This window comes from Schistocerca serialis, chromosome 3, assembly GCF_023864345.2.
Source record: "Schistocerca serialis cubense isolate TAMUIC-IGC-003099 chromosome 3, iqSchSeri2.2, whole genome shotgun sequence".
Lineage (NCBI taxonomy): Eukaryota > Metazoa > Arthropoda > Insecta > Orthoptera > Acrididae > Schistocerca > Schistocerca serialis.
This window is the reverse complement of record NC_064640.1, coordinates 178,668,722-178,740,810: the sequence shown is the minus strand read 5'-3', so window position 1 is coordinate 178,740,810 and position 72,089 is coordinate 178,668,722.

Genomic DNA, 72,089 nt, shown 5'->3' with positions numbered 1-72,089 from the left:
TTTTAAGTATTTAAAACAGTTCTCATTCTCGCCGCTGGCGGTAAGATTCCATCTGCCGTACGGTGCTGCCATCTCTGGGACGTATTGACAATGAACACGGCCTCATTTTAAAACAATGCGCATGTTTCTATCTCTTTCCAGTCCGGAGAAAAAAATCGGAGGCCTTAGAACTTGAATGCACTTCGTACTGGGTCTATGATATGATTAACAATTTCAAGTCATCTGCGGAAGCGATTATGATCTCTAGCCCATAATTCAATGCATGTTGTTCGATGCAAATCGATTAAAATTTGAGCAGTTCCCTAATGAACTTTTTGTGGATGTTTCTCAACTGATCGTATGTCTCCCCATTTTTCACTCTGGTGTTTTCACCACACGTCGTAAAACTTATAGGTGACAAACCAAGTTTCTCTTCAGTAGGTATTCCTGTCGATTGGTTTCGATTGGTTCATATTGCAGCAAATTTTCCTAGGAAACAAAGCTGTAACATGTAAAAAATTATTGTATAATTTGCCCAGCGTTTGGCTTTATGGCGGCTTGAATTCTGCTGGGAAGGCTTTCAGTGAGACGTCTGGGAAATGGCAGCCCATTCTACCACGGAACCAGTGATGATGGTTTTTCAGGTCTGGAGCAAAGTCAGCATCCTATGTCATCTCATAGGTGTACCATCGGATTCAGGTTGGGACTCGAGGGAGGCCCGTCCATTTCAGTATTATTATTGTCCTGAAACCATTGTTTCACAGATACTACTTCATGATACGGTGCCTTATCATGTTGATAAAAATATCCATTGTCACCAAACTGCTCCTCTGCTATGCGTAATACAAAATACTGTGAAATGTCTCCATATCCATCTGCAGTTAATATCTTCTTTGGTACAATAAGGAGACCAAGCCCTAAACATGAAAAACAGCGCCATACCCTAACACAAAAATCACCTCCGTACTTCACTTAACACAATTACAGTACAACGTTCCACACCACTCGTTTCCAGTCGACCATTTTCCAGTGGCATTGCTCTATAAATCACCTCGAAAGGTGCTTAACGCTATCTGTAGTCATGTGATGTGCCGACCATTGGACTCTATTCTTTTTACAGTAGTTTGCAGCGTGCTGCATTCTGAAACAAGAAGAAAATGGGCATTGTCTGATTTTATTCAACAAATATGTAATGGAAAGAAAATAAGACCTACCTTGATACTAAGTATAATCAATAATACCAGACAATTTATCTGTACTAGCACTGTTACTCTCTTGTCGTCCAAACAACAACTGACAAAGTTAGCTTACACTATGCCCCTTAAGCACAGAAAACTATGTTCATCACCAGCGTGAATGACGGGGTGGGAAACATTATTTTACCAAATTCGATAGTAGAATACAAAATGCGTACTATTAGGGGAATGACCAGGTGAATATCATTACCCAGAAAGCAATGTTTCGTTCATCTACATTTACATCTACATGAATACTCTGCAAATCACATTTAAGCGCCTGGCAGAGGGTTCATCGAACCACCTTCACAATGCTCTATTATTCCAATATCGTACAGCGCGCGGAAAAGAATGAACACCTACATCTTTCCATACGAGCTCTGATTTCCCTTATTTTATCGTGGTGATCGTTCCTCCCTATGTAGGTCAGTGTCAACAAAATATTTTCGCATTCGGAGGAGAAAGTTGGTGATTGGAATTTCGTGAGAAAATTCCGTCGCAACGAAAGACGCCGTTATTTTAAAGATGTCCAGCCCAAATCCTGTACCATTTCTGTGACACTCTCTCCCATATTTCGCGATAATAAAAAACGTGCTGCCTTTCTTTGAACATTTTCGATGTACTCCGTCAGTCCAATCTGGTAAGGATCCTACACCGGGCAGCAGTATTCTAAAAGAGGACGGACAAGCGTAGTGTAGACGGTCTCCTTAGTATGTCTATTAAATTTTCTAAGTGTCCTGCCAGTAAAACTCAGTCTTTGGTTAGCCTTTGCTATGTGTTGGAAAAAGTAGAGATTACCTTGATGCTGTGTATAATCCCTACTATGAGACAATCTTATTTAACACTGTTACTCTCTCAGCATCCTGCCATCTACTGACAAAGATCACTCACACTATCGCTTACCATCATGGACAAAAATATTTTTTCAAATGCGCTCTTTCGTCCGGATGGGATCATTATCTGTCTCAGATTACATGTGGTACGGAAATAAAAATTGAAGGTTCGTCAAGATTTCTTATTTTTAAGAAGACACGTGTGCAGGCTCTGAGTCACAATAAATTTGTGACAATGCACTTCATACTATTTCTTTAGAATCATGAATCTCATGTACAAGAAATTTCTTAGGGGAATCCGATCCACATTTCTTTTTTAGTAAGCATCTGGCGATAATACAAATAAATTTTTTTTAAATACTGGTTTTTAAACCGATTATTAAAAATAATTATTACAGTACACCTGCTCTGCTTATAGAGAGAGAGAGGATGGAGGTTCCTGCAGTCAGGTGATAGGTCCTAACCTAAGCGTGTGGGAACAAGGACCATATGCCTGCCCGTTGCCACAGTATGCTTTGGTGTATCTGTTCCCTCACGCTTGGCGTTTATGGGAAACTGGTGTTTCCGGGAGTATGGTTGTACAAGCCCTCATTCAGCATACGAGGTAATACGTCTGTGCTGAACTGTGATGTCTGCTTGTAATCGGTTCAGCTGCGATTGAGCACTGCAGTTGTCAACACGACTGTCAGAATAGTCTTAAGAGTCACACCACTCCCTTCCTAGCTGTCCACCATTACCCCGTGCTCATCATACTCACTACGTTTCCACCCAGTAACACCTACCTTACAGAGGTGACTAATTTTCCCCCTCCAGTAGCTAACATCTATCTGGTGTTAAAATACTGTTTAAGACACCTAACGTCCAACGTTGTGGCCAGTCGAGTAAACTGAGACGTTTGCCTGTTGTGACTGAGCACAGATGTTGAAATGTTATCAGGAAAACTGTCCTTGCTGAAAATATATGAAAGAAGGTAAACTGAAGCTCCTGACTGTACTGGAAACAGGCCCTTTTGTCGACCGCTAGAGAGCGTGGGAGACTTACTTAGCCGTAGGAGAGGGGTCTAAATTATTTGTAAAATAAGAAGACGACGATTGTGGTGAACGCCGAGCCGTGAGAGAAAGTTATGCTAGAGACGTGGAGTAGACTAATAACATCATATTTTATCAATGCACTGGACAGTTCCTGTGACACTGTATTCGCCATTACATCTGAACCAACAGCGAGAGTGTGGATGATTTGTGATACACTGTTAGAGATTATTTAATAATTCACAATGTAAAATACCCGAGAGCAATAGGATTATATAATCTATTATTTAAGATTAGATATCCTAAAGCGAAGTCTTCAAAATTTTCAAAGCTGCCAATGTTTATAAGGAAAACTGTCTTGGAACAGACAAGTAAATTCCATCAAATATTACAAATGTACGCATTTGTTGAGACTGCATTAGAGAAAATTGGTGTATCATCATTGAGAGATGATGATGACATACGTAATCGGAGAGACCGCAGTTCCAGCTTTGCCTAAAATATCTTTCCAGGTTTTGTGAGAGGATAAGAATAAGATGTAATTCTACATGCATGCGCATCAACCCACTTCTCTGATAGTGGGACAGCTATGCATAAAGGTGACAGCTGAAGATGTTAAAAGCCAAGTATTTGTGAAACCGGAAGGCTCAGAAGATGAAGAAGAAGAAGATGATGATGATGGTGGTGAAGAAGAAGAGGATCAAAAAGATGATGAAGCTAAAGATTATCATGGAGAAGAAGAAGAAGAAGAAGAAGGATGATGATGGTATTCACGATTGCAAATGGGTCTGCAACAAATCGCCAGCACATTTCGACACTAACAAATTGGTGGAGCAGTAAGTTTTCTTGCTGAATTCGAAAGCGGTGGTCACTAATTCAGGTGATAGTGACCCGATAAAAACTGAAGAAGAACTTCCCAAGGCATTGATTATTGCTAGAAGTTTACAATGTGTGACGAAAAGGAGTGTCCCGGCGGAGGTTCGAGTCCTCCCTCGGGCATGGGTGTGTGTGTTTGTCCTTAGGATAATTTAGGTTAAGGGGGGTAGGACGTCAAACGGGCCGACTTGGAGCAGGAGAGGCACCACAGGACATCTTAATTTCCAGTGTATATACTTTTACAAGTAAATTCATAAGACTTTGTCAGCATGACCAGGAAGGATTCAGGATTCACACTCATAACAGCGGAAGTTCAAAAACATAACAAATTAATTTTTTTACGTGAGAAATTTCATCATTTTTTTCACTTACTATAGGCTGCATTTGTTGCTATAGGTACACTTTTCTTCATAAGTAAGAGAGACTGTTCGATGAATTTTGCACAGCATACGAACCATACTTACAGGTGTCTGAAACTCTAGAATCCATTTAATTTATGAAAAAATGAATGAGCTCTTACGTTTTAAGCTTTATGTTTAGAAAACAATTGTAGTTAATTATCTCAATTTTTACCATAGTTTTTAATAGATTTGGAAAATTCTAGAGTTTCATACACCTGTAAGTATGGTTTGTATTCTGTGCAAAATTCATCAAATAGTCTCTCTTACTTGTGATGAAAAATGTACCTATAGCAACAAATGCAGCCAACTGTCAGTGAAAAAATAAGGAAATTTCACATGTAAAAAAATTATTTTGTTATGTTTTTGAACTTCCACTGCTATGAGTGTGAATCATGAATCCATCTGGTTATGCTGACAAAGTTTTATGAATTTATTTGTAAAAGTATATGCACTGGAAATTAAAATCCCCTGTGGTGCCTCCCCTGCTCCAAGTCGGCCCGTTTGACGTCCTACCCCCCTTAAGTAGTGTGTAAGCTTAGGGACTGATGAACTTAGCAGTTAAGTCCCATAAGATTTCACACACATTTGAACATTTTTTTTGAAAATGAGTGAGTGAAAGACTAGTTTCTTAAACACTCTCCGTAAATATTGATTTCTGGATCAAACAGAACGCTTCTGTAGAAGAATTAAAACAATACTAAAATAAATTGAGCCGAGTGTGTGGAGCGAGGCAGCGAGGCAGAGAAACAAGCGAACTCTAGATGATACTGCAAGATAACGGACGCACGTAACCTTACCTGTCTTGCAAGGATGCCGCCATACGTACTGCTGTTGGTAAAGCAGGAGCTCCCGTATTAAATTATGATATGGGGGCATTCTCTTGATAGTACAAATAATTACTTATGTGAAACTTTCTGGCGTATTAAAAGTGTGTGCCAGACCGAGACTTGAATTGGGAACCTTGGCCTTTCGCGGACAAGTGCTCTACTTCTGTGAAGTTTCGAAGATAGGAGATGAGATACTGCCAGAATTGCATATGTGAGGACAAATCGTGGATTGTGCTTGAGTAGTTTAGTCGGTAGAACACATGTTCGCAAAAGGCAAAGGTCACGAGTTGAGTCACGGGTGGGCACACAGTTTTAATCTGTCTGAAAGTTTCATTCAGCTCTTACTCTCCTGCAGAGTGAAAATTTCGCTCTGAAATATTAATGTGGTTCACGCCAAGTTTATCTTTTATGCAGTGTGTCTATATGATTCTCTAGAGACTTGTAGCCTGGAGAATAAGAAGCTGAGTGCGATAAGCCTTTGCAAGTCTCAGCTCACTTCTTCTTGTGTCTCTCGGAAAATGATTATCTGTTATTTAGGAAATAGTTGTTTCCTGGAATGTTTCTCGTGCAGCCGTAATTCAGCGCATGAGATAAGGAATTCCTGATGATTCATCAATAACTCATGCTACAAACGCAGGAAAACGTGTTAGAAAACTATTTTTAAGCCACCGTTTTCCCCGAGCCTGCCCTAACTGATGTAAAACTCTAAGTTACAAAACAAATGAAATCAGAATAATTTATCCCCACTGATATATGAAATGTTTGTCAGTACCAATGATTTAAAGTACTGTACTTAACCAACACGGATTACAATTTCCTATATTGAACTGCTTGTTCACATAATATGAAGCCTCCATGGAGCCAAGCTGTCCTTGGCAGTTAGTAAGCGAGCACGCCGTGGGTCATAATCCACCAAGATACTGCCCCAGCAGAGTTTACGGAAAGAGCAGTCGAATATGTTCAAAGGAACACCGGGAGATGAGGCTGGACAATCCTTTCAGGTAGGCCGCCTCGGCACTGGACGCTTAATGTCACAATACAGATTGTGCCTCCTGTTGTTCCAGGACGACAGAGTAAGTTTCTAACTGGCTATGTGTGGATGGAGGCGTGTGCCATTGTTGGCAGCATCCCAGAAAAAAGCTATTATAAACAGAATAGTAGAAAGTCAGGTTTCGTTTAAATACACAGACTGATAAACACAGCATTTGAAAGTGGAATGAGAGAAAGGAAAGTTTTGGACGTATTTGAGGACTATCCGAAGCTGTCATAAGGCTCAGGCCCTGCAAGGCAAAATGTGTAATGGAATGTGAAAACTGCTAAGTTTACGTGACGTAAGTAATTCAGAAGTGTATGAGAGAGAAACGACTGTGCTTACAGAGGTCCAGCTTCATCGTCCATATACAGAGGAAGAATGAGAACGGCTAGCGTCTTTTAAGACAACTTATCAATCAGCCAAACAAAGTTACATGACACCAGAAAAGTACAAATACAAGAGTCTTCCTTGTAGGAAGCAAGCGGTAGAAAATTACTCTGCAACCAGGATTTATCAAGGGATGATTTCGTCAGACAAGCGCCTCCCCAACCTTTCCGAGCAGACTTGATGAGCAGGCGACTTAGGAACCTTTGAAGCTGACTTGAATCTATACGTAATGCAAGTCGTTTGTACGAAACCAATGACTAGTTTTGCCGCCACTTCAGCCACCATCTGCAGATTTATATGATGAGATCCAACCGCAACAATCAGATTGAACGTAGGGAAAGTCGAGTACTTTTTACCGAGATTCAGTAAGCTCAACCTTTATTCTGAAGAGTTGGCAGTTTAAGGCTCAATACGCATTCAGCTGTGTCCATAGATGAAAACGCATACACTTCTGTAGCGCTTTCTGTCTTCGGAAATCACGGTATGACTAACGCGAAAATAATTGTTTATCAGGATATGTGTTCTTTTGAATAAAACTCAAGATCCCAATCTTAGGCTTGCCAAAGCATTAGCTTACCGTTTCCGACTGCTATTAGACTGTTTGCCAGGATTTTAATGTAATGAACTGAGTTAATTGTGGCTCTTATTTAACGTATTCGGCACTATGCTTGTACGTCATATGGTTGTGCGTATGTGAACGGCGCCAGAATCACGTATGCATACAGCTTTTAGACTCGCCGAAACGTTTTCGCACATGCTAAATCTACTGCCGGCTGTACAGTACCCGTAGCACTTTACATTTAATCTACTAGATGCAGCAGGATTCGATTTACCTGTTTGCCTTACCTGTTTTACTGAACATGTTGTAGTAACATCAGACACTAGCTGTGGGAACTGTCATGAAGAATAGAAAGGGCCTACCGCCGACAAGCTTCAAATCAAGGAAACTGAAGTACAACGTTTTTTTTTTTTTTTTTTTTTTTTTTAGGAACTGATCGATTCTAGCGTTCAAATGGAAAAATAAACGCGATGTATTTTGCATCACCGCTAAACATCAGGCAGTCACCAAAGGAGTTCCTGTGCGTTCAAAAGGAGATTTTATAAGAAAAATAAAACCAAACATTTAAAACATTATAACACGAACGAGACAGGTGTAGAAGATGTCATTCAGCTTTACAGCTAGTACCCATTTGCAAACAAAGCAATGAAGTGGTGGAAAAATCTGAGTTCGGCCTTTTTGTAATGTCTACTGTGAATGTTTTTATTTCGTACAAGGATTTTACCACTCAAAATAAATCATTCGTGGTCCGCACCTCGTGGTCGTGCGGTAGCGTTCTCGCTTCCCACGCCCGGGTTCCCGGGTTCAATTCCCGGCGGGATCAGGGATTTTCTCTGCCTCGTGATGACTGGGTGTTGTGTGATGTCCTTAGGTTAGTTAGGTTTAAGTAGTTCTAAGTTCTAGGGGACTGATGACCATAGATGTTAAGTCCCATAGTGCTCAGAGCCATTTCATCCAAATCATTCTTGAAATTTCTTTAAAAATTTCGCATGTTGCAGGAGTAGACATTCAGTCATTGGAACCAACACCAAACAGTAGCTTACATAGAAATTTTGGTCGTCATGTTCTAGAAAAAGTACCAGCCACGACCAACAAAGTAAATGCCACAAGCTATTGTAAAGTTTGCTCTCACCAAGGAAAGAAAGAGACTGTGAGGCGGATAGGGAAACAAAGCAGATGGTGGTTCAAAAACTTTGTGTATCACAGTGTTTTCAAGGCTGGCATTTGGAAGTATGTCATGTATAAACTACATGTAACCATTTTTTGTCACAAAATATGAAAATATATACATTTGCGAAGTGATTTATTTGTTTTTACTTCTACTTGAAGTCTTTGTGAGCAAATGTACAACTATTTCGGTGTAGCAGTTTTTTCTTATTTTTGGCAATGCAAATACACCAGTCCTGATACTAACGTGTGTATAAATAAGCATATTTCCTGATATATAAAGTACAGGGTTTAAAAAGTTGCTAGATATGTGCCCCTAAGATTTTTGACTATTGCGTAATTATTCTTTCAATTTCCCACAAAATCGCCAGTTCACCTATGCAATCGTAGAGAGAGAGAGAGAGAGAGAGAGAGAGAGAGAGAGAGAGAGAGAGTACTGTTGAACGTGTTAATTTAGTAGATAACGAATTCTTTGGTCACTATTTTAGAGTGCTACGATTTAATTATGTCAGATAAACAGTGCCACTTTCATATCTCTAATTAACATTGCAAACATTCATCTATTCCTCCCCAAGTGACCACTAACGTAATCAGGTGGTGCTGAACCTTTGGGGAGGCAGCACCATAGTCGCTGTCATCGGAAAAATTAAGTAAAAGAATAATATGTTAACAATCTACACACACATATACAGGATGATTGTAATTAAAGTTCCAATTTCAGGACGCTATAAAAAAGGAACTGCTGGTCATAATGACTTCTAGTTTGAATGAAATGTTATCAAAGAAGGGGAGAACGTTAGAGACACAAAAAACAGTTAACAAAAATTTTCCCTCTAGGTGGAGCTGTAAGCGTCGTAATATGAATCGGTTCGGCTACAAATTACAGTTGAATTGTAATACGACGGCTATGGTGTGAGTTGCAACGTTAAGCCAACTGGACTGTAACATGTGCATGGCCACATAAGTTTGGCATTCAGTAGTTGTGACACTGTTAGATAGGCCGATCCACCACATCAAGGTAGTACCAAATGAGATAATGAAATCGGTCTGTAACTGTTTTGAGGTCGATAACTGCATAACAAGGAACAGTAAATCCATTTTAAACTGCCGGGAGTCTGGCGCAAGAAGTTTCTAATATTTTTTCCCACCGTCTTATGCCACAAAGTGAAGTGAAGGAAGAGTATTTTGGACAGCAGATCGGAGTGTCTCAGGGGTCACGTTTAGACTGTGTTGCGCAACGCGTGCATCCAAGAGAGCTATGTTTGTAATCAAAGCACTGAACACAAACAGTAGTAGGGTATGACGGTTCTGGTGGATAATGCTAACCCATTATCCGTCAGCACTTTTTTATCTTTTGTCATCTTACAGCCGAAACACCTGCAATGTCATATTTCGCTGACATCGCGATCAGCACTTCCATATCGACAAGTTCATCACAGGACTCATGACATCCCACCACATTCCAAAGTGTAGGTGGTGAGAGGGGGCTACACACCCCACTCCCCCCCCCCCCCCCACCGCGCAAAATGTGTATGTAGAGCCCCCTGAATTCATGGGAGTGCACCTCGACAGCAGTTCACATTCATGTTATATTTCATTGTCATCAGGACCCCCAACCTCCACACCCTGCATTTCTACAAATTTTGCAGCCTCTATCCCACACTCCCACACTCCCATGCTCCCACACTTACACACTCACATGCTCGCTTGTTCACAAGCTCACGTGGTCCCATATGGCTCCCACTCCTGCTCTGTAGCTATGTTTGCATTACTGACTCCCCAAAAATTCGTTGAAGGACTGCTCACCAGTCCTCAAATTGGTAACTTTGATTTTCAGCTATCGCCATGGAATATTAGAGCGAGTAGCTAGCATATATATATATATATATATATATATATTCAGGAGGAAAGGTACGTGTTTTAACGGATGATAGCATTACTGACTCTGAACCAAAAACTTGATGTGGACATATGCCCTATTCAGAATGATTTCCGAGATAGAACACTTTTAATGTACATTTCTATTTATTCTCTGTATTATTCATTGCCATTGTCTACAATGTACCACAGTGATATAGAGGAAGTTGAGACAAACATTTTGATACAGTGTATTATTCATTGCCATTGTCTACAATGTACCACAGTGATATAGAGGAAGTTGAGACAAACATTTTGATACAGGACGCTTGTGGTCTATCGAGTCGGAAAACTACCTCAAACTGGCCTACAAAAAGTACCTAAGCTGCAGCGTACGTGCGTCGTGCGAGATTTTCAATATTCCCGCGATCTCTCCCCGCAAACTGTTAGTCCTAGACAAAAAATAAATAGGACCTTTTTTTGTAGCAAATTTAATTTAGTTTAATTGTGTACTGAGACACAAATGTGATACTAAACGTGTCTCGGAAATCGTACGCAATAGGGCATATGTCCATTTGAAGTTTTTTGTTCAGAATCACTAATATTATCGCGTCTCAAACCATGTACGCATGTACCTTTCCTCCTGACTTACCCGTATAGGGCGAAGCGAAATTCGTACACTCGGGCTTCGCAGCGCAACTCCTCACATGCCAGCGATAAAAAAAGTCTGACACAAAATTTCGTCCGGCGAGTATATCCGGCAGAAAAAGGACGTTAAATAGTGGCAATCTGGCAACACTGTAATCACATGTATGGTAAATACCTTTGTCAGCCATTATCCTAGTGCTGTACAGTTGGTGCAGTGGATAGCTTTTTGAGTTAGCATGCAGCAGGTCGATGGTGCGATCCTCGGTTGAGGTCTATGTTTTTTATCTGGTAAATATAGTGCAGGTGGTACGGTACCTGGGCTCTTAATCGTCAACAGCGATTGCAGCGGGTCCTCAGTTATCTGATCCACTAGATGCGAAACTTGTTTTTTTTGTATCCTCCTCCAATGGATCCATAGATTAGTAGCAATTATTATTCTTATCTCGTTCAGGTCTATACATTTCGTTAGGCCCTTAAGTTACCAATAGGACCACCAATGTGCTTTGCCAATAATGTCCAGACTCGGTTACTATTTGTATGTGTTACCACCACGATCCCATGCCTTTCAACACTTAGTCTGATAACAACATGCTGTTTAGTACGTATTTCAATGCTTTATTATTATTATTATTATTATTATTATCATTAGTCTATCTATGGGATTGTGGAAACATCTATTACAGTTAGGGACACAGTGTAATTCGAAACAGACCATTTCACAATTATCGATGTCGGTATAAATGATACAGAACAATATCTGTCAGAGGGGTAATGTGCATTACATGGAACAGGCGCACCTTTAGCATCTCGAAATGGATATTGTTTTAGCAGTAATTCTGTCCTATGACAGGTCATTTGTTTCAACTGTCTATTTCTTATTTGTCTAACAACGTATTTGTTACGTTCAGAGTTACAAAATGTTGGAAAGCTAAGCAACGGACATTGATGTCATCATTCTTTAGTCCGAGTTGAATGGGTTCCCGGTGGTCCTGGGTTTTCAATTCTTTCTTGCATTCTCGGATGACTTTATCTAGAACGAGATTGAAGAGCAGTGGTGACAATCCATCACCTTGTTGCACACCGGTCTTTATCTCAAAGGACCCTGACAATTCGCCCGTGAATTTCACTTTGACTTCGTGCCCGTGAGTATTTCATTGATGAGTCTTAATGTCTCTCGATCAAGTCCCTGTTCTTGATGTTAAAGAGGGATGTCGGTCGACCGAATGATATGCGTTCTTGAAGTCGACGAACATACAGATAATCGGAGAGCTTCGGGTTGCTCTGTATTTCAATACAATCTTCAAATTGTAAATTTGTTCATCACCAGAACGCCCCGGTCAGAAACCGGCTTCATAGTCACCAAATTTGTTTTCAAGCCGTTCTTGCGTTCTTTGAAGAAGGCACGCGGATAGATTTTATAGGTGACTTCAAGGAGAGAAATCCATCTGTTGTTATTGACATCTGTTCTGTCACCTTTCTTGTGTAACGGATGGATGAGTGCACGTCTCCACTCTTCCGGTGCCTTTTCCGTTTTCCAGATGTCTATGATGATTTGTGTGAGCTCCTCAAGTGTATTTGGGCCTATGATCTTCAATAGTTCTGCAACTATGCCATCCTCTCCAGATCCCCTGTTATTCTTGAGTCTGAAGATGAGTCAATGGATTTCTTCTTTGGTAGCTGGTGGAGATTCTGGGTTTACTTGTGCGGGAGTCTCTTTGGACCATCTTGATGTGGGTTCCTGGCAATTGAGTAGCTCTGATAAATATCGAGCCAATTCTCTACAGTTATCTTGGTTGGTCAGCGAGAGTTTGCCGTCTGGTTTTAGGAAACGTAAGTTCTGAGGGTGTATCCTCGAAGTTTCCCTTCTTCCTGTAAAAGCCTCGAGTATTGTGATCTCGGAAGTTTTTTTTATGGAATCCAACTGGTCCTTCATGTGCCTCCTCTTTGTTTGTCTGATAACTTTTAAGGCTTCATTTCTGGTCTGAAGATAATGTTGTTGACTCTCCAGTGACTTCTTAGAGTTATATTTCTGAAAAGCACTCTTTCGTTCTTCCAGTGCTTCTTCACATGCGGGGTCCCACCACGGATGTTTGGTATTCTTCTTCAATGGTATTGCTTCTTTGGCTTTCTTGATCATCTTGTCACGGAATTGATGCCAGCTGCCTACCTTTTCCTTTTCCCATTCTTCTTTTATATCGCTTTCTTTTATCTTTTTGGTGTCGAATGTTTGAAGGTGGCTTTTCTTGTGATGGATACTTTTCGGAGTAGATTTCACTTTAATCCGCACTAGATAGTGGTCAGAGCCAATGTTGGCTCCTCTTCGGACTTGCACGTTATGAATTTCCTTCTGTGAACGGCGTGTGATGGTCACGTCATCGATCTGATATTCTCAGTGAGACTGTATAGGAGATCTCCAACTCTTCTGCTTTCGATGATGTTTCCCCTGGGAGGAGGACATTATTTTCCGATTGGTCTGTTGGCACGCTTCAGTGAGTCTCATGTCATTCTTGTTGGTGAATTTATGGGTCGGGAATCTGCCTACGCTCTTTTGGTATTCCTTTTCCCTGCCAATCTGGGCACTGAAGTCGCCCATTAATATCCTTGTGTCCTCTCTGGGTACTAATGCCATAATCTTCTCGAGTTTAGACCAGAACTGCTCTGCCTTCTGCAGATCTCTCTTATTTTCAATGTTCGTGGGTGCATGTACATTAATTAGTGTGTATTTTTTGTACGCACATTGTATGCCCATTGTTGTTAGTCTGTTACTTATGGTCGCAGGCTCGAATCCTGTCTCGGGCATGAATGTGTGTGCTGTCCTTAGGTTAGTTAGGTTTAAGTAGTTCTAAGTCTAGGGGACTGATGACCTCCGATGTTAAGTCCAATAGTGCTTAGAGCCATTTTGTTACTTATGGGGGTGACTTCTTTAACCGAATCAACTATGCTCATGTGAACGACAAATGCCATACCCAGGACAGGGGTGCCACCACTTCCTATTCGTTTGTCTGTTGTACTTTTGAAGATACGGTAATTACCATAGTCTAGTGAGTTTTCACCTGTAAAGCGTGTTTCCTGAAGAGCCATTGTCTCTACCTTTTGTCGATCTAATTCTGATGTTAAGATGCGTAGTTTACCTGGTTGTCGTAAGGTGTTGATGTTGAAGGTCCCGATGTAAGTGGGTCTCTTTGATAGCAATTTGCCAGAGAACTCCGTCTTTCTCTGTGATCGTGGTAGCCCAGGTGCCCCAGAATGCGAAGAACCAGATGCCGTCCGTTGACGGGTGGATTGGTTACCACCTGGGCTAATTCTGTTGTTACTCTCACTAATCATATTTGTTTGTAATCGAAGATTTGTCCAGTGTTCCCACTGGGAGTTTAGTACGAGGGATTGCTAGTTCCTGGAACATAAGGTGTACAGCCGTACCTACTAGGTAAACAAACTCGGACCATTTTGCCGCTCAGTCCCAGTGAGACGCAAAGTGGATCTGAAATTCGGTTCTTCCGCCCTCTCTGCCATTGAGACATATGTCCTCTTCTGCCATTGAAGCCATTGACCATTTTCTATTCACCTCAGTTGATCCGCGGATGCTTATTTGGCTAGGCCTTATTCACACCTGTCCTGCATATCTACAGGAGATTCCCCTATCAGCCATCGGGACGCGCCATGTCGGGGTTGACGGCCCTCATCCCAGTGTCTCACGTAGGGTTATGTCTGGCTCTTACACAGTTCGGAGCTAAGCCCCCTTGCAAGCTAACCAGGCACGGATATATATATATATATATATATATATATATATATATATATATATATATCATAAAATTTAAATAATGAATAGGCGTTATTATTTGTTGACATAGAGTATTCTGCCACAAACACTAACAAGCGCTGAAAATGTAAATAAAGTCAAGCCCACTGTCACATCCCATTTGCATCTTTCCCCAGAAGATGGCTAAAATGACTAGTCGATACTGCTCTATAAAAAATTAAAAACCACTACGTGCTTGAAAAGTATAAATAATGGATTTGGAATCCGTAATTATTGAACTTGATTTCCACTGTACGTAACATCCCACAGAAAAAGCGAGATAATAGCAAATCCTAGTTCCCCCAGTCACCAGCAGGTTGCCCCACTGTAAAATTGCGACCATACTTCGATCTTTATGCCGCACAAATAATTGGCTCCAATAGCAATTAAAAACGCCACTAATAGTAAATTAATCATTGTCTGGATGTAATATGTTGTAATTATTTTAAAATGTCTGCATAATACGCCGGCTGCGTGAAACATGTGAAGTTTACGTAGCTTGTTGAGGGGAAGTTCGATTGGTGGACCATGATTTCGTGCTGCAACTAATAGGATGCAGCATGGTTCGGAAATAAAAGAAAAAGAGTCGATAACTAATGATTTGCCACATCTAAGATGTTGGAGAAATTACTAGGTGTCTACAAAATATGTCTGTTGGCTCAAAAAATGTGTTCTAAAAAAATTAGTGGTTCACAGCTGGAAATGACGTTAGAGATCTTGCCATCTCATGATGCGCTTGACATCAAGCCCACAAACACATCGTCCAGCCGCCCATGTTAGGACTTAACAGTAAGCAAAGGTGATCCAAAATGGCTGTAAATATTACCATGTATGGTACCTCAACATTGCAGTGTAACAGTATTACAGTGCCGGTTTGCAGAGACGAAGATATCGACTCCGTAATACACGGAAAATAATGTGATCACAGCAACAGTAGTCGTGTGGACTTACAAATAGTTTCTGACGTGACGTAATTATATTACTCAACAGCGTATTTGAAAAGCCAAGTACATACCTAAATAGCCTTGCACAGGCATCAAACACATCATCTACACTTCAGTAGTCTCCAACCAGGTCATTTTATGAAACCTGTAAGGTTGTTAGCAGTAACTTTGCCACCTGCTGGGATTCTGATATATTGTGTGTTTAACCCTATACTGGAGGTTACCCACGTTAAACAGTCTTATCGTGCAGTATAACCATAGATGTCCCTGCAGTACAAGCGAGATGACACCTCCCAACGAAAATTGTGCTGTACCCTAGAAAAACTTTATGGGACTAACGAAGCTGCTGGTTCTGTTAATGTAGATTTATAGAGTCGTTCCGTGAGGTAGGATACGTGCGGTGTGTATAAATTAATGGTGTATTAGCGCGGTGACAGAGTACCAAATAGCAACGGACAGAGTGCACCACCGATGCGACGGCACTGTGATGAACAATTCATCCCTTGTATTAAAATAACACTTCTGTCGGAGTCAGAGCAACATATTACAGCCGTATGCAGACAGAACACAGTTAATGGTCTACCCGTATGTTGGTGCACATGTAGCATCTGGGTTCCGACCCAATGCTAGCAGAACTGACAAAGCCATAGCATAATCCGGTAATATGTAGGAGACAAATTACAGGACTGCGTGCTCGAATACAAGGAGTGGACCCTGCTATAATTGAGCGACAGTAAATTGTCGTCTGTCGTCTAGGTCCCATATGCTTTAAATGATTTGACTGCTGCAAGAAGGTAGGCAGTGTGATAGCATGGGGAATACTGGTCAAAATCGTCAAGGACGCACTGGAACCCATTTCTAGGAAATATAAAAAGCCTGTGGCTATACCACATAAAGAGAATTAGTCCACGTTAAAATTAGTGTTTTAATGGAAAAGCTGCCTGGAATTCTGCAACTGCTTCATGTAGATGACTATTACCTTTTGTATTTGAACATAATGCAAGATTTTGCCGCAATTATTAACAAAGTGGAGATGCGCGGCTACATACTATCAAACTACCAACTCTGTGTGGAAGGAGATTGCCGCGGAAACAGCAATGTGATTGTGGACAACAATATGAAATTTTGACTAGACTGCTTAGTGTGGTTGACTTCCAACTGCAAAGATACATAATAAATTTATGCGTCAAATCGTGCCTGTGGGAGTAAACAAGTTATCGCTAACCACCTTACAGATTTTATAGTGAGTCCAGTCGCATGACTACAGGCAACTTTTACGTCTTCCTTGACTAGAGAGATTGGTATTACCAGGCTGGAAGCTACGATATACAACCACAGAATGAACTGTTTGTTTGACCCTGTGCAAAATTGAAGATATTAGAATCAACAAACAGTATTTACAATGTGCTCCACGGTACTCTCTGCTAATCACGTCCATGTGGTGTCAACTAAACAATAACTTACAGAACAGCTGCTGCGTAGTGTTTAACGACGTTATGGTGTTTGTCAACTGGGTTAATCAGAATACCCGAAAACTAACTGGTGTACAAATAACTCTTCCTAATATTCAAAATAGAGAGAGGCTCATAAATAATGCTTTGTCAGCATACAGTTTTAATTTCCTAGCTTGACTACTTGGAGATTCTCTTAACACTGACTCCGACAAAGACAAAGTAAGCATGGCTTAGAAGGTCTTTGTTACAGGGAGAAACATATTTCTCTCAATGTCAGACATTGTTCTCCACCGTACCGTCAGATATGGGTATCGCCTAATTAGGACTGGTGCCCACAAACTATGTTATCCAACAAGTCCTAGGAAAAAGTAAATGTAACCATAAAGGAAGAATATAAACTGCAATTGGAAAAACAAAAAGCCATTGTAGATTTTCAGGCAAGGCTTACATATCGCTTTAAACGCTGCGTATGGCGAAATCTGGCAACGACTGGGTATTTGGAAACTCGCATTAGCAAACAGTACTTAAATCGCCACCAGGATATGCTTCCATTGTTATGTAGGCTGGTAGGTCTGCTAAAGAGCTATATACTCGAACTGTGTGATGTATTGCGCGTAGAACGATATGGTTTGAAGGCACTGTCTCAGCAGTATCGGCTTGTTGATCAGTAACATCGCTACAGCTCCACCTTCTTGAAGCGGTCAAATTGTTTACAGCACATGCGAACTGGACGACAAATGACAATTTACTTTCACTCAAATGTAGCAAGGTCCACTCCATGTATTCGAGTACTCAATCCGGTAATGTGTCTCCTACACATTACCGGATTATGCTATGGCTCTATCAGTTCTGCTAGCATTGGGTCGGATGCCCCTCCGCTGTATGTCTACTGGTATACAGATAACCCAATAACTGTATTCTATCTGCGTACGGCTATATTAAGTTACTCGGACTCCGACAGAAATGCCATATTAAAAAAAAAAAGGAAGCTTTGTTTTCCACAATACTGACGCGTCGATGTCACGGTCCGTCCATCGCTATTTGGTACTCTGTCACACAGATCGCGAAATTCACCATTAAATTATTCCATTATGTTAATATTCGCTATTTTATTGTGCGGAATATCCCATGACGTTATCAGTTTATACACAACGCACGTATTCTACTTCACGAAACTTCTCTATAAACGTACATTAACGGAACCAGGCAACTTTGGTAGTTCTATAAATAATTCCCAGGATAGAGCTTAATGATTAGTTAGAGGTGACATCTCCCATTGGAGTGACACCTAGGATTATCAACATCCACATCTACTTCGATAAACTCCAATCCACCTTGCAACACGTGCCGGAGGTTACACCGTACCACTATTAACCATTTCCTATACTGCTCCACTCGCAAAGAGAGCGTGGGAATAACTACTGCCTATATGCCTCCGTATGAGCCCTAATTTCTCTTATATGATCTTTGTAGTCTTCGCGCGCAATGTACGTTGGAGACAACAGAATCGTTTTACAGTCAGCTTCGAATGCCGGTTCTCTAAATTTTCTCAGTAGTGTCCCTCGAAAAGAATGTCACCTTTCCTCCAGGGATTCCCATTTGAATTCCCGAAGCATCTCCGTAACACTTGCGTCTTGTCGAACTTACCAGTAATAAATCTAGCAGCCTGCCTTTGAACTGCTTCTATGTCTTTGTTTAATACGACATGGTAAGGATCCCAAACATTCGAGCAGTACTCAAAAATAGGTCGCACTAGCACCCTACATGCCGTCTCCTTTACAGATGCACCACACTTTCCTAGAATTCTCCCAATAGACAGAAGTCGACTATTCGCCTTTAGAACCACAGTACTCACATGAGTGTTCCATTTCGTATCGCTTTGCAACGTTACGCCCAGATATTTTAACGCCGTGACTGTGTCAACCAGGACACTAATAATGCTGTATCTGAACATTACCGGTTTGTTTTTCCTACTCCTCCGTACTTACATCTTTCTAAAATTAGTACTATCTGCCATTCATCATACCAACTAGACGTTTTGCGTAAGTAATTGTGTATCCTCTTACAGTCACTCTGCTTCCACACTCTACTGTACACCACAGCATCAAGAGCAAACAACCGAAAATTTCTGCCCATCCTGTCCGTCAAATCATTTATGAATATAGAGAATAATAGCGGTCCTAATAGGCTTCACTGGGGCACTCCTGACGATACCCATGTCTCTGACGATCATTCACCGTCGAGGGCAACTTACTGGGTTCTACAAGCTGAGAGTTCTTATAGCCTTCAACAATCTGTGAACTTATTTCATATGCTCATACCTTCATTAACAGCCTGCAATGGGGCACCGTTTCAAACGATTTCCGGATATCTAGAAAGATGGAATCTGTCTTTTGTCCTCATAAATAGTTAGCAGTCATGTGAGTAAAAGGCAAGCTGAGTTTCGCACGAGCGATGCTCTCTAAAACCATGCTGATTCGTGGACATAAGCTTTTCAATTTTAACAGAATTTATTGTATTCGAGCTGAGAATATATTCAATGTTTCTGGAGAAAACCCATGTTAGGGATATTAGTCTGTAATTTCGCGGGTCCGTTCTTTTGCCCTACTTATACACAGGATACTCCTGCGCCTTGTTTTAGTCGCTTGAGGCTTAATGCTGGCGGAAAGATTCGCGATACATTCAAGCTAAGTAAGGGGCCAATGCCGTAGAGAACTCTTTGAAAAAACGAATCGGGATTCAATCCGGATCTGATGGCTTCTTTGTTTTCAACTTCTTCAATTAATCTACGCCAAGGATGCTTGTATTATATTGTATTGTATGTGAACCGTGGGCCTAGAAACGACGGAGAGGCTCTGTCTCCGCCGCAGCCGCAGTGGTCCACAAACCCACGACGACTACTCGCAGTCCACTTCACCCCTCCGCCGCCGCACACCGACCCCAGGGTTTTTGTGCGGTTCGGCCCCCGGTCGACCCCCCAGGGAACGTCTCACACCAGACGAGTGTAGCCCCTATGTTTGCGTGGTAGAATAATAGTGGTGTACGCGTAAGTGGAGAACTTGTTTCATCGGCAATCGCCGACATAGTGCAGCTGAGGCGGAATAAGGGGAACCAGCCGGCATTCGCCGAGGCAGATGGAAAACCGCCTAAAAACTATCCACAGATTGGCTGCTCACCGGACCTCGACACAATTCCGCCAGGCATATTCGTGCGGGGACCAGGCGCTCCTTCCCAATCCGGAAAGCCGTCCAAGGATGCTTACTATTATGTCGTCCATACAGGAGTCGGTTCGATGGTCAAATGATGGTGTGTTTGTATAATTCTCCTGCGTGACCAATTACTATAACGTCAAATCTAAAACTTCCGCTTTCGTTTTCTGTCTTCAGTTGCCACACCAGACTGGTCAACAAGTGACTGGGTGGAAGCTTTAAAACTACTTAGCGATTTTATACACGACGAGTATTCTCCACGATTCTCTAGCAAATATTTTGTTAAGATATGACCGTGGTAGTAGTAGTATGCTTCGTGCATGTATCTTTTCTCAGAAGCACGAATTTCTACTAGCCTTGTCTTCATTTGCGAGTTCTCTTGTGAACCGATAGTGCAACAGCGTCTGCATCCTCAACAGTTTCCGAATCTCGTTATTAAACTATTAAGTGTCTTTTTCGTCCTTAGTCCACTTACTAGGCACATAATTTTTCAGACCAGGATTTACAGTTTGCTGAAGTTTTGCCTATAATTATTCCACTTCAATCTTACTGGAACCAAGTGATGTCAATTCACTGTCTAGGTGAGATGCTACCAAATACTTACCTGCTCTTTATAAGAGAAGTACTCTTAGCCTCCTTAGCCGATTTATTAAATTTCGTAATCATAGTTGCGAGAATGACATCATGATAGCTAATCCCAGTTTCTATACTGACGCTGTCAATAAGGTGCGGCCTATTTGTAGCAACAAGGTTTAAGATATATCGATTGCGTGTGGGCAATAAGACTCTTTAGCGTGGGTGGCCTACAGTTGCGCGGTTAAACTTAGGTAATGTACTACAGAGTGAGACACTAACTATTGCTACCTAAAATAACATAAAGTATGAGAGTAGCAGAAAAGTTTGTGGGACAAAAGTTGCATGGGACAACGGGGGACATAATATGACGTTTGTTTTTTGTTGCTAGGTGGCGTCGCTTCAGAGATATGAAGGTCAACTTTTTTTTTCTAAATGGGATGCTGTAGTTTGGTACTTATTTTCTCATAGCGGCTAACGAGACGAAGCCAGTGATGTGTAACAATAAGGTCTTTGAAGGTCAGCGATGGTCAAAAAGGTGGCATGAACGCCCATTTACAGAAAGTGTTCGAAGTGATGACCATTGGTGTCAATGCAGTGCTGCCATCTTCTTATCACGGATTGAGTGGTTTTCCTTATCACTTCGGCATTCATTGAAGCACATGCTCTGACGATTTTCTGTCGTATATCGTTCAAACAGTAAATATTCGCCGAATACGCCGTATCCATTTGACGTGCCATTGACATGTAAACACCATTCGACGATTTCACAATACAACACTAATATGAATGGTAAGACTAGTATCGTCGAATCAAGAGAATGTGAATCATGTATTCCTTCGAAGAACAAGTCGATATGCTTCTCATTTACAGAGAATGTGAAATTCAGTGAGAGCTACACCTTTATACGCTGAAAGATATCCTCAGTTTACTCACCCTACACGTCGTGCGTTTAAATATGTGTATGATAAACTGAAGCCGGCCGAAGTGGCCGTGCGGTTAAAGGCGCTGCAGTCTGGAACCGCGCGACTGCTACGGTCGCAGGTTCGAATCCTGCCTCGAACATGGATGTGTGTGATGTCCTTAGGTTAGTTAGGTTTAAGTAGTTCTAAGTTCTAGGGGATTGATAAAGCCGTTTGAACCATTTTAGAAATGAGCTGCAGAGACAATTCCCAAATCGTTGGATTGGACACGGAGGAGATGTGTTGTTGCCGGCTTGTTCGCCAGACTTGACGACTCTGGATTTTTTCTTGTGGGGATTCGTAAAAGACATTGTTTATAAAGACGTTCCAACTACACCTGGAGATACGTGAGAGATAATAGTCAAAGCATGTCCTTCGATAAGTGTCGATGTGATGTGATGCGAAAAATAATTAATTTATTACTGTGTTCCTTTCATTACTGAACTCTCTTGCATTCCATTCGCTGCAGTACGAAATCATAGTCTACAAATCGCACTTCCACTCTACCAGATGTTTAATCATCGCATTTATCGAATTGCTGGCGTACTCCGTGTAAATTTTAGAATGGTTGCAACATATCAGAGGCAGAAAATAATTAATTTACTATCTGGTGCTATTTTTATTTGCTGTTGGATACATTAATACGTGTGGTAAAACGATCAGACTATAATCGTGATTTTACAGTGCAGCGATGTGCTGATGACTCGAGGAACTGGGATTTGCAATTATTGCGCTTTCTCTGGGTTTGTTGGATGCTATGTATAGTGAAAATCAAGTTCGATAATTATTGCTAATTAGTTATTTATACGTTCCAAGCAAGTTTTTAATTATTTATAGAGTAGTATCGACTTTTCAATGTAGCCATTTGCTGGTGATAGGTGCAAGTGGGATGTGAAAGTGGGCTTGCCATTACTTACGTATTCAGAGTTGGTTAACTATTGTTTATGGTAAAAAACGTATTTTCATTAAATAAAATTCGTAGTTCATTATTTATACATAATAAGAAAATGTTGGTTTGAATTATTTAGTAAGACATATGCCATCTACTCGCTCCAGCATGCCTCACCAATTTGAGGACTGGTGCGCAGTCATCAATCGAATTTTTTGAAAGTCGATAATGCAAACATAGCTGCAGAGCGGAAGCGGGAGGCACATGGAAGCGAGGAGCGTGGGAGCTTGGGTGTGCGGGTGCTTGGAGTGCGGGGGCGTGGGGGCGCAGGTGGGGAGTGTTTCGTACAAAATTTACAGAAGTGCAGGTTATCGGGCTGGTTTGCTAATTCCTGAGAAGTACGGTACGCATGTTGAATCTCACTCCCACAGTTGCATGTACACTTGTGGTGGTGGTTGGGAGGGAGTGGGGGTGGGGGTGTTTTATTCAGAAAATTTGCAGAAATGCGGGGGGAGGGTCGGTTGAGGACAACCTCCTTTCTTCACCTTGGCACATGGAGGCATGTCATTATCCCTGTGATGACCTTGCAGATAAGAAAGTGTTGACGCTGAAGTCAGGAAAATACGACACGCACAAACGTCTCATCCATAATACGACACCAGATAAAAAAGTTCTGGCACATAATAAGTCAGTTTTCTCCGTTAGAGCCCGCAGTGGGATACTATTACAAGATCTTGCAGATAACCCCACAGCCAGAGGTCACACGGATTAAGATCAGGTGATCTGGATGGCCAAGCTGTAGGAAATGACAGCTGACAATTCAAGTATTTCCTCAGCGCCTCTGTAGCAGCTGTTTCACTGGCTTGCGCAATGTGCTGAGAAGCGCCAACTAGCATAAAAGTGATCCTACCATCACATCCACACTGTTGAAGGGTTGGAACGACGTTGGTGCCCAAAAGACTCTCACAGGATTTACCAGTAACGGTTCAGGTAACAGGACCCACAGAACCCATCCCCTCGAAAAAATATGGGCCTATGATAAACGATGCCATCAAACTGCACCACACAGTTACCTTTGCAGCATGACTATGTACCAGTTCACGTGCGAGCGGATTTCCGGTAATCCAGATTCTGCAACCCTGTGTATTAACATGTCCTTCGAGATGGAAAAGGGGTTCGTCTGTCCACAAAATGTTCCATGGCCATTCATTGTCCACTACCATGTCAACAAGATATTCTAGAGAAAATGTATGTCGCATTGGCATCCCAACATGAAACAGCTCCATGAACATGGGTAATAGCCGGGCGGAGTGGCCGTGCGGTTCTAGGCGCTGCAGTCTGGAGCCGCGAGACCGCTACGGTAGCAGGTTCGAATCCTGCCTCGGGCATGGATGTGTGTGATGTCCCTAGGTTAGTTAGGTTTAAGTAGTTCTAAGTTCTAGGGGACTGATGACCTCGGAAGTTGAGTCCCATAGTACTCAGAGCCATTTGAACCAACATGGGTAATATAGTATGGACAGCAATGCAGGATGCTTTGTAGAATTTTATAGACTGTGTTCACAGGGACGTCCTCAAGTTCAGGCAATTCCACACGCAATGAATGTTTGCACACCACCGCTCGGCCCCACCTGCAATGCTGTGGCCATATCCTCTGCTGACGTAGGATTAGATTCCTTCCTTCTTGTGCCAGATTACACTTCACAAGAACCTGTCTTCACGAATTTCGTAATCATTTTCTCTACATCCTTGGCAGACATTGGACTAACATCTTGTTTCAAACCGTTGAGTATCCGGAACTTGTGCAGTGCTACTGGCACACAGTCACCATCCCTGTAAATGAGTTGAGGTCTCAGATATAAACTGAGGAACAGACTCTACCCCTCATCATTTATTTGCATGTTCTGCCCCTTACAGTGCCATCCAGTGGTAAAATTTTCGTCAGTTTTTTTTTTGTTACAGTAGAGTTTCCCGGCTCTTCGATAATATCCGTTCAAATTTGACCCTAGGGAGTGCACAGGAACTTAAATAGTAATCTTCAGAAGATAGACAAAGTTGTCGTTTTGTAAAATGTCTCGAGCAAAATTTCATTATAAGATCACCTAAGGTACAGGATTTCCCCGTTACGTCCAACGCTGGGGTGCTATTGCAGTGCCAGAGAGACCAGGCAATAGTGACGATTTAGGGGGTGGGGGGGGGGGGGGTGGGGGGAAAGCCGAAGTTTGTGTCGGGGAGGGTGTTGGACTTGAGTAATTCATGCAACAATGATGATCACAGTGGAGCAGTGGAACAATGGTCAGCATTTCTATCTCATAAACAAGAAGACCCGGCTTCAAGTTCTGGCTGTGGTAGGAATTTTAATTCATTTATTCAACTTCCATCACTATCGTAGATAAAGATGAGACTTAAATGTCTCGAGGAAAATTTAATCGTAAGATCTGGTTGGGTAAATTAAGAGAAGCAGTAAAAGTGGAGATGCTTGTATTAATTCTATATTCTTCATCGTACAGCTTACGTAGGGAGTATGAGAATAATGTAAGAGATATTAGGGCACATAAGGGGCGGAGAGGTGTACATAATTTCCCCCTTCCACATGTGAATGGACAAGGTCGGAAGGTGGCTATTATTAAAGCAATGATATCAGAAATTAAGTCCGCCTTGATGCAAAACACCTTGTTATTAGTTTATTTCTTTATTCTCCCAAATTAGTTTCGGCGACAAATATCACCATCTTCAGTGGTTTTTTCTAATCTAAAACGTGCAGAATATAGCATGGTTATACAAACACAGTAGCACATTATTACATTTTTACTGTTCGTTTTTTTGAAATATAGTTTTCTATGGATACTTTCATACTACCTTATATATTGTATGCTACAGCATATTCTAAGCATTATCGTCGCGTTTTGCGACATATTTTCTGAGCGCTTTTTTTCTGAGAACATAACTGCAGTGTGCAAGAAGACACCAGCATCTCTTCATGCTCTACAAAAATGTAAAAAGCTCTTTTGTCTTGACCTGAAAAATAAACTTGTACAAACAATTATACTTCCAGATATTGATTACAACGATGTTATCCTGCAAGATCTGTTTCAGGAAAGCTCGTCACGGCGTCTGGAACTGGTTATAAGTGCCTGTATTCGTTATATCTGTAATGTTCGACTCATTGATGGCTTTATACCATCATATGCAGAGCTACCTTGGCTACAATCAGACAAGCACGGAAATTTCCATACCCTCTGTCCTCTCTACTGCCTCATCAACGAACACTGTCCCTCATTTCTACATTTGCATCTACATCTACATACATTCTCCGCAAGCCACCATACTGTGTGTGGCGGAGGGTACCCTGTACTATAATTATTGGTTCAAAAGGCTCTCAGCACTATGGGACTTAACATCTGAGGTCATCAATCCCATAGAACTTAGAACTACTTAAACCTAACTAACCTAAGGACATCACACACATCCATGCCTGAGGGAGGATTCGAACCTGCGACCGTAGCAGTCGCGCGGTTCCGGACTGCGCGCCTAGAACCGCGAGACCACCGCGGCCGGCTATAGTTAGTGTTTCCTTTCCTCTCCCACTAGTAGGCGGAGCGAGGGAAAATCGACTATTTATATGCCTCCGTATGAGCCCTAATTTTTCGTATTTTATCTTCGTGCTCCCTACGTGAAATGAATGTTGGCGGCAGTGGGATCGTTCTGCAATCAGCTTCAAATGCCGGTTCTCTAAACTTTATCAGAAGTGTTCTTCGTAATGAATGTCTTCTTCCCTCCAGATATTCCCAATTGAGCTCCCGAAGCATGTCCGTAACACTTACATGCTTATCGAAACTAACGGTAACAAATCTAGCAGCTCGCCTCTGAATTGCTTTTGTGTCTTCTTTCAATCCGACCTGGTGTGGGTCACAAACACTCGAGCAGTACTCAATAATTGGTCGCACTAGCGTCCTATATGGGGTCTCCGTTAGAGATGGTATACTCTTTGCTAAAATTCTCCCAATAAACCCAAGTCGACCTTTCGCCTCCCCTACCACGATTCTCGCATGCTCGTTCCATTTCATATCGCTAGGGCAACATTAAGCCCAGATATTTAAACTCTGTGACTGTGTCAACCAGTGGTTCTTTTTTCCTACTCATCTGCATTAACTTACATTTTTCTACATTAAGAGCCAGTTGACATTCATCACAACAACTGGAAATTTTGTCTAGGTCATCTTGTGGCAACCTGCAGTCACTAGTCTTCGACACCTTCCTGTTCACCACAGTATCATCAGCGAAGAACCGCAGATAGCTGTCCACCCTGTCTACAAAATCAGTTATGTATGTAGACAATAGCAGGTCCTATCATACTTCCCTGGGGCACTCGTGATGTTACCCCTGTCTCCGTAGAACACTCGCCGTCGAAGACAATATACTGGGTTCTGTTATTTAGAAGTCTCCGAACGAGTCACATCTCCGGTAGCCTATTTCGTACCTTCGTTAACAGTCTGCAGTGGGGTAACGTGTCGAATGTTTTTCGAAAGTCTAGAAATATGGAATCTGCCTGTTGCCCTTCAACGATAGTTCTCAGTATATCACGTGAGAAAACAGCAAGCTGGGTCTCGCAAAAGTTATGATTTTTAAAGTCGTGCTGATCGGTGGGCATAAGCTTTTCGGTCTCTAGTTCGAATTTAATAAATTATATTCGAACTCAGAATGTGCTCTAGAATTCTGCTGCAAACCGATGTTAAGGATATTGGTCTGTGATTTTGAGGGCATGTTCTTTTACCCTTCTTATATACGGGAGTCACCTGCACTATTTTCCAGTCGACAGATTGATGATACATGGAAACTAAGTAAGTGGCCAATGACGTAGAGCACTCTTTGTAAAACCGAACTGGTATTCCATCTGCATCTGGTGACTTATTTGTTTCAACTCTTTCAGCTGTTTCTCTACGCCAGGGATGCCTATTACTACGTCTTCCATACGAAGGTATTTTTATTCGATTCTCCGGCGTGAATGATTTCTTAAGAGTTGAATTTAAATCTCCGGCTTTCCTTTTGGTTTTCTTCACCTGCTAAGCAGACTGGTCAATGAGTGAGTGGACGCGGTTTTATAGAGGGCCAGAATTTTTTCGGGTTATCGACCAGATATTTAGCCAAGGTATGACTGTGATACACTATGTGATCAAAAGTATCCGGACACTTGCCTGAAAATGATTTACAAATTCGTGGCTCCCTCCATCCGTAACGCTGGAATTGCAGTCGCCATCCCCGAATAGATCTTCAAAAGTGGGAAGAAAGAAGGTGCTTAAAACATCAATGTAGGCCTGTGCTGTGATAGCGCCACGCAAAACAACAAGGGGTGCAAGCCCCCTCCATGAAAAGCACGACCACACCATAATACCACCGCCTCAGAATATTACTGTTGGCACTACACACGCTAGCAGATATCGTTCACCGGCATTCGCCATACCCACACCCTGCCATCTGACCGCCACATTGTGTACCATGATTCGCCACTTCACACAACGTTTTTCCACTATTCAGTGGTCCAATGTTTACGCTTCTGGCACCAAGCTAGGCATCGTTTGGCATTTACCGGCGCGATGTGTGGCTTATGAGCAGCCGCTCGACCATGAAATCCAAGTTCTCTCACCACCCGCTTAACTGTCATAGTACCTGCAGTGGATCCTGATGCACTTTGGAATTCCTATGTGATGGTCTGCCTATTACACATAACGACCCTCTTCAACTGTCGACGGTCTCTATCAGTTAACAGACGAGGACGATCGATAAGCTTTTCTACTGTACGTGTTTCTTCACGTTTTCACTTCACTATCACATCGGAAACAGTGGACCTAGGGACGTTAGGAGTGGGTAAATCTTCCGTACAGACGTATGATACAAGTCACACTCAGTCACCTGACCACGTTCGAAGTCCATGATTTCCGTAGCGCGCCCCATTTTTCTCTGTCACGATGTCTAATGACTGCTGAGGTCTCTGATAGTAGTACCTGGCAGTAGGTGGCAGCACAATGCACCTAATATGAAAATGTATATTTTTGAGGGTGTCCGCATACTTTAGATCACATAGTGCAGCTGTTGTATTCTTCGCGCATAGATCTTTTTACAGTCGGACAAATCTCTACTAATCTTTGCCTGTTGTCATTTTACGAGTCCTCTTTTGAACCGAGAGTGTAACAGCCTTTGCTTCCTCTGCATTTTCAGGATCTTGTAATTAAACCTCGGTGGGTCTTTTCCGTCCTTAATAGATTTCCTAAACACATACTCGTCCAGAGCACGATTTCCCATCTCTTTAAGCTTTGCCCATAAATCTTCTATGCCCGTGATTCTGGAACTAAATGATTGGATTTCATTGTAAAGTGAGATGCTAACAACTGCTTATCTGTTCTTTCTAGCAGAAACACTCTCCTAGCGCTCTTGATTGATTTATTAACTTTTGTAACCATAGTCGCTGTGATGACGTCATGATCACTAATCCCCTTGACATTATCGATAAGGTCAGGCCTGTTCGTAGCTACAAGGTCTACGACACTTCCATTGCTAGCGAACTGACGAACTAGCCGCTCAAGATAGTTATCAGAAAACTGTGTTCAAAAGTACTTCACAAGACTGGTATCCGTGCACGTCCCTGTCCGTACTCGGTAGGTTAAAGTAACCACCGACTAGTATTGCATGATCTGGAAATTTATGCACAGCCTGCCACTGTGGCCGAGCGGTTCTAGGCGCTTCAATCCGGAACCGCGCTACTGCTGCGGTTGCAGGTTCCTATTCTGCTTCGGGCGTGGATGTGTGTGATGTCCTTATGTTAGTTAGGTTTAAGTAGTTCTAAGTCTAGGGGACTGATGACCTCAGATGTTGAGTCCCGTAGTGCTTAGAGCTATTTGAACCATTTGAATTTATGCGCAACTGACGACAGATATTCTTTGAATGATTTTAGAACTAGAGTCGCATGATTGGGAAAAGTATCCAACAATCAACTTGGTTTCATCTACACTGTTATGCGCATCCAGATTACTTCACTGTCATACTCAATTTCAGCCACATTAGAGACAATATTTTTGTCCTACTGATTCTAACCTGTCTTTCTGATAAACATTCCAAGATTCGCTAAATATCTCAGAGTTTTTTACTTCGGGTCTTAGCTAGCACTAAAACCAGAGAATAATTTTAGGTTTACAACTTTCTTTGATGGCAGTAAATTCGGAAACTTCGTTACGAATACTTCGACAATTTACTGATTTTTTAACTTCGAACTGTCCTTACTTTGAACACTGTCTGATTTGCCGATATGCGTGTCGACAGGCGAGTGTTCACGAGAGTACCTCAAACGGCCGCCTAACCTGACAAAAAAAAAAAAAAGTGTGCACTCCACAAGTACTGTGCTACCCCAGCAGCTCTTTCCTTCCTGTAGAGCTCCTGACCCATCAGGGCGAACCCTACAGATTTCCAACTTATAACGCAGGTCCAGAAACCTGCAGCCAAGAACGTCGCAGGGACGACGAAGCCTTTGGTTGAGACCTTTCTCTCCTTGACGTTAATGCCCTAGTCTGGAAAAATGACAGAAACACCCATTCCTATCAGAGAAAAATCATTTTTGTCCCACTCCATTGTTCAGCCATTTTCTCGAAGTTCTTTTCAGTAGGAGGAACCCGACCCAGAAATAACCTCCCGCATTATATTAGAGGGCTGAATCACTCCCCCAGCTTCAGAATATAGAGTGTGCGCCAAAAAATGTATACACAATTTGAACTGTCATAAAAAGTTTATTTTCCGTTCTACAAGGTAAAATTTGCGGGAATGGTAAGGTTAACACCTAATTTGAAGAGTACTTCCTTTCTTGTTAATGGTTAAACTGGTGGCCTTCAGCATCAATACATTTCTGAGTTCAAGTCACCATTTATTCCATACTCCGTACCAAAGTGCCCAATGGAATTTCTCTGCACACCTCTTCGATCTCATTCCAAAGTGTGTTCAGGTAATGTGGTTAACGTTTGTAAACCTCATCTTTTACTGTGCCGCATAAGAAGAAATTGAGAGGGATAAGGCCTGGGAAGCGTGTTGGAAACTCGATATTTGCCCTGCGTCATTACTCTCACGTGGCCCTTGGCTAGAAGATTTGTGAGATGAACGCTGAAACAGTTCCAAGTCTGCAACCGAAAATTCACAACTAGTAGCTGCACGAGTTCCCACATGTAGGGATTTATGCATCCCACACACTATTCCATAAATTTCGAACTTTTGTCATAGAAGTGTAATTGTTAACCTTGAAGGTAGATCAGTACCATAGTCACTTCACCACTGTCTTTGAAGAGTAGCAACATTCTCAAACTTCCAGTACCACTTAATCACCTGCTTCCGGGCTTCAATGCTCAAACCTACGTCCACCATGTTAAAATTACTTCCTTGCCACTAACTGCAGAGAGTATCGAAAGGGATGATTCCGCTGCCAGTTGAAGAAATATAAGAATTTAAGCAAGTAGAACGGGAAATAAAATTTCTGTGGCAGTTCAAAGTGTGTATACATTTTTGAGGCAGTCTGTTGTTAATGACATATCTACTGAAGCAACAGTAATGACTGCCACTGTTCCTGTACGCACTAGGTATCTCTGTACCATTTTCCTTTCCAACCAGATCTTCCTCGTTTCTCAGTATTTTTATTGGGTGTAGTCACCTTAAATTTCCTCACCCCTGAACTCGCTATACCAGAAAACATATATTTTGCACATTTATAATTATTTATAGCTGCCACCATCGTTTTGTTATTATTATTATCATTATTAGTGGCAGCAGCAGCATTAGTAGACTTAAATTTTCCTTCATACATTTAAGTCTCATCTTTGTCTACGATAATGATGGAAGCTGAAGAAATGAATTAAAATTTGTTCTATGGGCGGGTGAACAGACAGTGCATGTCAGCGTGCGGTTGTGGTGCACCCTGGTAGTGTTTTCCATTACAAGACGATCCAAGATAACATTTGGAAGACTACACATGGGTAAGAATCATACGGAAACTTGAAGGAAAACGAGGTGCGACAAGTGTAGCTCAGGTATTTGCTACTGCCCACAGCATTATTTTACGTACATGGAGAGCTTTCCGAACCACAGGCATGCTGACCGAAGGAGATGAGCTGCTCGATAACGATCAATCACATTAACAGACGACCTCTAAATCGTGCAACAGACAAGGAGAGACCTACGTCACACAGCGGGTACAACTAGTGAGCCTGCAAGGGACGGAATCTTAAGTTCCACAATGCCACGGCGACTGCATAGTGGGGATGGTCTCTTTGCTCGATCACTGGTATTCCATTGATGCCCGTACATCGGAGGCATCGTTTCCGATGTTGTCGAGAGCATAGGGACTGGACTAACGAGGAGAGAGGACACGTGCTCTTCTCCGATGAGAGCAGATTCAACCTCAGTAGTGATTCTGGACGTATTCTCATATGGGAAGAGGTGGAAACACTTAATGCACCCAGCAATATTATCGAACATGATCGTTTTGATGGTCCGTGTGTGATATAGTGGTGAGGCATAACGTCATAGTCGTCCTGACATCCCAATCATTGATCACGTTGTACTCACCGGTCAGTGATAGTGCGACACAGTAGCCCTACTCCCAGCGTGTCTTTTCCCGGATCTGACTTCAATTTTATGGATTAAAATGGGTGACTGCATCGACCAACGTAGGTGGACGAGCTCTTGGAACTTGATGATATTCGTCGGAATGGACTGGATTACCCATTACCTCTGACTTAAATGTGTTTGAGTTGGGGAGATATCCTGCACCACGACCACATGCACCAACGACCATCCATCAGTTGTGATCGACGCAGGTAGAGAAATGGAATGCTTTACCACAAGAATTTCTTACCAAGCCTGTGGCCAGCATGGGGGCACGCTGCTGAGCTTGCATCACCCTGTCACCCTGCGTTAGTGTTCGTAAAAGTATAGGACAAACACTTGATTGCGTCATAGCACGGCAATATAACCACCAACGGCAAATGGTTTCCACTGACTACATTTATTGACTGCAGAGACAAAAAACGATCGGGTGTATATCACAACGGCGATACTCGCAGTCATACGTCTTCTATAACACATACTGTATTGTGTATGCCAGGAGTTTGTTACTCCAGAGTCGTGATGTTGGGCCAGCAACTACGATCAACATGAATATTGATGCTCGGTACACCAAAACACATACTTAGTGGTGTATATTTATTAAAATTATCACCTCAGATGTTTTTCAAAAAAATGATAAGTGTAGCTCCCGTGACTGACAACAATATGGAAGAACATGATAATACTACCCTACTATCATTCTAACATATGGATGACTTTGATATCATTTTTAGAAGAAATAACACGTGGATTATAATAAAATTATGCGCACAGTTTACACATGGGTCCTCAGCCCAGAGATTATGCACCATCTGTAATAACAGTAAACGGACCAGAGTACACCTTCTTTTATACGAGCACACACTAGTAGCATGATTTTAACTAATCGAGTTCCATGTTAAATAATTAAAATTTATAGAGAGATAGATAATAGCTCTCACACATCAAACATAGTCAGTAGATGATTTAAATAAAATACCTGGGTAAGAGATTAAAACCATTTCTGTCGCACCTTCTAAAGGCAGTTGTAACTACACTCTTTTTATGTACTTACCCAGGACCATTGGATAGGGTGGATGCGACTTATTCTCTGAACTCATAACGACATATAAATGGAGGACATTCACATTACACACCCTAGTCATGTTACAGCAAGAAAATAATTGTTCACTTACATTATAATAACACACACGGTGTTACAAAAAGGTACGGCCAAACTTTCAGGAAACATTCTTCACACACAAATAAAGAAAAGATGTTATGTGGACATGTGTCCGGAAACGCTTAATTTCCATGTTAGAGCACATTTTAGATTCGTCAGTATGTACTGTACTTCCTCGATTCACCGCCAGTTAGTCCAATTGAAGGAAGGTAATGTTGACTTCGGTGCTTGTGTTGACATGCGACTCATTGCTCCACAGTACTAGCATCAAGCACATCAGTACGTAGCATCAACAGGTTAGTGTTTATCACGAACGTGGTTTTGCAGTCAGTGCAATTTTTACAAATGCGGAGTTGGCAGATGCCCATTTGATGTATGGATTAGCACGGGGCAATAGCCGTGGCGCGGTACGTTTGTATCGAGACAGATTTCCAGAACGAAGGTGTCCCGACAGGAAGACGTTCGAAGCAATTGATCAGCGTCTTAGGGAGCACGGAACATTCCAGCCTATGACTCGCGACTGGGGAAGACCTAGAACGACGAGGACACCTGCAATGGACGAGGCAATTCTTCGCGCAGTTGACGATAACCCTAAGGTCAGCGTCCGAGAAGTTGCTGCTGTACAAGGTAACGTTGACCACGTCACTGTATGGAGAGTGCTACGGGAGAACCCGTTGTTTCCGTACCATGTACAACGTGTGCAGGCACTATCAGCAGCTGATTGGCCTCCACGGGTACACTTCTGCGAATGGTTCATCCAACAATGTGTCAATCCTCATTTCAGTGCAAATGTTCTCTTTACGGATGAGGCTTCATTCCAACGTGATCAAACTGTAAATTTTCACAATCAACATGTGGGGGCTGACGAGAATCCGCTTGCAATTGTGCAATCACGTCATCAACACAGATTTTCTGTGAACGTTTGGGCAGGCATTGTTGGTGATGTCTTGATTGGGCCCCATGTTCTTCCACCTACGCCCAATGGAGCACGTTATCATCATTTCATGAGGGATACTCTACCTGTGCTGCTAGAACATGTGCCTTTACAAGTACGACACTACATGTGGTTCATGCACGATGGAGCTCCTGCACATTTCAGCCGAAGTGTTCGTACGCTTCTCAACAACAGATTCGGTGAACGATGGATTGGTAGAGGCGGACCAATTCCATGGCCTCCACGCTCTCCTGACCTCAACCCTCTTGACTTTCATTTATGTGGGCATTTGAAAGCTCTTGTCTACGCAACCCCGGTTCCAAATGTAGAGACTCTTCGTGCTCGTATTGTGGACGGCTCTGATACAATACGCCATTCTCCAGGGCTGCATCAGCGCATCAGGGATTCCATGCGACGGAGGGTGGATGCATGTATCCTCGCTAACGGAGGACATTTTGAACATTTCCTGTAACAAAGTGTTTGAAGTCACGCTGGTACTTTCTGTTGATGTGGGTTTCCATTGCATGATTAATGTGATTTGAAAGAAGTAATAAAGTGAGCTCTAACATGGAAAGTAAGCGTTTCCGGACACATGTCCACATAACATATTTTCTCTCTTTGTGTGTGAGGAATGTTTCCTGAAAGTTTGGTCGTACCTTTTTGTAACACCCTGTATAACGGTAATGTGCATAACATCGAACATCAAGCATTGACACAACCACTTTCTCTCTCTCTCTCTCTCTCTCTCTCTCTCTGTCTCTGTCTCTGTCTCTCTCTCTCTCTCACACACACACACACACAGAGAGAATTAGACGGGTATGCCAATTTCATCATGTCTCTCTCTACAGTGCGTCATCATTCCACTAGTAAGGTAAATGCACTGTCAGTCTGTCTCCTATATCTACTAGTTACAGACTCTCTCGACCAGATACCCCATCTGCAGAAGTATATCTGTAACATCACGTCAATTTGGAGGAGATTGATGCAGTGATTCTAACAGATCATCAAATTCTTTGACATTTCCCAAATTTTTCAATATTTATCCATTTTTTCCGTATGTAGATGTACATGTATAAATATGCACTTATTGCTTACATAGCCAAATGTAGGTTACTATTTCTTTGTGCCATTCAACTATCATACATAGCCCCAATCCAACTGGCGTATATGCTTATTCATTCAATTGACAACACTTACGCTAAAACACAAGGATTGCTGTTGGAGATAAAGCGTTAAACTTATTAGTTGTAAACACACAGTTATGCTATTTCAAGGTTAGACTTCTCCATCAATGCCTCCAGCAACGCCGTAGGCGTCTTCGGCAGCGGCAGCAGGGACGGCGGTGGTGAAGGTGGAGGGGACAGCGGCGCACGGCAGCTACTGTGGGCCTAACGAAGGATGACCCATCACGCTGCCTCAGATCCATCCCCAGTATTACCCCGGACTTCGAGTAGGCGGATCCTTCCCAGATGTACGGAATGCTGGATCCAGCTCCACGTGGTTAACACACGAGCCAATCACAATAATGTGACCACCTTCTGTTTTCGATGTCAACGTCCAATAACAACTCACAGACAGCGTTTTTAGCAGAATGTGAACATGTTGTGAAAGACCGTAGTTTTAATAGAATATTCGGTAATGATGGGATGCAATACCTTGATACTCTACTTAGATAAAACAAACAGGACCTACACTATGTGATCAAAAGTATCCGGACACCACCAACAACATACATTTTTCATATTAGGTGCATTGTGCTGACAACTAATGGCAGGCACTGCATATCAGCGACCTCAGCACTCATTAGACATCGTGAGTGAGTAGAATGAGGCGCTCCGCGGAACTCACGGATTTCGAACACGCTCAGGGGATTGGGTGTCACTTGTGTCACACGTCTGCACCCGAAATTTCCACACTCTTAAACATCCCTAGGTCCACTTTCTCCGATGCGATAGTGAAGTGGAAACTTTAAGGGACACGTACACCAAAAAAGCGTACGGGCCGACCTCGTCTGTTGACTGACAGAGACCGCTGACCGTTGAAGAGGGTCGTAATGTGTAATAGACGGCCAACTATCTAGACCATCACACGGAAATTCCAAACTGCATCAGAGTCCACTGCAAGTACTATGAGAGTTAAGCGGGAGGTGAGAAAACTTGGATTTCATGGTTCAGGGGCTGCTCGTAAGCCACACGTCACGCCGGTAAATGCCAAAGGACGCCTCCCTTGGTGTAAGGAGCGTAGGTCGTGTTTTCATTGGTGGTGGCTTGCACCTCTTGTTGTTTTGTGTCGCACTGTCACAGCAAGGACTTACATTGATGTTTTAAGCACCTTCTTGCTTCCCACTGTTGAAGATGTATTCGGGGATGGCGACTGCATCTTTCAACACGATCGAGCATCAGTTCATAATAGACAGCCGGTGGTGGAGTGGTTAGACGACAATAATACCCCTGTAATGGACTGACCTACACAGAGGCCTGACCTGAATCCTATAGAACACCTCTGGGATGTTTTCGAATGCTGACTTCGTTCTGTTTCTCACCGACCGACATCGATACCTCTCCTCAGTGCAGCACTCCGTGAAGAATGGGCTGCCATTCCCCAAGAAACCTTCCAGCACCTGATTGAACGTATGCCTGCGAGAGTGGAAGCTGTCATCAAGGTGGGCCAACACCATATTTAATTCCAGCATCACCGATGGAGGGTGCCACGAACTTTTAAGTCATTTTCAGCCAGGTGTCCGGATGCTTTTGATCACATAGTGTATAATGGTTTACAAAATAATGCTGTATGCCTATAGTTTTACCGTGGAAGCAGATTACATAAAACAGCTGCATTGGCAGCCGAAATAATGCTGGAACTCAAGAGTTACTCTGCCGGATGACTGAAAATCATTTCGTCTGCTCTTTTACTTTCTACAGGATCAATACTGGTAGAAATATCGTCGTTCTACATGTCTCATGGCTCCACAACTCAGTTCTGTTTTCAGTATGTTTGGAGCTACGACTGGTCTCCGAACCAATAATTATTTACCACGCACGTATCATTTTTAGCATAACCGTGGTGTGTTACAACAAAGTATGAGTTCCTACAAATTGTCTGAGATACTTAGCAGGTTGGTGTAATGGCCACAGGCTACAGTTATCGCAAGAGCTACTTCCATAGAAGTATGGTTTTTACTGGTCTTAGAAACATAAGATTCTGATGAAGTATTTGATATAGGAGAACTCATCCGCTTAGTAAGCAGTGTGTTACAGCGACAACAGAGTTACTGTTAAGAGGTTGATCAGTAACCTCATAAAACGCATTGATTATCATGGCCATTGTTTCTATTTCGTAGGAAACATTGCGTCAGCCTGTATTGTGATACATCGATCAGAATTTAACACTACAAATGTTGTTAGAACGCATTTTTAATGGTCCCCATCATGATGGCAAACATTATCCAAGTTACTACATATTTATCTCAAAACGTGTTTTCCTAGTACAGTTGACTTAATAAAATCTCGCTGTGCAGGTAGACTCTGCTTCCGTTCCCTCACAAAAATTTTAGCTTTCTATATTACCTAATTTATGCTTGGCCATCGACGACATTGTGTTGTCGGAGCTCTTACGATATGTGAAAGGCGGATTCGTGGTAGAATCTTGACGTCAAACATGTGCTGATGTAACTGTAACCAGTACAAGTATGGTTTGCTTTTGTAACTAAATAATGACTTTTTGATAGTAAGACCGTATGCGACAGCTCAGAGACGTGTAACATAAATAAGCTTTAGAACGTTTTCCTTCTGGCAGATCCTAAGGTCTGCTTCGCGTTCGACAGGCGATACGCTGGTAGCTTTATCAAGCAGGCCTTTGTACATTACTACCAGCCCATGAGCGATCCTCGTCTAGATTTTGTCGACTGCTACACTGGACGGAGGCGGCGCTAGTTATCACACTACAGCCGTTGGAAAAGAATTTTGGATCGAAACTTCTAGCCACGCACAGATCGGCGATTCATCTCTCAGTATGCCTAAGACGCTTCCCACGTTTACTTGGAGCGAAGAGGTGGCTGTTCCTCTGGTATGCGCGAGAGAGATGCTGAGTTCTCTGTATTCCCAGGGCTGGCTGCTGCTTCACAGTGACGTTATCGGCCCTCGCGATTCCTGTATCTGTAGCGCCCGGAAATACAAACAGCATCTCGTCATGATTGCACTGTTGTAACGTCTGTGCAGCCCGATTTTCTGCGTGTGTTGCTTGCATTTTTTAAATCATATTGGTAATTGGTCTGAGGAGAATACTCTTATCTGTGTACGGTGTTCGATCTCTAAGGTCGCATTTTATAGTATCGTGATCTCTGTGAGTCTATGGCTTTGTACGTAGGAAGAGTTTACTTTTTGCTGCACTGTGACCATTTCTCAGTCTCCTTTACGTGTGGCAGTATCGTATATGATTATTTCCGCATCCAGTTACGGAACTTATACTGAGGCCACGCTATAACAACGAGAGTTACATGTCTGTCAAATATATTCCACCGTCGGCGTGGTATTAGGATTGTATTCGGTAGCTGAATTTTTTCACCGACGTACCAGGCATGTATCACGAGTAGCAGATAGGCACTTGGTGCAGGGAGTGGTAACTGACCCTTAACAAAGACAAATGTAATATATTGCGAATACATAGAAAGAAGTATCATTTATTGTATGATTATATGATAGTGGAACCAACACTGGTAGCAGTTACTTCTGTAATATATCAGGGAGTGTGCGTGCGGAACGATTTGAAGTGGAAAAATCACATAAAATTAATAGTATGTAAGGCGGGCACCAGGTTGAGATTCTTTGGGAGAGTCCTAAGAAAATGTAGTCCATCAACAAAGGAGGTGGCTTACAAAACACTCGTTCGACCTGTACTTGAGTATTGCTCATCAGTGTGGGATCCGTACCAGGTCGGGTTGACGGAGGAGATAGAGAAGATCCAAAGAAGAGCAGCGCGTTTCGTCACAGGGTTATTTGGTAAGCGTGATACCGTTACGGAGATGTTTAGCAAACTCAAGTGGCAGACTCTGCAAGAGAGGCGTTCTGCATCGCGGTGTAGTTTGCTGTCCAGGTTTCGAGAGGGTGCGTTTCTGGATGAGGTATCGAATATATTGCTTCCCCCTACTTATAAATCTCGAGGAGATCACGAATGTAAAATTAGAGAGATTCGAGCGCGCACGGAGGCTTTCCGGCAGTCGTTCTTCCCGAGAACCATACGCGACTGGAACAGGGAAGGGAGGTAATGACAGTGGCACGTAAAGTGCCCTCCGCCACACACCGTTGGGTGGCCTGCGGAGTATAAATGTAGATGTAGATGTAGATGTAGATGTAGTGGGGGGATATATTTGTAGCACCAGTCCTGCTCACATTTGAGGAATATTCATTATTGGTACACATATAAGCTTTCGTAGCAGATACAACAGCGTGCTATGTAATTCTATGGATCAGTCAAAATTATATACTGTACTAGCATTTTCTCGTGGTTACTATACGAAGTTTATAGATAGCACTGTCACTTATAGTTGTAGGGTTTCTTTGATTATTAGTCTTCATTCCACCTGGGAGCCTGTTTAGCTGAAAGTGGAGTCGGTGACGCTAATATCAAAAGTGTGACGGTTGGAGGCAGGAAAGGGATGTGTGTTTATAATTGGTTTAGAAAGAAAGTGAGATAGGGAGTGGTGCGTTCGGGGCTTAAATTATTAGCAACGTTTATCCGCAAAGGAGCCCACGGATTTCCCCTGGTGATGATGTAGGTGTGTGCGACTTATGATTGATTTGCCTCGATGGTGATCCAGAGATATCGATGAAGGAGCGGGGAGGAGAGTGGTTGGTTCTTAAACTGTTAGCAGCGTTTATCTGCAAAAGCGTCGGCAGGTTATGATGGGTTTTGCAGTGGCGTGACGCTCTCTCCCTTGATAGCTAGTAGGTTGGTGGTGATTGCACATACATCGTTCAAATCGTCCTACCACGCCTGGAGAGATGGCCTTTCGTAATGTTAGACAGACATGTGGATCTCTCCCTGTCGCGACCAGGTGGCCTCGATTGCACGAATAGTTTGAAACTGTATAGGATTTATTCGGCGAATACAGGGGAGGAATTCCTCCTAATCTAGGTGTGTACCACTGTCTAAGCACACTTTACTAATCTTGAGTGGTTAGGTTTGCATCCTGCAAGAAATTCAGTGCCCTATGATCGCTGTTAACAACTATTTTGTTTCCCAATACATACTTGTAACGTCTTAATTAAGGTTTCTGTCGGAGTTGCAATTCCGACTGAAACATTAATTAATACGAGGGTTGGAACTTAAATAGAGGCAACTATTTACTCGCAACCGATACAAAAGATTTACATGTTTGCACATGTTACGGTCGTTAAAAGTAGTCACCAGCGTTGTGTAGAACTCGTTGCCAGCGATGTGGAAGGCGTAGTATACCGTTAGCAGAGCCTGTTCTGTTGGTGGTACGATCGGAGCGGTCTAAAGTTGACATGATCCTCGTGTACGGCGCATTACGTTCCTCCACGACGGACCGCCAATGCACAGTATTTCTGTTCGTTTTTGGATCATCATCTTAGCGAAAGAAGCGGCGACACTTTCTGCACAGCCCACCCATCATTATGCATGACAATGCGCGGGCGCATACAGCGCAAGCTGTGGCTGCCCTGTTCGGTCGATAGGACTGGGAAGTACTGTACCATCCACCATACTCCCCGGCCTTAAGTCCTCGCGACTTTGATTTGATTCCGAAGATGAAGGAACCACTTCGTGCCATTCGCTTCAAATATGTTCCAGAGATTCGACAGGCAGTAGACCGCTCCATTCACACCATCAAAAGACCACGCTCTCCTAACGTTATACTAAGCCTTCCACATCGCTGGCAACGGATTCTACACATCGCTGGTGACTACTTTGAAGCACAGTAACAGGTGCAAACATGTAACTCTTTTGTATCGGCTGTGAATAAATAGTTGCCACTATTTAAGTTCCAACCCTCGTACATTACAAATATACTAAGCTGGTGATACTGACACTAACACAATGTTGGAATTGCGCCAATAAATATTGTTGAAATTTCTGTGAACTGAATATTACAGCTAACGCATTCTGCTCTGAGATTTAACAATTCACTTAGGATTTCCCTGTAGATGTATTACCGAAGGCTATGTTCTTAAGCACGTCTTCCACCGCTTCCTTATCCAATAAAAACAACTCTACAGCGGTCCTATACCCACGTGCATCTGCAATTAAACAAAATGGATTAGCAAAGTCAGGATTCCTGTTACATAAGGCCACATTAACTTCCTTAAATGTAGTTTGTTATTCCGTCGTCAATTTCTAAGGCACGTATATTTTGAACAGGTTCCTTAAGCATGAACTATTTGATCAATTTTGTGATTGGATTGAACAGTTCCTAGATAACAGAACGCAGAATGTCATTCTCAATGGAGAGAAGTCTTTCGAAGTAAGAGTGATTTCAGGTGTGCCGCAGGGGAGTGTCATAGGACCGTTTCTATTCACAATGTACATAAATGACCTTGTGGATGAAATCGGAAGTTCACTGAGGCTTTTTGCAGATGATGCTGTGGTGTATCGAGAGGTTGTAACAATGGAGAATGGTACTGAAATGCAGGAGGATCTGTAGCGAATTGACGCATGGTGCAGGGAATGGCAATTGAATCTCAATGTAGACAAGTGTAATGTGCTGCGAATACATAGAATGATAGATCCCTCATCATTTAGATACAAAATAGCAGGTCAGCAACTGGAAGCAGTTAATTCCATAAATTATCTGGGAGTACGCATTAGGAGTGATTTAAAATGGAATGATCATATAAAGTTGATCGTTGGTAAAGCAGATGCCTGACTGAGATTCATTGGAAGAATCCTAAGGAAATGCAATCAGAAAACAAAGGAAGTAGGTTACAGTACGCTTGTTCGCCCACTGCTTGAATACTGCTCAGCAGTGTGGGATCCGTACCAGATGGGGTTGATAGAAGAGATAGAGAAGATCCAACGGAGAGCAGAGCGCTTCGTTACAGGGACATTTAGTAATCGCGAAAGCGTTACGGAGATGATAGATAAACTCCAGTGGAAGACTCTGCAGGAGAGACGCTCAGTAGCTCGGTACGGGCTTTTGTTAAAGTTTCGAGAACATACCTTCACCGAAGAGTCAAGCAGTATATTGCTCCCTCCTACGTATATCTCGCGAAGAGACCATGAGGATAAAATCAGAGAGATTAGAGCCCACACAGAAGCATACCGACTATCCTTCTTTCCACGAACAATACGAGACTGGAATAGAAGGGAGAACCGATAGAGGTACTCAAGGTACCCTCCGCCACACACCGTCAGGTGGCTTGCGGAGCATTGATGTAGATGTAGATGTAGAAATAGCTGTCCTCGCACAAAACAGCAATTGAAACCCAATAAAGCGAACATACCTTTTAGCTTCCGTCTACTAGTATGTGTGATACCAATCTCACAGATGGATCTTTTTTAATCGGCAAAACTAAGGAATTTTCCTCTACACTTACAGTTTCCTCAATGATCCCTCACTTAACAATATACTGTTTCCTTATGCTGTTCAGCATTTGTTATAGGTTTTTTGAGAAACCGTGCATCCTCTTTAACAGTCAAATAACATTCATAGTCTTTTGCGGGACCTCACTGATCTGGGAAAACATTTTCATATTCAAAAAAAACCTCTTTTAACTCTTTCTTCTGGAGGCCATCTAAACACTGAATATCTAACAAGTTTTTCTCAAAATGGCTCTGAGCACTATGGGACTTAACAGCGGTGGTCATCAGTCCCCTAGAACTAAGAACTACTTAAACTTAACTAACCTACGGACATCACACACATCCATGCCCGAGGCAGGATTCGAACCTGCGACCGTAGCGGTCGCGCGGTTCCAGAATGAAGCGCTTAGAACCGCTCGGCCAAAAAGGTCGGCCAAGTTTTTCTCTATTCTGTTTTGAACAGCCATCATTTCCTCTGGATCCACCCAACTTCTTTGTCATACTCATTATGCCCTTCCAAGTCTTGCTTTTCCCTACAGTATCTTATAGGAATACTTCCTGTCCTCACTTGTCAGTTTCTCCTTCTTGGGAAATGGTAGAGTAACGTTTCTTCCTTTTACTTGCAAGATCACATGATCTTCATTGAAATTCAACTTCCCTTGATATTACTATCAGAAGGTGTATTCCAGTCAACATATCAACTCTCAAGCCAGGAATTATCGGGAAGTTCTGATACAACTGTCTACCGTTTATCTTAATGGGTAACATCACTTCGTATTTAACAGGCCTCTTCACTTTCCGTGGGGACATTTATTTTTATACACATTACAGGCATTACTACTAATTCTTCAGCACACAAATCTCTGGCACATTCATACATGAACACCTTAATTTTGCATCAGACACAGCACTTTTTCACCTTGCATCCTCAAATTAATTATAAGTTATCCTGCCTTTTCCCCAGTAATGCTGACTTCATCTTCCTCCAGTATCGTGTTCCTTCCATCTAACCCTAACCCGTGTCTAAAGAGTACCACACATTTGTGGGACTGTTCTCATTATTCACTGTTTTATTACCATTCTTCAATCTGTTAACTAATGACAGATCATCACATCTTTCATCATCTAGCTCATGCAGTCTTCAACTATCTATGTCCTCCCATTCATCATCATTTTAACTGTGCACAGTTTTATGTGTATCAGACGTTTCGTCAGTTTCCTTTAAACCATCTATCTTATTCTCTGTACTGCGTGTTTCCATCGTTCTTTAGTATTAAAACACTCACACAAGCCACATACATATTATAGCTTGTAAAACGTCTGACCGCGGCCACTTTCGTCAACTCGACGCAAAGCACGAAAATAAAAATGTTTCTTTCATGTTTTGATCATATAAGCAATCTTTTGCATTCATACATGAACACCTTAATTTTGTACCTTTTGTTCAAAGCCGGCCGGAGTGGCCGAGCGGTTCTAGGCGCTACAGTCTGGAACCGGCGCGACCGCAACGGTCGCAGGTTCGAATCCTGCCTCGGGCATGGATGTGTGCGATGTCCTTAGGTTAGTTAGGTTTAAGTAGTTCTAAGTTCTAGGGGACTGAAATTAGTGAAATCAATGTGAAGTGAAGTACCTAGAAGAATTACACACTGGCAAACAGCGGGCAGAGCAGCAGTGACAGAAGAGCCAATGACCATAAAGTCAGCACGTCAGGAGAAGCCATCGCCCTCCCCACATAAGCGGAACCTGTCGATTCAGCCGTCAGGGTATCGCTCGACCGGCTCCCGTGTTTCTCAATTGTCACATGTGATCAAAGGCGCTCGCCTACATTCCAAGAGCCAATGACCGACGTTAAGGAGATTCTTCGAGAAGCTTTTCAACGTGACAGAAGAGGTAATGACCGTGAAGTCGTTTACCTCCAGTGAACTGAAGTGAATAAATACGCGAGACGCAGTGGACCCGAGAGGAGTAGTTTTCAGTTCAAATAAATACCACTGTAAATAACTTAACTGTTGTAAAATGTTTCTTGTTTTCCCAATACCATAAACTGGAGAATTTCACTTTACAGATTTCCTCTGAGTGTATGAGACACTTTCGGTGCTGAAGACCGTCATGCAGGAAGAGACTACATCGTATACAGAAGCACCAAGTCCGCCGCTGTAATGGAATAGCAAGCAGCAGCCTTGCCGCCAGAAGACAGAAGTTAGAAGGTATTTGAAGACTGACTTTTACGTACCCGGGTGACTCGTGAGGACGGGAAGGCGGCGGCCTCACATCATCAGTCACTTGTGAGCTGGGGATGAAGATCTGACAGCCGAAGACTGGCAAGCTGGAGTCCGTTGTTCGAGTCCGCGAAGCTGGCCTTCCCCTGCCGCGCCGCTCCGCTGGCCGACGCGCAACACTGTCACACGCGGCCTCATAGAAAAGAGAAACACTGGGACGCCACATCCAAGGTATCACCATCCGATTCACGACTTCGTTCTCAATAATTAAACGGGCCACAGCACGATACGCGTCTCCAATCAACAGGGCGAAACGGCGACACGAGATACACACGCCAGGCGTAATCGGACGCCGCCGCTCATGCAGCATGAAGGCTTCGCAAACGACATAGCTGCCGCTCTCCCAGCCACAACAATCCAGTAAGAAAACCAGTGTACAAATCCTCAATAAAAGTCATCTTATGTAAAAATGCTGTTTCATTCTACCTCATAACTGAGCCAAGGAAGAACCCACCTTGCCCCCATGTTGTTAGGGGAGAGAAAGTAATTTATTTAGTGTTTTTCACCCTGACATAATGCTTTAGAATCAAATGCCCTTTGCAGTAATGCTCATCCTGACAATTGACTAGCATCAAAAGAGAAAACCCAGTTATAATATGTTGCTGTCAGTGCTGTTCTCCTGCGATGTCTATTAACTCTGTCTTTCGCTATCTGGCCCAGTTTTATACTGCGTCCTCCATCTTGATGATGTTTGCCATCTGTTTCCCGTCATAAGTTACAGTCTTCTTGGCATTAATCTTATGTCAGACTTTGTCGGGGACTGTTCCATGCTATCTTTCGCCCACTGTTTACGATGTCCTCTTTCAGAACCATTCTCTATCGCTGTTTCGACATACTACACCGTTTTAAAAGGTTCAAATGGCTCTGAGCACTATGGGACTTAGCATCTGAGGTCATCAGTCCCCTAGAACTTAGAACTACTTAAACCTAACTAACCTAAGGACATCACACACATCCATGCCCGATTCAGGATTCGAACGTGCGACCGTAGCGGTCGCGCGGTTCCAGACTGAAGCGCCTAGAACCGTTCGGCCATACCAGCCGGCTACACCGTTTTATTTTCGGTCGCTAATGCACTATGTGCGACGGCTGTTTATTTTTCCTCCTGTACAAAATGTCCACTCATCTTTCGGTGATTTCTTCTTCAGCAGCAGATCATACGCCTTCCCCCTTAGAAATAAGTCAATGTTGCCCAACTGGACAAGCTGTAGTGGGACCAGCCGCAGCAGTTGTGTCTAAAGGGCGCAAATGATTTCTGCTGTCGAGTTACCTGAAAGCTGTTAAACGAAAGTAATGTCTTCGGATGAAAATTAAACTGTATTCTGATATCTACGTTACAGAATAACAGCCAAGTCCGTGCTAGTCTAAAGTTACAGTTCCGACTGTCACACGCAATCACAGTCACTTGTAATAGCCAGCTTACGGTATTTTACCACAACGTTTACCGTAATGATTGCCAAACAGATTGCTCGCTCTAATATTACACACTTTAATTATTTCGAAAGTTGAGTTCGCGGTCCCGACTTGCACAACACGCTGCGGCGATTTTAGCTAATTCTAAAGTCATAGTTTACAAAGAAACACTAGAATTTCGAGAATTAGTCTTCACCTGTCCACGATTACTTTACGGCACTCCACGATCAGGTTTACCTCGTAACTCCGTAGAATTGTTACCTCTGATCAGAGCTCCTAACTCCAAATTCTTATCGTAATGGGGGCTGACCTCCAAAGCTAACTTAGAGTCCACAAAGCAGTCCCTCTAGCCCATCAAAATTCGCGTAAAGGCACTGTACTCTCATTGGCTAGACACACTACAGCCATTGGTCTGTTAGTGGAAACCCACACCAATCCCACGTCTTTAACACAACTTCACAGCCTTTCTGAAAAACTTACAAAAAGAATAAATTTGAAAAACACGAATATCAAAATAAATCCCACTGCAAATAACTTAACTATCGTAAAATGTTTCTTGTTTTCCCAGTACCATAAACTGGAGAATATCATTTTACAAATTTCCCCTGAGTGTAAGAGTCACTCTCTCAGCATTGTCGAATGATGTGCCAGCTTCCTTGCTGCTTCATGATAACGTGCGTCACCATATCGCAAATTTCGTAACGAAAAGGTTACGCCAATGCAAGTGGGAGACACTTTAACTTTTACCCTATAGTCATGATCTGACCCCATGCAATTACCATGCCTTCGGTCCGTTAAAAAGAGACCTTGAAGGGGGACGATGCCTGTCAGCTGAGGATGTACAGCAGGCTTTTGCGGAGTTCTTTGCGAAGCAGGACACGGGTATCTTTAATCTGGTGCATCGGTGGAGACGCCAAGCGTAGAATAGCGTCAGACATACTGTAACTGTACGTAACGTGCAATAGTGAACAACACTTCTCACTAATGAAATTTTGTTGTTTTGCTTTAGATGTGAAAAAGTAAAGATTTAATATTGTGTACACCTACGTATCCAGTTTTGTAAACGGACTGGAGGAAAGTGGTCACAACATTTTGCTCATCGGTTTACTTGCTTTATTCTGACTCGAGATGGCACAGAGTTTATTGCAGGAGTAGAATCTCACTGGATGAAATCCACTGCCATTAGGCAGCACTCTATACTCGTTGGTAAGAGAATCGCGCCAGTCTTTTCAGTTCCTGCTTCACAACTACGGAGATCCAAAAGCTGCCATTAACAAGGCACTGATAGTTAAATGAGTGAGTCGCTTTAGTTAGTCGTTTCTGGAGTCTGTGTAATCAGATGTAGTTTAACACTAGAAGGACTTCACCCGTCATTTTGACGGGTATTCTACTTCTGTAGACTTAATTATCCTAAATGGATTCTTCTACTGTTCCCATTTTCTATGACTTTTCATAAATGTTGGTTAGGTAGGCGTTTTCAGAGAATTTACCCAGTAGGACCATTCTGAAAAGTGTCCCAAACAACTCCTATTACAAGGACCGAAATCTGTCATTTTGACGCGTACCAAAATGTGAACAATAGCTTTCGGACATGTCCAAAGCTATTGTTGTTCACCACCCTAATTTTGTTATTGTCTTCTGCAGACCCATTGTGGATGATCAACTAAGCTTTGTTGCTCAAATAGAGCAGTTTCTGTTGTCCACATTTCAATGGTTTCGTAATGGCGGTTCAAAGACGTGGTTTGTCTGATGAAGAAGTTTAAAAATGTTAATGTCAATGTCAGATGGTGAATCCGAAAGAGAAGATCCTCAAAGTGTTTGCGAAGCTGATGAATTACGAGAAGATGACGCTGCAAACGCAACTGATGATGAGACGCCAAACAATGGTGTGCCCTTACCTTCAGCTAACAGCACTGGAGGCGATCGTGGCAGAGTGAAAGAAAAAAATTAAGATGGAAGGAAATCCTTCCGTTGGCAGTAGTGAGAGAGCTAATGACGGAACAACATGGACTGTTACAACTACGAAAGCTGTTCCTGAAAGACGTCCACAGCAGAATATCTTGAAGGTAGCACCGGGATCTACAGGCTATGCGAAGAAGTTTGTCAGGAAAGGTATACATCCTAGTAAATGGAGATTGCTAACTGATGACAGTATGCTTCAAAGTACACACACCAAGAGCTACATGTTAATGATTGGACCATTAGCATCGATGCAATAGAAGCCGCAATATGTATTTACGAGGCGTATATGGAGCAAAAACTTTCTGTTGAAGTTGTTATGATCGAATACATGGAGACCAGTATTTTTTCGGAACACAATGAGCAGAAATAAGTTCACCGAAATTTTGCGGTTTATGTGATTTGACGGAAAGAGCATATGTTCACATAGACTAAGGACAGATCGATTTGTACCTGATACCCCTGTGTGGAATCCTTTCACTGCCAATTCCTTGCTGTGTTATATTCTAGGTGAAATATCACTGTGGATGAGCATCTGTTTCCTTGCAAGGCTACATGCTCTTTCATTCACCACATGAGCAATGAACCAGAGAAATTTGGAATAAAGTTTTGGTTTGCAGTTGATACGAATTCTAAGTATCTGGTGAATGGATTTCCTTGCCTAGGCAAAGATGAGCAGCGTCCCACAGGTGTTCCCCTTGCAGAGCATGTTGTAACGTGTCTTACGCAGCCCTTTGTTTTCGCAGGAAGAAACATAACCTGCGACAATTTTTCACAACGAAATACATTCGAGAAAATTTGAAACGTAGGAGTACAAATATTGTAGGCACAGTGAAGAAATCTAGAAGGGAAATACCTCGATCAGAAAAATCTGCTGTAGCAACTGTGCATACAACTATTCTCTATAAGTCAGCTGATATGATTCTAATGTGCCATCAGGGGAAAAGAACAAAAATGTGCTTATTTTGATTTCAATGCATGACACAGTAACTACCGATGAACGATATCCTAAAAAGCTACCAAAGTCAGTGGCCTACTACAATATCATCAGCTATGTGCGTTGACGTAGTCCATCAATGGTTCAAATGGCTCTGAGCATTATGGGACTTAACTTCTGAGGTCATCAGTCCCCTAGAACTTAGAACTACTTAAACCTAACTAACGTAAGGACATCACACACATCCATGCCCGAGACAGGATTCGAACCTGCGACCGTAGCGGTCGCGCGATTCCAGACTGTAGCGCCTAGAACCACTTGGCCACTCCGGCCGGCTGGCAAGTATGTTTCCGGCCCATGTTTAGGCAACGCTGAATACACCTGCGTGAGGTGTCACAACGCAGCTGGTGGTTTTGAATGAGTAAAAGCAGGGTTATAAATGTCTCTTTTCTACGGAAAGTTATCCATTCCACGTATTTTTTACATAATGTTTTGAGTAATTTTTGGGTATAAAATGTTCATTGTACCATGTAATTCTACAGAAAAAAATAGAACTGTATCCTGGTAAACTGCGTAACTTGTCTGAAAGAAATTGATGTATGTTAAAATGTGTTTGCTGTTTTAAAAACGGCAAATAAAACTGTACCTGTCAAAAAGACTGGTTGGCCTTTCTACGTTGATCAAAATCCCTGGTCCTTCTAGTGTTAATATACGTGACGTTGCTGAAGTACTTCATGAAGGGTAGCTCGCCATGATGTCGCATAAAGCTGTGTACGAACGGCAGCTACCTCATTCCATGCTGATTAATGGGACATTGTATGTGAAATTCGTTGAAATTTGACATTTTCTGTTTTCTACTCCATAATGTATTTTGGACTTTCCTGAACATTTTGGCATATATTACATAAAAATCAGAGAATTGTGAGACCTTCAAATAATATTTTGAATGTTGATGTATCACTGTCAAATTTCGCGGCTACGCATATACTACCACAGTTGAGCAGTTATATCTTGGGACCTACACAGTCTAGAAGGCTGTGCATTGCTTTGTTCTGTGCCTGTTTCTACGTCTCAAATGTTGGCATTACGAATAAACCTAAAAAACCAAGCTGGGTAACACAAAACTGTCTAATGGCAAGACAATAAAATATGCTGGAAGACTAGCGGACAAAATAATTGATGAATTACATGAATATCATGGGAAGGCGATTAGAGATAACTGTGACAATTTAGAGAAGATGAAAAGAGCTGTGTGAAGCACTTTCTTTCATCGAATACCAACCGATGAAAAGCCATGTCATGATTTGCGTCCACCTCCACAAAAAACTTGGTGTAAATACAGGCAAAATGAATTGTCTGGCAACCTGCATGAATTTACACATAAACATTCTCTTCCTTTGGCGATAATGGGAGCAATCAAACCTATTTACAGAGATTTGGCAAATACTGAGCTACCAAAGAAGTGTTTACACGGGAAGACCCAGAATGTGAATAAGTTCTTCAATAATGTTATGGGGTGCTGTGTGCCTAAAAATGTATTTGTTGGCATTACGACTCTAAGGTTAGCAGTGTCTAATGCTGTACTAACTTTTAATGGTGGAAACTATGAAAGTCTTAAATTTCTGGAGATGTTAGGGGTAAGATTTGGACAGAACAGAGTTAAAGGACTGCTGGAACTGGATGAGCTTCATGTATATGAAGCAGAGCTAGCTGTTCAGCGAATGACAAAAGAAACAAGAAAGAAAAAGAGGAGGCAAGCACTGGGCTGTTGTGACACTGAAGAAAACAGACTATGGGCCAGGGCAATTGTAGTGCATAAAAGACGCGGAAATGTAAGTCTGTATATGAATTTGTAATGAAAAAGTTTTAAACCCCAATATATCTGAACTATATTTTTTGCAATAAATAGCCAGTTTTCTAAAAACGTAATGATGGTTGAGACATAAAATTTTCACAGGACGCCAAGTGCGAGATTCAACACATATGGAACTATAATTAATTAAAATATCCCGAGTTGTTTTGTTTTTATACTCATTTATTGACAAAATTCTGTCAAAAATCGATTGTTTGAAAAAAAAGAAGATAACATGCCCCACAGTACACTTTTAGTAATAATTCTAGTTCAGTGTGTTGTGTCTAGACAAGACAGCCTAGACACAATGAGAGGAAGCCGAAAGGCACGCGCTAAGCTAAAGCAGGATGGCGTGAGGTCTGAAACAGGATACGTAATGAATGCTATAAAGAAAAGTACGTAGCTTCTGGAATACTTAACTTTAATCCATCCTTTTGGTACATCTGGAGATTGTGGCGATACATGTGAGACTCTATAGATACATGCAATGTTACTAATGGCGCCTTGCTAGGTCGTATCCATTGACTTAGCTGAAGGCTATTCTAACTATCTGCTCTGCAAATGAGCGAGGCTTCGTTAGTGTGCATCGCTAGCTACGTCGTCCGTCCAACTGGGGCGAGTGCTAGTCCGTATCTCGAGACCTGCCTTGTGGTGGCGCTCGGTCTGTGATCACACAGTGGCGACACGAGGGTCCGACATGTACTAATGGACCGCGGCCGATTTAAAACTACCACCTAGCAAGTGTGGTGTCTGGCGGTGACACCACACAGTGTATCTAGAAAGGTGCATTCAATAATTATGGAAAATTGTAAGTTGGTGTCTTAAAATTCAGTAATTTAACATTGGTGACATTGGACATACAGTGTCCCCTTACCAGCAGCCGGCCGAAGTGGCCGTGCGGTTAAAGGCGCTGCAGTCTGGAACTGCAGGACCGCTACGGTCGCAGGTTCGCATCCTGCCTCGGGCATGGATGTTTGTGATGTCCTTAGGTTAGTTAGGTTTAACTAGTTCTAAGTTCTAGGGGACTAATGACCTCAGCAGTTGAGTCGCATAGTGCTCAGATCCATTTGAACCTTACCAGCATTTGCTATGATTTTGCGTTTAGGATTATTGAAATTAATTTATACCATAAAGCTATATTAAATAAGGGACTTTAATCGTTAATGGGCAAATAAAAGTTAACGTATAAAGTAAGACACAATTAAAGATAAAAACGAATGTTTATGAGAACAGACATAGACTTGTCCACAGGATTGCGGTGGTGTTTTGTCGGAAAAAGGTGGGTCACTAAACGCTCTTTATGGATGCGGGAACATTCATATTCAAGGGCGTGGTGGAAAGTAATTCCTCCGAATCCTTTGCTCTGTTCCCAATACCGGCTGAGGTTATATTCCTCGGTCGACTTCCCCGCTTCGCTGCTGTAAGTTGCAACCCTCTGCCGGTAAAGATCTCTGCTTTTGTAGCGTGTAACATGAGGGTGTTTAACGTAACTATGCTGGAGCGTGAGAAATAGCGCGCTGCAATCGATTTTTTGAAACGGTCTGTCCTTCAGCATAACAGTGCTAGACCGTACACGAGAACTGCGACATCTGCAACAATCAGACGCCTTGGGTTCAGTGTCATCGATCATCCTCCATACAATCCTTATTTGGCCTTATCCGCTTCTCATCTGTTTGCAAAACGTAAGAAACACCTTCAAGGATGTTCAACTTCAACACTTCAACACCTTCAACACTTTGATAGCCATGAAGTGGTGAAAGCAGAGGTGAGGTTGAGGCTTCTTTTTTTTCAGGCCACAGATTTTTTAAAAACAATAAGAAGATAATAAATAATAAAAACAGGGGACAAAAACGGTCACTTTCTAAATTGTTTAGTGGTGGAAATTTGGGGAAGTTGAAATATAAAACAAATGGTTGGCGATGGTAATTAAAACACACAGTAAGCAGACGGGTAGAATAGCAGACAGACAATTAAAAAATAATGGCGACAGCCCAGTTTCTGTTCAAAAGAGATACAAAATTACACCTAGCAACAGTATGGATTCTGTTTGCAACAATTCGGAAAGACGCACAACACTTGACACTCACTCAAAACACTGCACTAGAAAGTTGACAAGGAGATGGCACACCACAGCCTAAGGCTGATGGAGGGGGGCGGGGGTTACTCACACAGGTAAGGGAAAAAAGTGGAGGAGGAGATGAAAAAGGAATGGGGAGGGGGGGAACAGATAGAGGGAAAGGGGGCAGTGTGGACGTGATAGGGACCGAGGAAAGGCAGAGGAGCGGAATGCAAAAGGACTCAGGGGAAAGAAGGGAGTCAAAGAGAGGGTGGGTGGGGAAGAGGGAAAAACAGGATGGGATGGGGGGAAGAGGGAGCCCGGAAAACGGACAGAGGTAGGGAGGGGGAGGTGAGGATCAGAGATGATATGAGGGATGACTGGAAGGAGAGAGGGCATCATCTGGGAGAGGGAACTGACACAAGCCACCTTGGGAAAGGAGATGAAGGGTGTAGAGGTGGAGGGTAGATGGCATACAAGGGTGAAGGAGCGGCAATGGGGGGAGGTTGGAGAGGAGAGGAGCAACCAGGGGATAGGGGGAGTCAAGTCTGCAGGAAGTGTAAAGGACGTGGATCTGTTTGAGGAGAAGGAGCAGATGGGGGAAGGGAATCAGGTTATAAAGGATCCCTGTGGGGGACAGTTGGCATATACGGAAGGCAAGGTGGAGTGCATGGTGCTCAAGGATTTGGCGAGACTTATAGAATTTGGTGGAGGGGGTGGGGAGGCAGAGATCCAGGTGGGACTGGCATAGCAGAGGATGGGATGGATCAAGGATTTGTAGGTATGGAGGATGGTAGAGGGGTTTAACCCCTATGTCTGACCAGAGAGGAGTTTAAGGAAACAGAGACAGTCGTGGGCTTTGGATTGGATAGAGTGGAGGTGAGGGGTCCAGGTAAGGTGATGGTCAATGGTGAATCAAAGGTAGGTGAGGGGTGGGGCGAGAGGTGGGCATGACAGGCGCAGATGGTAAGGGAAAAATCAAGGAGCCAGAAGGATGGGCTCTTGGAAGGATTGATTTTTCAGAGCCACTGGTTATACCATGTGGCAAAAAGGTCAATGGGATTCTGGAGAAGGCATAGGGATAATTGAAGGGTAGGAGTGAAGGCAAGGAAAGTGGTGCCCTCAGCATACTGCAAGAGGTGAGCTATAGGGTGGGGGAGGGTTGGGGCAAATCTGCTGTGTACAGGAGGTACAGAGGGGAGAGGACAGAGCTCTGGGACACACCCTCTGAGGGGTAGAAGGTGTGGGAATCAGTGTTATGGATGGTGACATAGGAGGGGCAGTGGGAGAGGGAGGAGGCAATTAATTTGACATAGTTGATAGGGAGGGTGTAGGTCTGGAGTTTAAACAGGAGAAAGGGATGTCATACGCGGTTTTAGGCCTTTTCGAGGTCTAGGGAAACGAAAATGGCGGACGCGACGTGAGTTAAGCTGGAGGGAGAGGACATGGGTGAGGCGTAGGAGTTGGTCATCGGCAGAGAAGGAAGCTCGTCAGCCACATTTGGTGTTGGGGAGGAGGTGGTGTTGGTGGAGGTGGTGATGGATGCGCTAGGTAAGGGTAGATTCTAAGAGCTTGCAGAACACCGAGGTGTGACATTTAGGGCGATAGGAAGAGGCACCAGACGGAGGCTCGTTAGTTTTGGGGAACAGCAGGATACAGGAGGTTTTCCACAAGTTGAGGTAGAAGCCGGTGGCAAGGATTACGTTGTAGAGGGCGGCAAGGACTTCAAGGAAGGAGGGAGGGCGCGGGATTAGCAGAGCGGCGGAGGTTCGAGTCCTCCCTCGGGCATGGGTGTGTGTGTTTGTCCTCAGGAAAGTTAAGGTTAAGTAGTGTGTAAGCTTAGGGATTGATGACCCTACAGTTAAGTCCCATAAGATTTTACACACATTTGAACTCTTTCTTTTTTTTTTTTTTTTTTTTTTTTTTAAAAAAGGTGGAAGGGCAGTGTTTGAGGTGGCGGTAGGTAATTCGGTCGTGGCCGGGGGCAGTGTTGTGTTTAGTGTGGAGTGTTAGGGTGATGTCCTGTGTAGTAATGGGAGTGTTGTGGCTCCATCAACAAACTCAGATTTTCTACAGTTGTATTAATAACATACCTCTCATTGGGAGAAATGTATTTGTCGCCACGGTGACTATATTGAGAAATAAACATGTAGACATGAAGAATAAAGATATAGAATGCTAATTAAGATTGTTTTGCTTAAGAAGCTAGAAGAGTTTTCACAGAAAGATTCGGAGGCATTACTTTTCATCGCACCCTCGCAATGTAGCTACGTTCTCTAACGAAAGTACTTGCACATCCTATGAAATGTTGAATTGACCACTAGATGTCACGAGAGGCGGACCAGCAAGTATAAAAGGAAGCGGGCACTATTGTGTTGCCAGTAGGGACGCAGTAACATTTGAATGGATCGGTCAAGGAGAGCTGAGTGACTTCGAAATAGGACAAGTCACTGGATACCATCTGAGTGAGTAACCCACCAGGGAAATTACAACTAGGACTTCTGATATTTTTAAAAATATTGGGAATCCGGTATATCGATGTTAAAAAATGTGATTATTGGCTCTTGATACATCCAAAAAAATTATCAACATACCAATGGGAACAATATCGATGTACAGGCCTATAAAAATATCGGCTGTACAATTGTAAATATACTGCCAGTTTAAAGCTGTATATTAAGTACTGATTTTTTATTAGTTATTCTGTATATAAACAACCTAGCTGCCTGCCTATCCCCCTCAGAGCGAGAATTAGAAGGAAAATGATACAAGTTCACACTTGGCACTTTGCTAACAATGGTAAGAGCTTGTAAGTGGTACCATAAAGGTGTCCGATGGGTCTGTCGTTCGGTATCGTCACATATACACACACAGGATTTCTCCAGAACACTTCTTCTTCCTCTTCTCTCTTTTTCTTTTTCCTTCTTCTTCTGACGCTGGCGACCTAGCTGCTGTAGTGTCAAGATTACGGGGTGAAGCTAAACGTTGCAGTTTCTATTAGTGTTGAATCCTGCCTTGACGTAAAATATATGGGGTCTAGGAAGCCTGCCCTCGGATCGCTAGACAACATTCAAAAAAATCGTATTAATGAGTTTTAATACGATATGAACAAGGACCGTACTCAACTTTGACAATAACACAGAAGTGTCACAAGCAAAGGGCGACATGTAAATAAGAAATATCTTAAATATATGCAATTCCTAAGTCGCTGGTCTTGAAGTGCCTAATCTTGATGCTGCTGTAGAAGTGGGCCGCGACCAGTCAACGTGGCGCTTCTGTGCTCTTCGCATAGAGGGCGCTACCGTCACGTTGTTGTCCTGGAGATGGGTAGGTCAGCGTGCAACTGGCGGACGTCTTCTTCACAGCACTCTTTGCTCCCTCGTTTGCAACTGCTGTTCTGGCACTTAACTTTGCACCAGAACATTCCTCCACTCCAAAGCAACGGACCGTCGTCGTATAGGGGGCTTGACAACGGCTGGGGAAGCAGAAGCATGGATGCTCTGAGGGACTGGAAGCTGTGGCTGCAGGGGACGTTAGGCTTCCAATTGTACCCAACCATCTGTCCTTCGCACTAGCGGAAACTTCCCTCGGAAAACGACCAGAAGGGTATACGTCCATCTCCTCAGACATATAGAAGGTGTTGGCTGCTGCGGCGTGGGCGAGTCCAACTCTATCGGTAGGACGAGAGGAGGCGGAGGAGGCGAAGGCTCTGTTTCCATGGGGTCGTCCCGCTGTGTCGTGATGACACCCTCTGGCAGCTGTTGTGGTCGTGTTGCCCTCTGGATCTGTGAATCTGGGGCAAGAGATACAGAAGGATCACCGTGCACATGACCGTGGTGAATTTGATTGTGGTGTCGGCGCTGTAATACGTGTGGGCCTGAAATGAGATACATGAGTGCGCCAAGTCGACAAAAGTTCTCGCCTCGCGCACACTGTCTACTTCTGCTAAAAACCCTGACAAACACAATATCATGCGGCGCGAAGCGATACTTGTGGCCTTCCTTAGGCGTCGTATGCTGATGAGGGTGGAGTAGGTGGAGCTGTGTCTGTCTGATGGTGGCGGCCGTGAGGCAATTCCGCCAGCGATGGGCCATCTCGACGTTGGGAACGATAGGAGGCGAGAAACAGTTGCAATGCTTGATCCTTGGTGTGTGCGGTGCCAAGTTCGGACATCTGCTGCTTGAAGGTTCTGGTGAAACGTTCCGCTTCGCTATTTGACTTTGGATTGAACGGTGCACTAATTAGATGCTGTATGCCATTGCATTCACAGAATGTTGCAAATTCAGTTGACGTGAACTGAGGGCTATTGTGCGACAGTATGACTTAAGGCAAACCTTCGAGGCAAAATATAGGGGACTACACCAGAATTGTGCAACGTGATATTGTCGAGTTCACTGCCACAGCTAAAGGAAACTTGGCTTAAACGTCTACTTCAATCAGCCATAAATGTTCCAGAAAGGTCCCGTAATGCAATGGGAACAGTTCTGTTAAAAAAAAAAAGTGTGTGAAATCTTATGGGACTTAACTGCTAACGTCATCAGTCCCTAAGCTTACACACTACTTAACCTAAATTATCCTAAGGACAAACACACACACCCATGCCCGAGGGAGGACTCGAACCTCCGCCGGGATCAGCCGTACAGTCCATGACTGCAGCGCCTAAGACCGCTCGGCTAAGTCCACGCGGCGGGAACAGTTCTGACCCAGCAAACTTTCGCCTGAGCATTGCCTTTCATTTAATATGTACAGCAAAACTGTTAGCCTTGCCTAAACCGTCAGAAAAGAGTTCAGGGAATCCTTTTAGCAAAATAGCTACACTGTCTTTTAGATTGAATGCAGTCCCTGACAACACACTGTCCTGAATTTTAAAGCCAAACAAATCGAACGAATCAAGGCCAAATATGTTCTCACAATCGCATGATTGTAGCACAGTGAAAGTCACAGTTTGCCTATGGGAGTGATACTTGGCAGGCAAAGTACATGTTCCACGAACGGGAATGTCTTGTCCATTACAAGTCGTCAGGTGCATGCTAGTCCTAGAGAGGCATTGGGATCCTAACAGTTAATATGTGTTACAATTCATTAATGTAACAGAGGCACACACGTCCACCTGAAATTTCACATGTTCTCCACTAATAAGCAAATAAACAAAAATTTTATTGGACTGGCGCAGCACTGAAGAAACTCTTCGCTTGCTAGTTTTGCTAATGCCTGAAGCAGGCTTTGAATGCACTGCGTTGATTACATGAGCCTTGTGACTTGATTTTTGCGAGTGGGCAAAATTCTTACGTTTGTTCTGTTGCAAACATACAGATTGTAGGTTACTTTTCTTGCCACAATCGTAACACTGTGCTTGTCTGGATGGGCTGTCTTGGCGTTTGTACCGTGAATAGCACTGAACGTATGACTTAATTCCGTTTGCATGTTTAGAGAGCTGCTTATACGGCGTGGAGAACTGTTTGCGCAGGGTGGCACGTGTGAGCTGTTCCTGCCCACAGGGCCAGTCATGAACAAGGGACAACTCGACCTGACAAGTTGATAGCTGCTCAGATTTAGCGGCCAAGATGGCACCTTTATTGTACTGATCTGGTATTTGCACTGCGTGTTGAAATGATGTATTTGTCTATTTCAAAATCTTTTTTTATGTGTGACATTAGTTACATTGTACACAATTGCACCATGCAACATAAAATCTGAATATAAAGCACCACAAGCACATTTGTATTTCCATTTCCCCATCATGCCCTGCAAATGTGTTACCCACGAGTGATAAGTTTGTTGTGAGTGTTTCTTGCAATTAAAGAATTGGTACCTAGCAGTTACCAGATTCACTTGTTGCTCGTAATAGTTAGTTGGCGGATCTACAACCTGATCATAGGAAGGTTTACTCGGAGTTACGTTAGGGAATAATTTCTGAAGGAGGCGAAACACTGCACTCCCTACTGTTGATAAAAAGTGATGGAGTTTCACAGTACTGGTACATTGTGAGCAATTACGTGGGCATCAAATTGTTGCAACCACTCGAGCCACATCACTTTTTTGCCATCTTGGCGAAAAGGCGGTATGGCACTCAGAGCGACGGGTTTGTTGTTCTGTCGGGCGCACAGCATTCGCCAGTAACTGCTCTACCGTACTGAGTACTGACGCAACCTGTTGCGTCTGAAACTGAAACATTTGTGTTAGCTGCGTTATATCTATCGCTTACTAAAATGGTTCAAATGGCTCTGAACACTATGGGACTTAACATCTGAGGTCATCAGTCCCCTAGACTTAGAACTACTTAAACCTAACTAACCTAAGGACATCACACACATCCATGCCCGAGGCCGGATTCGAACCTACGACCGTAGCAGCAGCGCGGTTCCCGACTGAATCGCCTAGAACCGCTCGGCCACAGCGGCCGGTTATCGCTTACAACTGAGGCGCTTAAGCAGGGGTGGGAGAGGTGGGTTGTTCATTGTGGGAGAGGCAAATGCAATAAACAGACAAGGCAATCAAGAAAAATAAGTACACAAGCAAAGGAAATTTCTGCAACGCCCACCTGAAAACACTGATTAGCAAAAACAAGGTTAAGAGACACTGTTGAAGTAAGTAACCACACCTGTGCAAAGAAAAGACCAAAACAGAAAAGAAAATCCATGGGCGTCAGGCACTGGGTTCTTCGTAACACTTGCCGCCAGTGCTGAATCCTGCCTTGATGTCAAATATGTGGGGTTTAGGAAGCCTGCCCTCTCGGATCGCTAGGTAACATTCAAGCAAATCGTATTAATGAGTTTTATTACGAAATGAACAAGGACAGTATTCAACTTTGAAAATAACACAGAAGTGTCACAAGCAAGAGCGACATGCAAATAAGAAATGTTTTACAGTAATATCAGAAATTGAGTCCGCCTTGATGCAAAACACCTTGTTATTCGTTTATTTCTTCATCATCCCAAAAAATAGTTTCGGCGACAAATATCACCATCATCAGTAGCTTTTTAACTTAAATCATGCAGAAAATAGCATGGTTATACAAACACAATAAAACATCATTACATTTTTACTATTCGTCTTTTGAAATATAATTTTCTATGGATACTTTCATACTACCTTATTTATTGTCTGTTACATCATGTTTTAAGCAGTTATTGGCGCTGTTTGCGTCATATTTTCTGTGCTCTTTTTTTACTGTTGCCGTTTTCTTCTTAGCAAACATCATGTCATCTGCAACCATGTGAGCGGTTGTTAGTAAACAAAATACTAAAAGGTGAACTTCGTATGTCAGCAATATATACTTGGGGTTGTGGTAGTGTTGTGGAAACCAGTTATTTGGTTTGTAATGAGCTGTTTCTTAGCTGTTCGTGTACTCACGTTCGTTGGATGGTATGTGGCTGCTTTTACACACAGAAAACCGAAACTCTCGCACTTTGTTTCTGATCCAGAATATTAAGCCATCGTGCTGTTCGCATGTGTCGCGAGAGGTGTATCGCATGTGGCGAGAAAGGCTATGAAAAACTGTAGCGCGAATTACGACGACTTCTGTTAATTGCTTATGTCTCTTTGTGTGATGGGGAAGTGGTTCTTTTGCGTGTGTGTGCTTTCTGTTCCGTGTCCTTTGTCAGTTCTCTCGGAACGGTAAAGAGTGTGTTGTTCGAAAGTGTTGTGTTTTCATTTATTACATTTTTCCCTTCGCCTATAGCCTTTTATATGCAGTAATTTTCTTCTATTCTTAGTTGTCGGTATAGACTGTCGCTGTTTCTCAGGATGCATAGATAGTTTTAGATATTAGTGGGGCTATGGTTTTTGTTCATTAGATGTTCTGCAAAAGTTGAATGTGTGCTGTCACTTTTTGATATTACTGTTTCTCTATGCAAATGGAAGATTTACAACATAAAATCAAAGAAATATCTTCAGTATACAGGGTGTTACAAAAAGGTACGGCCAAACTTTCAGGAAACAGTCCACACACACAAAGAAAGAAAATATGTTATGTGTACATGTGTCCGGAAACGCTTAGTTTCCATGTTGGAGCTCATTTTATTACTTCTCTTCAAATCACATTAATCATGGAATGGAAACACGCAGCAACAGAACGTACCAGCGTGACTTCAAACACTTTGTTACAGGAAATGTTCAAAATGTCCTCCTTTAGCGAGGTTACATGCATCCGCCCTCCGTCGCATGGAATCCCTGATGCGCTGATGCAGCCCTGGAAATGGCGTATTGTATCACAGCCGTCCACAATACGAGCACGAAGAGTCTCTACATTTGGTACCGGGGTTGCGTAGACAAGAGCTTTCAAATGCCCCCATAAATGAAAGTCAAGAGGGTTGATGTCAGGAGAGCGTGCAGGCCATGGAATTGGTCCGCCTCTACCAATCCATCGGTCACCGAATCTGCTGTTGAGAAGCGTACGAACACTTCGACTGAAACGTGCAGGAACTCCATCGTGCACGAACCACATGTAGTGTCGTACTTGTAAAGGCACATGTTCTAGCAGCACAGGTAGAGTATCCCGCATGAAATCATGATAACGTGCTCCATTGGGCGTAGGTGGAAGAACATGGGGCCCAATCAAGACATCACCAACAATGCCTGCCCAAACGTTCACAGAAAATCTGTGTTGATGACGTGATTGCACAATTGCGTGCGGATTCTCGTCAGCCCACACACGTTGATTGTGAAAATTTACAATTTGATCACGTTGGAATGAAGCCTCATCCGTAAAGAGAACATTTGCACTGAAATGAGGATTGACACATTGTTGGATGAACCATTCGCAGAAGTGTACCCGTGGAGGCCAATCAGCTGCTGATAGTGCCTGCACACGTTGCACATGGTACGGAAACAACTGGTTCTCCCGTAGCACTCTCCATACAGTGACGTGGTCAACGTTACCTTGTACAGCAGCAACTTCTCGGGCGCTGACCTTAGGGTTATCGTCAACTGCACGAAGAATTGCCTCGTCCATTGCAGGTGTCCTCGTCGTTCTAGGTCTTCCCCAGTCGCGAGTCATAGGCTGGAATGTTCCGTGCTCCCTAAGACGCCGATCAATTGCTTCGAACGTCTTCCTGACGGGACACCTTCGTTCTGGAAATCTGTCTCGATACAAACGTACCGCGCCACGGCTATTGCTCCGTGCTAATCCATACATAAAATGGGCATCTGCCAACTCCGCTTTTGAAACATTGCACTGACTGCAAAACCACGTTCGTGATGAACACTAAGCTGTTGATGCTACGTACTGATGTGCTTGATGCTAGCACTGTAGAGCAATGAGTCGCATGTCAACACAAGCACCGAAGTCAACATTACCTTCCTTCAATTGGGCCAACTGGCGGTGAATCGAGGAAGTTCAGTACATACTGACGAAACTAAAATGTGCTCTAACATGGAAATTAAGCGTTTCCGGACACATGTCCACATAACATATTTTCTTTATTAGTGTGTGAGGAATGTTTCCTGAAAGTATGGCCGTACCTTTTTGTAACACCATGTATACAATTCCTAAGTCGCTGGTCTTGAAGTGCCAAATCTTGATGCTGCTGTGGAAGTGGGCCACGACCAGTCGTCGCGGCGCATCAGTCCTCTTCGCACAGAGGCCACTGCCGCCGTGTTGTCGTCCTGGAGAGGGGTCAGTCAGCGTGCAATTGGCTGACGTCTTCATCACAGCCATCTCTGCTCTCTCGTTTCCGAGTGGCGTGCCGGCACTTGACTTTACGCCAGAACAACTAGTAGCGCTGAACACCGATTACGTCAGCATTTCCCCTCACGCGACTCCGTCCACTGCAAAGACAAATCTAGTCATTTACATTTTTGTTCGTTAATTTCAGCAACTGCTTGTGAAGAATACCGATGTGAAGAAATAGCACACTACTTGCGTTAAAAATAAAGAAAACTCCCATATACTGTCAACTCCCTGTCCTAGGATAGTCTAAGGCTACCGTTCGCGATAAGAAGGCAATCCGGGCTCGAGTTTCAGTCCGGCACAAATTTTCATTGTCGTCATTCCATTATACAGATGATGGTTGTCCATATTCGCAGCTGCGAATACACTTCAATATTTCATAACGGCTGAAGTCGTAGCAGTGTCTGTTCTTTAGGACATGCTTGCATATTCAAAAGACCATTGCGTTGTATTTCTAAACAATACAAGCACTGCCATATCGTACATTTTTTATGAGTTGGAACGTTGATTTCGCTCCAAACCACAGTGTTCGACATCACTACCTTCTATGGTTTCGGTGTTTGAGGAAGAATGAACTACCCTTCCTATACAGATAGTCAGACACCTCGTTGAGAGAGTCCCTAGCAGAGTCAAAGCCGTCATGAAGGCGAAAGGTGGACACACACCGTCTTAATGACTACTGATACGTGTCCGGATCGTTTGGATCACATAGTGCATTCATCTTAAATCTAACATATATGAGATACACCACTTGGGTATGGGGTAAAAAAAGAAAATAGAGAAAACAACTGAGCATAGGTATCATTAGTCGTAGAAATATAGGAAGTAATTATGGGAAGATAAGTATCTGAAATTAGAGAGCCACAATTTATAAGTGCACAAATACGGAATTCTTGTGACACTGGCAAACTTCCGAAAAGTCATAGAAAAATACGACATATCGCAAAATACGTACTTATATGCAGAGGATGGAAGATAATATGGACGCAAATGGGCTAATACAAATAGTGCGCACGTAATTAGTTCACTGCATTTATATGCTGTATCCTCTGAATCATGTGGCCTCATTCAAACGGAAAGTAAAATCCAAAAATCAGCTAAAATGCTTCAGAAACGAGAGAAGAGCACAAAATCGTAACCGCTTGCTGTGGAGTGATACCTTCTTCACTCTTCAAAGAAGAAATTTTCTGCGGAAGGCGAACTAAAGATTGCGACTTATTAGCAGAACGTTCAGAAAGTGCAAAAAATCTGTTAGAGAGAATGCCTACACTAGGGGTGCTCGTCTTCCTCTGGGATATTAGTGCACGGTATGGGATTCCTACCAGGCAGGACTGATGCACGACATCGAAAATATTTAAAGGAAGGCAGCTTCCATGGTATTATTACAAAACAAGAGAGAGAGAGAGAGAGAGAGAGAGAGAGAGAGAGAGAGAGAGAGAGAGACAGAGAGCAAACTTTCATTTCCCCTTGGGACTAATAGAAATGCTTAATAACACTTTAAAAATAGTTATTGCGCATATCAGCTTCTCTCCTGAGATGATCGTTCATCGGCTCTTGCTTAGCTATAAATAGGGTAAAGCCAGAAGGATGAATAGGTGTGGAGACATGACACCTCACTCTTTACAACACCGTGCAGTAACTGGACAAAGGTAAATATTGTGAAAGTAGGCTGTTTAGGTTCTTATGTTGGGAACGCCATATAGCGCTCTATATGAAAATCACTGGCAGTGCTGTGTGCAGTCTGTGGCTGGTTGGCGATGTTGTAATACTCGCCTTTGTAGCGTTGGGCAGTTGACTGTCAACAGCGCGTAGCGCTGCGCAGTTGGAGGTGAGCCGCCAGCAATGGTGGATGTGGGAATGTGAGATGGCGGATTTTTGAGAGCATCAGAAACAGTACATTTGTAAGAATGGATGTCAGGAACTGCTATATATATTATGACTGTTAAGGTAAATACATTGCTTGTTTTCTATTAAAATCTTTCATTTGCTAACTATGCCCATCAGTAGTTAGTGCCTTCAGTAGTTTGAATCTTTTATTTAGCTTGCAGTAGTGGCGCTCGCTGTATTGCAGTAGTTCGAGTAACGAAGATTTTTGTGAGGTAAGTGATTTGTGAAAGGTATAGGTTAATGCTAGTCAGGGCCATTCTTTTGTAGGGATTATTGAAAGTCAGATTGCGTTGCGCTAAAAATATTGTGTGTCAGTTTAAGCACAGTCATTTATAATTGTTCTAAGGGGACGTTTCATATGTCGACCCCTAGCCAAGGATACTTCACTGGAATCTTCTGATATTTTCTTGTACTTTGTGTAATTAGTGCAGCCTTTGTTTATTGCTGGCGCGTAATTGTAGAGAAAATTTCCTTAGTAGTTGTAGTTTTTCATTCTCGTACAGTAAAACAGTTGTGGCATGCATGTAGATTTGCACCAAGTATTTCGTAGCTGCGCTTGCAATTAACGAGATATCATTTTCAATGCTATGTTAATGTGTTTTCTTATCTTGCTCTTCAAATTGTGCTTTTCTGTGTTGTCGTGTGAAATATTGTGACAATAATGGCGTGTGAAAAACGTAATACTAGGCTACAAAGTAAACTGAGAAATGACAGTGAAGACGAAAGCAGTGTGTTAGTGCCACCGTGTAATGAATTAACTAATGTTCAAAGTAGTAATTTGGTAATTGTGCATAGGAATATGGAGCGGGCTGCAAATAATGGTGTAGGCAGTGAAACAATTAGTGAATAGGGAAGCATTATCGATCGATCGGTCGGCAAAAGCTTGCCTCAGGAATACGAAATGACAGGACACTATCTTGCAAATACTGTAGATTCTGGTTTTGCGTCCTCGCAGTTTTCTCAAACAAGTAAAGACACATTTTCTGCTTTTCAAAATGCGAATATTTCCGGTTCAAATGCATTGCCGAATAGCACTGAGGAACATGTTTCAGACAACAGTGCATTGTTATTACAATTAATGCAACTAATGGGTCAAATGCTTCAAAAGTTAGACACAATGGGACAAAATCTTCAAAAGTTAGACACAATGGAACAACACCAGAGACAAACACAGCAACAGTAAGACACAATGGAACAAAATCAGAGATAAACACAGCAAAAGCTTCAAAAGTTAGACACAATGGAACAAAATCAGAGACAAACACAGCAAAAGCTTCAAAAGTTAGACACCACACTTGAACAAACACGTGAAGATTTAACTACTGAGTTACATAACATTGAATCGAAATGTCAAAAAGTCTGTAATGACGTAAAAACACAAATTTGTGAGCATTTTCGACCTATATTTTCGCGGCATGGAAACGCATTACAGAATCACGAAGCAGCCATAAAAGAACTGCAAACCATTGTTCATGAATATCATGAGACTTTGTGGGCTAAAATTGACTCAGTTGCATCTACCGATTCGGTTACGCTACTTGCAAAAACTCAGGAAAACTTAAAGGGCACAGTAGATACGATTTCAACACAAATGGACACTCTGAAACTTGGTTCAGAAAAAAAACACTGAAGAAATAAGTACACTATCGGAGAAAGTAGCCAAACTTTCGGATCAGTTCACTAACTTATCTGCAAAGGTAGATGATGATCTGAATGACACAAGACCTGTAGCCATCAATGACACAGAAGAGTATGAACAAATTAAGAAATTCAAACAAAATCAGACTCAAATTAATATGCAACACAAAAGAGAAATCCGGGAAGTACAAGATCAGTTGGCACAAGTAATACAAAAATTACATATTTCAGAGGACACTCGCGCTCCAACGCGGGAAGAGGAACTTAGAAATACGGAAATGCCACAAAATAATAACGCACGGCATTTCGGAAATTATGAAAGAAATTGGCAAGGTGCACCGAATTTTGAGATGGAACCTCCGACACGACGTAACAATGACCGATATGCTACTCGCCGACACGATGATTTTGACTATAAGCTGTTCATTACTACACGAAAATTCAAAACATTTAAGAATTCTGGCTACGACATTCATCCACAAGCGTGGCTCCATCAATTCTCTCATTGTTTTCCTCCCAACTGGTCATTAGAGCACAGATTAGAATTTATGAGTGGCTACTTTAGAGAATGAACCAGCTGAAAGAATGCGATCCGTCTTTCACGATTGTCACAGTGAAGGAGAATTTTATCATGCCTTCCTCTCAGCATATTGGTCTCAAGCTACACGAGACCGAGTAAAACATAGCATCATAATGATGAAACATTTCGAACAGTCTGAATTTTCCAGTCTGGTGAAATATTTTAAAGACATGTTGCACAAGAATTAGTACCTGTCAAATCCATACAGCCCCTCAGAACTCATCCGCATTTGCTTAATCAAACTACCTGAACATTTACGACATGTTATTTTGGCAGGACGCTGCAGAGATGACACTGAAGCTTTTCAGGGACTGTTACAAGAATTGGAAATTGACACTGACAATCGCGGAAAGCGAAAACAGGATCACAACAATTACAAGTCAAATCCGTCACAATTCCGCGATGAAAGAAATAATAACTGGACACGACAAGGCTATTCTCACAACACAAATCGTGACCAAAACAGACACCACACGTATGACAACTGTTGGCAGAGTAGTAATAATTACTGGGAAAGATCACGTCTCCGCGGTAGTGACTATCAGAGAGACAATCAGAGAAACAGACAATATGGGAACCAAAATCATTATTATCAAGGGAGACAGTTACGATTCAGGGAGAAATTCTCCACCACGTGACCGACAAGAAAGAAACTATGGACTCTACCGACATGGCGACAGACGATATGATCGTAACGACAGACCTGAATTGCATCAGAACTGGCGGGATTCAAACAGGGCTGGGCCCTTTGGACAAGGAGAATTTGTAGAAGTTAGGTCTCCAAATCCCAATAACGACGCGCGCCAACAAAGAGACAAATAATGACTTCCACCGCAGGCAGCCACGTGCGCCGGCTGGCTCAGTGAAAAATAACATAGACGCTAAGCTTGAGAAAAATTTTAGCATTCCTTACCGACGTATACAACATGATAATTGCTTTGAAGTTTAAACTCTGTCCACTAGGAAGGGTAAAGGTTTACACCACATTTCACATGTAAAACCGTTTATTGAAAGATAATCTGCTTTTTAACTTTGTCTTTGCCATATAACTTTTCACTTTACATTACTAGTATGCTTTGTCAGACTTAGAATCTACTAACATGCAACAATGTTTGAAGTTAAATATCCAGTCAAGAACCAAGAGAACTTATTTAAACAGAAAATACGAATGCATTGTTATCGTGAACAGGCGACACAGTGTTATTGTGTATGTGTACATTCTTGCTTGTTAGTTGCACAATTACGTAACGACTATAAGGCTCACATACTTAGAACATTTACCAGTACTGCTAATGAGATTTTAATGCAACATTTTGGTTTACTTGAAAATACATTCTGGATTTAAAGTACTTTCTGTGAGATACCAGATGACACAGTGGTTAGTTTATGTGACAGCTACACGATCTTATCACGACGCTACTAATGAGTGACAATTTACAATGTTGCTTTTGCGGTGTTTCTGTTTTATATCTGCACAGTTTTTATGAATTATTCTGGAAAGTAAAACATGTTTTAGTAGTACCTTTGTGGTATAGCTACAACGAGACAGCCTTTTCCGTAGCACAACAATACGTTACAGCACAGTACTTTCTTCATCACGGCAATAAGCGTAATAACTAAGATATCTATACGCAAAGCATTTCGCTTTTGTTTGTCATGAGGTAAGTACATTGACTTCTGCAGAAATTAGCTTTCGGAGGACGATAACTACGACACATCCACAGAGATTATCCTACAACAAGACGCACAGTTTAGTGCCACAGTACACGTATTTGAGTGATTAATTTTGTACTTAAAACATTTATTTTTAAAGATATTTGAAGTACAATGATACAAAGGTTTTCCGTGATACATTTCATTCCATTGCTGTAACATGTAACACCTGAGGGTATAATTACATTAATCCTCAGGGGGGTACACGCTTACTTTGTGTACCATGTGTTTGGCAAGCACAAGGAGCCCTAGCAAATATGGTATTTGTTTATACAACTTTACACATCGGTGCCATATTTCTCTAACACAGAATTACACAGCTATCTGATTATTTAACAGAGAAACAAAATTTTTTTACTCGGTCAGTGACAGATGTTTACGCAATTACACAGTTGGAAAACTTCACACTTATGAAATTGTATTTTGTATGCACTTTGTGAACTGTTCATATATTTTTCGGAACCATTGTGATACTATGAGAGCTTTGAATGATGTATTTGGTATGGGATCATGATTTTTAAAGTACATTTGAGGTAGATCACATTATTGAAATGAGCAGAGAATTTTTTTTAGGTTTTGAAATTATTGCAGAAAGCTACGACGTTTTTGAGATTTGGCTGAGTTTTTATGATGTTATTATTACGATGACAATGTGTATTATACTGTTGAGGTATGTTTATATGATCAATAAGCTGATGCTATATGAGGAATCTGATTATGCTACGTATTAATTATGATGAAATATTGAAGTGTCGACACAAGATTGACATGTCGACGAATATGTATATGTGTAATAAGGTAAGGAATAAGGAGTTGTGGTTAGGGACCCTGACTTGTGAAAAAGGATGATGGAAACAAAGAATCGTACTTTAAAGAGTTATGAAATGTGTGTAAATGCATGAATGTATGACAATGCCGATGAAAATTTTTTGGACACTATTATATTTAAAAGATTTTGTTTCTACACATCTGTAACGCAAATTCTTGATCTGTGAAATTTTATATGAGACTGTCACTGAAGTGCAAACTGGTGTCGTAAATATTTCGGCAAGTAAGTTAAGTGACACCTTCACGTAATGCGTCGTGGGCACCCAGCTGCATGACAGTCACCTGGAAAAAAGCCATTAGTGTGTGCCTTTCAGAGGCACAGGTGGAGAAAAAAGGAGGCCATTATCCTCGCAATTGACATTTCTTTGTAGAAAGCATCGCAAATACGACACGCTCAAACTTGAAAACATATGATTACACTGTGGAGCTTGTAATTTATGAGATTTACTAAAATGCCTAATGAAATGATGAGAAACATTTCACATCTATTGTCTTGCTAGTTGAAAGATTGTTTACTGCATTATGAAATGCCATATGGCTAGTGAATGACATTTCATGCCTTGCTTTGCCTATTTTGTTTAATATCTAGTTTCTAGTTGCACTGCAGCATTGGTTAAAATAAAATTTTATAGATGTACTAATATAAATATTATCTGTCTACAGATCCAGTAAATAATAATTTTGTGATATACTTCCAAGAAAATGAGGGAGCACAAAAAGACATTTCCCTTCAGAGGAACTGCATACATAATTTTCTTTTCAAGTACTTGGTAATTTATTTAATAGAATAAGTTGTGATGCATGACTTTAATTACATAGACATTAAGATGTGAATATACATTTCCCTCAACTGCATTGTTGTCTTTAGTGTACTATTTTCTCTGATTGTGGGTTTGTCATGTTTAGATATAAGTTATTACATTTACTGCTGCTACCTTTGCGAATTTGCATTTTTTCATTGCTGTTTGTATTAATTGTTTTGTGCTGCTGCTTGTATTAATTGTTTTGTGCTGCTGCATTGCCTCGTCCCTTAGTTTAGCATCTGAGCTCAGTAGATTTAAGTTAGCTTAAGAGAGGCTAGACTATATAAGAGAATAAGTGGCGATGAATTGGAAGAAATACATTGAGAAGTTATATGAAAAAAGTACAGAAAGCAGGTATAGATAGCACTTTTTGAAATAATGAAGAACGAAGGGAGATCTCCAAGAAGTAAAGTAAGTTTTGTTTACAAGATACTGCAGTAAAACAAACCCTGTCCTTCCCCTTTCTGTTATTCCGCTATGTGTTTGTGTACTCTTGCATATTTGTGTTCTTTCTGTCTTTATGTGTTTAGTTAATACGATTTACGTTGTAGAATTTTTCTAGTACTAAGGTACATTCACTATGATGAGGAATACTGTTATCCTCAAATATAATTTGCATTAATAATATGTTATTCACATTGTAAAGATGTTTAGACATTATTAATTCTGTTCTGTTTCAATGCTCAAGTGTGAAATTAATGTTTCGAAAACTATTCCCATTATTTTATATATTTACTTATGTCATAATTCCTGTAACACTTATGTACATGTTTATTAATATTCTTTTGTAAAGCCTGTTTTACTACAAATGTTATCTGTATTGTTATGTTCTTTAATGATGTATTTTGTACCTTTGTTATTGTATTCTTATGTTATAAAATGGTAATTGACACCTGTTCATCAAATTAAGTAACTTGTAAGTTACATTTCACTGCACACGTTTCTGTTGGTCATAGTATATGGACAATATCTGAGAAGTAGGGACTGATAGTGTTTGCACGTGTGTTAATAATTCATCAAGGGACTGGATAACAGCATTGCTGGTTCTAAGGACATTTCAAAAAAATCTTTGTGCGTGCACAAGTGATGGTTTATGTACTTGCTATATTGTCCACAAGAGTCTTCGATGGTGATTGTGCACCTGCACAGTCGCAACAGATGGCTGCTGGCCGTCTCTACAAGCACTACAGTGGGTCTGAATCTTTGATGACCCACCATTACCATTATTTCTACAAGGACTGAAGTGGGTCTGCACCTCTGGTGGCCCACCAGTACCGTAATCTCTACCAGGACTGCAGTGGGTCTGCTCTGTGATGACCTACCTACCAATATTCTTCAAAACTTCGACTGACTCTGCTGTGGGTTTGCTCTGTTGTGGCCCATTACCTGTCTGCATGTCAAGAGTCAGCACTGTCTTTCCGTTGAAAGGACAAAACTACTTCTTCAAGACTGCATGGAAATCCACTCCTTCCATGTGCATTTTCTTTTACTGCTCACACTTTGTGAAAAAAAACACTGCAATTTTACTGTGATGAATGATCACG